This window comes from Pinus tabuliformis, chromosome 6, assembly GCF_031772625.1.
Source record: "Pinus tabuliformis cultivar Carrire ecotype Pingquan chromosome 6, CPIR1, whole genome shotgun sequence".
Classification (NCBI taxonomy): domain Eukaryota; kingdom Viridiplantae; phylum Streptophyta; class Pinopsida; order Pinales; family Pinaceae; genus Pinus; species Pinus tabuliformis.
Genome location: NC_142292.1, coordinates 1,709,419,714 through 1,709,491,802, shown reverse-complemented (window position 1 = coordinate 1,709,491,802; position 72,089 = coordinate 1,709,419,714). Strand labels below are relative to the sequence as shown.

General features: G+C 38.0%; 1 pseudogene; it reads left to right on the top strand.

Moving 5' to 3' along the window:
* The first annotated feature begins 28,746 nt into the window (after nucleotides 1-28,746).
* Nucleotides 28,747-54,399, top strand: LOC149265580 (putative F-box protein At2g36090; annotated as a pseudogene).
* Nucleotides 54,400-72,089: the final 17,690 nt, after the last annotated feature.

Here is a 72,089-nt window from a genome sequence, read left to right as displayed (position 1 = left end):
ACTCGATCTCTCTAATGGACTCCTTGCTACGTATCCCTTCTAGAGCATTGTTCTCCCATCTAATGAGAACCTCTTGGAAGTCATGACTTCTTATGGGTCGTGATCAAGGAATATGCGGACATTTCTTTTACTGTGTCAACCTCATTAAAAAATGAAACAGGTCCATGAGCATAGTTCCTTGTCTTATGTTAAGCTCGTTAAAGAATGAAACAAGGAATATGAGGATAGTTCCTTGTCTTGTGTCAACCTCGTTAAAAAATGAAACAATGGTATGAGCATAGTTCCTTGTCTTGTGTCAAGCTCGTTAAAAAATGAAACAACGAATATGAAGATAGTCCTTTTATTGTGTCAGCCTCATTAAAAAATGAAATAGGTCCTAAAGCATAGTTCCTTGTCTTGTGTCAAACAGGTTAAAAAATGAAACAATGAATCTGAGCAGAGTTCCTTGTCTTGTGTCAAGCTCGTTAAAAAAATGAAACAAGGAATCTGAGCAGAGTTCCTTTTCTTGTGTCAAGCTCATTAAAAAAGTGAAACAAGGAATCTGAGCAGAGTTCCTTGTCTTGGGTCAAGCTCATTAAAAAATGAAACAAGGTCCCTTGGAGCAAAGTTCCAATTCGAGTCTTTGATTGGATCTCGTAAAATCCCAGTCGAGCCTTTGACTTGATCTCATAAATGAACCTTCATTCCATCCACCTGATAGCCATGAGTAGTCTACTTAGGTGAATGTAATGAAGCTTGGGGGGCATGCACCTAGAATCAAGTCATCATGCCGGGGCATGTAAACCAATCTAAGCATAGTTTTTTGTTTCAAGCTTGTGTAAAATTGAAACTGAATCCAAGCATAGTTTTTCATTTCAAGCTTGTGTAAACATGAAACAGAATCCAAGCAGTGTTCCTTATGGTTCAAGCTTATGTAAAAATGAACACATCTCCATTTTAACCCTCGTGATTGCCATTCTATCAGCCTCTTTCGTCACATGAGCCTTGGTTTTTCTCCTTCCATTGTCACTATCTGCTTGGCCAATCATACACTTTCACTTGGTTGTTTTACCATTTTTGAGGAATAGTTTCAAGGAGTGGTCTTATTAGCCAGCCTCTTCACATAAATCAACATGTTTTGAGAAGTTCCAACATCACTGGAACCAGTTGTTATCCTAAACACCACTCGTTCCTCTAAGTGGAGTCCTCTTTAAGCTCTTTTCAGACTCTCGAAATATGAAAATATTGTTGAGCGCTTGTCCTTCAGCTCGTAAGCTTATTGGAAACGACATCTACTCCGTATAAGTTTAACCCTTTTCCAGACTGAGATAGATTACTTACAAAAAAGGAATACGTTGATCGAACATGGTCAATAGGTTCTCCCTTGTATTATTTTACGCTTTTTCGAACTTGAGAGACAAATCTATGAAAAAGAACTTGTGGAGTTTTCTTTTTGTTCCTTGTCAATCTCTCTAAACATGAAAAGGACCAATTTCTCATTGTCGTTAAACTTGTTAAAAATCAAATAGCGACAAACTTGTCCACCATGACAAGACCGAGTTTCACCTTCGCTAGACTCGTTATAACATCACATAGCGATGGGTTCAATTGAAGGATGGAATTATACTACAAGCATATGGTATCTTCCTCAAGCTTGTTAAAAAATAAAAAGGTATTGGTCAGCAATGAGTGGGGAAAATGGGAAAAGGGATAAATCACTTTATGGTAGCAAGTCGCTCTTGAACATGACACTTTCGCTTCATCTCCATGAATATTTGGGTTGGGTTATCTTTTTGATGGTTATCATACCTATGGTCTATCACATCATCCATCACATTGGTTTTGGTCCAATGCTGCCAATTCATTCAGTGTTTCCGACATGTTCAAGAGAAGTGACTTAGTAAACTTCATCCTTTGCAATACTCATAAACCTTCATTTTCATGACCGCCATTCCTGAACCTTGTGTCGTCAATCAAATTTTATCTTCAAAATCATTACACTTGTTTTGTGTCATTGATCAGGTATACATCGAGGCCCTCCTGCGATGAATCACTTCTTGTCAACATCAACACATTATCCAAGAAGTTGAATTGGAAACACCCTTCTAGTAACTTGAGGATTGCATACATCAATGGCAAGTTTCTCGCTTGCAACGACAGGTTGACATCACTGGCCTTCGACCGAAAGACTCTGTATGTTGATTGACATCAAAACATCTATTCAAACCATGTAGAATGTACTGCATTACCTTGAGAATCACTATCATTATTGATGATCTCTCTCGCGTCTGTTAATGGCTTAAATCATTGGTTGGTAATTAGACGATGTATTCCTATGTTCAACTTCAGATCACATATTCATGGGGTTAGACTCGTACTTAAGCAAATGATTGGACGAGATAGAGGATACTAAATCTAGTTTCATGCATCTAGGCTGCGATTTCTAGAGAGTACTAAATCATCTATACAATGGATTTACACGGATGGTCATCTTATCATGGGTCTATATCTGTAGATGACTATCTATGTACATGTAATGAAAAGTTTATATGTTGAGTATGGGTATGCCTTCCCTCAGCAATTCATGAAAAATTCAAAATATCATGATGTTATGTATTATAATCAATGCAGGTCATCATCCGCTTTAGATCCTCCCCGTCACATCGTAAAGCATATCACTCGAAATTATAATTTTCAACTTCATGCTTTAGGGGGCAACTGTTACAGGTCTATTTGGGCACATCACTCTCGACATTCATAGCAGTACAATTAGGGCTCATCAAATCCTAATTTAGTTGTTACATGCCCTAGACAAGTCATCTTATTGAATGCTTCCATCCTTGAAAGTTTCTTAGCCTGAAGCCTTGATGAAATGCCTCCTTGGTCCTACCTGTGCTGCAGAGCAGGTAGGCCCATTCTAGCCTATACTGCAGTGCACTTAGGCCCTCTTTGACCTGCACTGGGTGAGATTGAGTGAAATTTTCATAGGGTCCTGGGAATATTCCTTGATTCTAGATCATCATTCTAGAAGGATCCCATATCTTATCTCCTCCTATGAGCTCGAAATTGGATAGGCTAAGGATCCATTAATCTCCTATCCTCTCATCCCTTGCTCCACAAAACTAACTCCAAGTTTGGAAGGCCATTCAATACCCTCGTTTATGATAAAACCACCTCCATTTCCTACAAGTTGAGCACTCATCATGGTGATCCTGGTGCTAGAATCTGATGTTTGTAAAGAAATTCTGTTGGTTTGAGAATTGATTTCATGTCAAGCAATTTTATGGTGCTATATTGGTGTGCTTTTGATGTGGTGAGTGTTGGACTGAAGCTGGAGGAGTGGAACAGGATCAAACTGTATTGGGTGAAACTCTTCCTTCTACATTAATAAAGAGTTTATTCCTTTCATATTCTTGTTCATATCTATGATGATTATGTGTTTCAATGTCTTCGATTCCATTGATTTATAGTAGATAGATCATGTATGCTTTGATCGTTTGTTGTTTATGTTTCTGTTGATACAGGTACCAATTGAGCAGATTTAGTTCGAGTGGGAGCAATGGGAACAATTCAAAAGGGATCAGGGAAGCGAAAGAATACAAGTAAGTTCCTTCATCTCATCTATCTACTGTAGGAAAAGGTTAAACTACTTTCTTTTAGTTGTTCTAGGTATAGCTACCCACCTAGGGAAAATGTGTTTATCCGTAGATGCAAATTCCATATAACACGTACCCCACACAATGAAATATTATTTCTCAATTATGTATTACGTACAATGACAACATAATACTAAAACTATGAACAAATATTGAATTATTATGATTATGTTTCGTTGTACGGAGCTTCCTTGTGCTAAGATTTCCTTGTGTGGAGATTTTACTTTACATAGGGAGAGGTATGTGTGGGAGAACATGGGTGCAAAGGGAACTTTATTCGATACCAATGAAATTAATTTTGAACTATTTTCCATTTAAAACTTTTACAGATTTACTTGTGCAAGAGAGCAGTTGCATAAATCTATCAATTTATGTGGAATTAAGGATGTCAGGAGGATGAAGTATGAATCTATGTGCAATGATATATGTGCATAGGAAGGGGTATGTGTAAGAGAACTATGATGCAAAGGGAACTTTTTGTAGAAATAATGACTGTGAAGAAAATGGTTATGTGTGGAAGAACCTTTACGAAGTGCATTTCACATCTCCACACATATTTTCTGATGGCACAAATCAATGTTGTGGCAGTATTCCTTTTCTTTTTCTCTCTATGCATGCTTGCAAGGCATTCATTTTCATGATTTCTAGACATACATGAAATGTCATATGAACTCAATCAATGTTTGGTGATAAGATTAAAAACATCTATTTGAAAACTAATTAGGGGATTTCATTACAATTTTTTTTTTTTTTTTTCTAAGTAAAGACTATTCTATTATGTATAAATAAAAGAGGAAAATATTTACAAAGAGGTTGGAACCTCTGAGGGGGCTAAAGCCAGCCCTCTGTCAAAAAAACTTCTACCATCAGCTCTTAACTGTCTGTTTACATAAATAAAAACGAGATCCCAAGACTCTGTAGAACTAGACACCACCACCAAAAACCAAAAAACTAGAAGACGATGGAGAATTATACAGTAAAAAAGCGGACGTTGACAACAACGGTAGCCCAAAACCGCTTAGCCAAAACCGCCAGTATATCGGGCTGCCGTCGACCAGCAGGCAGTTTCTGTATGAACGGGCCCGATATAATCTCCTGTTGACGCGTGGCTCTCTCCATACGTCATCATTTCTGACTTTTCGGGACATAAAGTTCAGCAAAAAGGGGTCGTCCGAAATCCTCCACCGCCGTCCGATCTGCTCCATCATTTTCCGCCGTTGATTGTTTCAACCTGAGGTGGTACTTCTGCATCTGCATCGTTGGCTTTGCTGGGAGAGCTGACCCATTCAATCATCACATTATCTTCGACATCCATAATACTGCGACCATGAGGCAACACCGGATACAGAAAAGTGCCTGAGAACTGTGCCTGTGCACAAGGAATGGGCTCCTCGTGTGAAGGGGTCTGTTGAAGACGCACGTCCTCTTCATGACCTTCGGCATGCTGCACCTCTGGAAGATTGAGGATTTCCTCTGCCATGCTTCCTTGAGAATCCTTAGATTTCGGAGAGAGAGTCCTGTCCATGGATTGTTCATCAGAGCCAGAGAGATCATCTTCTTCCTCTGAGAAGATGACTGTGACAATAGCAGAGATAGTAGGCATGTTTAGCTTGCTTTTAAATGTGAAACGGGAGGAGTGGAAAGAACTGTAGAGGGATGGACCAGAGTGGTCAGATGATGGTGAGGCCGGCGAGACAAAAGCTAGCGGGGAGATGTGTCGTGGAGCAGGACCTTCCCTTCCTCTAACATCCCCACGAGTGCCTGAACTACTACCCCTCCGGGAAATTTCTCGATGTTGGGCCATAGCATCAATGATTGATAAACTAAGAGAACAAAAGGGTTGCAGGTGGAAGAAGAACGACCCTCCCCAATTTGAAATAAACAGAGGATAACAATACTCAGAGTAGAGAGCGCCCAAGGAAAGCACCACACAGATAGAAATCAGAACCCCTAAATAAATTCCAGAATTGTCTGAATGAGTCCCCCACCCTGCCCAAGCAGCTTCGACAGACACCGTAACACTACCTATTATAGTTATATACCAAAAGAAAAAACATTGACCATACCAGATGCGAGCCAGAAGAGCCGTAATTAAATGCTTGAGGCTGGCCAGATGCGGGCTTCTATGGAGCCATGATGGCTTCCCAATGCTCAACTCAGCACCTAACTCCTGTGAACCAATTCGACCGAGAATGTCTCTGCTAGAATGAGCCAGATAGAATGTCGAGCTCTGGGCAATTAAAATGAATCGTATGCTCATCATCTTAAAGAACTTACTTCGCATGCTGTACATCCAATTCCTCATTAATGGGATTTAATGCGGTGCATAAATCACCTACTTGCTCCACGATGATGCCCGATGCCGGCGTCGCTCGTATGGGCATTAACGGCTCATTAAATCACCCGCATCCAGGTGGGATTTCATTACAATATTAAATGTAAATCATTTTAGCATTTTTTTAGCTAATTAATGCGCAATCAGTCACAGATAAATGAAATCATTATGTATTAGATCTAGTCAATCTCATATGCGCACAATAATTATGTGACATTATATTGGTAGTCTTTACAACAATGGGCATGATGAAAATGAGTTCATATTTATTTTAGTTTGTAAATTCGTGCTACTTAGTACATGTATATCAACGATATTAAAGTAATAATGATTAGAAAAATAAAAGAACAAAATAATTTTTGACATTTGATATTTAATTCAACTACTTCCTCTAAATGCCCACTTTGGTATTTCCAATTGTTATTTATTAATAGTGTTCAACGTATCGATAAAACTATAGTTAAAGTAAAAAAAATATTTGCGTACATACAATTAACTTGATTTCTTTTAACCATAGGGTCTTTCAGTAATCGATCACATATAGATCAGATCTAAACCTGATAATGGATAAGAAAATTAACATTAATATTTGGAGAAGCAAAGTGAAAAATGTTAATCATCTTCCAAAGGTATTTGATTTCAGAAAAATAGACGAACACATTGAACATAGAATTATTGGCATAAACTATTAATTCATGATTAATAGAATTAGTTGGAGAAAACTTTTGTCAGAAATCATAGGAAAATGTGTATGCAGCCAACTAAAACACATTATGAGAGTTAGCTTTGTACCATGATATTCAAATCCTTGTGTCAAATTATTCATACTCTGATATTAAAACAAAATGAATTGACATCGATCTAATGGTAGGGGCCAGCTTAGCCACCAAATCGATCCATGGTAGATGTGGCTAACGATGTTTGCACATAACATATATTTTCCATTGTTTAAAGTTATTTTTGATAGTTTCTAAGCTAATTATCATAATCACAATTAATTTATACTTATTTTATATTGTAAATTTATGTTTATAATAACATGTATTTCAATGATACTAAAAAAAGAGAAAAATGTGGAGAAAGTGGACAGGATGGTTTTGGAATATCAAGATTTATTTTTATTACTTACCATAAACATTGACTTTGATATCTTAATTGCTATTTATTAAGAGTGTGATGTGTAGTAATTTCCACACGAGAAATAGTAACAATTGGTAATTGGGGACTGAAGTAGAGAATTATGAACTTAAGTGAGATTAGGAGAGAAAATAAGTAGCAGACAAATGAATCAAGTTATTTGCACCCATACAATGAACAAATTTAGTTGTCTATATGGGAAATTTCACTACTCATTTCCTTAACAACAGTATCTGAATTTATCAATGGAAAAGACAAATTGACAAATGTTGTAGTGAATTGACAAATGTAGTAACGAATAAGTAATTTAAAATGTGTGAAGCAAATAATTTCATGGGCTTACAACCTGACAAACTCAACATTATTCAGAAATTCATTTTCTCAACTACTCAGGTTCTTTCCCATCGTTCTCTCTAAGGTATTTATTTCTTTATGTAATTGTCTAAGGATTTTTATTAGCTCTTTTCACACCTTATAACACAAGAACTACAACAAATGTTCTAAAATCCATTTTCTATTATCTCTCTTAATGATACAAAACAATTTGTATAGTGAGCTAACCTAATATAGTTTTCAATTAAACTGTTTCACAATTAGTCAATTGTTACCCTAATAACCTAAATTGCATATGAACAAAGAATCACTGTAATTTTCGCATCTCATAATGTGTAAGAAAATATTTTGTTTAAATATTTGTCTAATTCAAAGTATGATTACATAACAGATCATTTACAAGACTTACAAAGAGTCAAAAACAAAATATTGGTAATGGATGCTGAAAAAATTGTTCAGGAAACCAACATTAACATGGAATAAAAACACAGGGAAATGGGCCTAAATCCTACATAGCAATCTCTAGCTTCCACAGCTGGTACTAGTGTAGCCTCATCCTCAAGTATAGGAAACTGAAAATATTCTACCACTAGAAAATTGGTTCACGGTGATCTATTAGGTCATAGATATGATGAAGAGTCTCTTCAAATATTCTTTTGAGACAAAGTGTTCACAATTTTATAGCTGAATCCAAAAATTATACAAATAGAGAAGACATTCAAGAAGCTATAGACATGGAAAATGACAATAGTTTATCACCTAACTAGGTTACTTCTTCTCTAGCAGAGAACCAAAAAATAATGGAGAAGATTGCAGAAGAGGTCATTATTTTCAATGAACATCTTGTCACAATTCAAAATGAAAATTTTTACAAGGGCACTGTAGAGCTATAAAAAGGGTCTCTTTCACCTCTAATTACCTCACATTAATATGTCAATCCAGGAGCGTTTTGTTATTTCAAAGAGTGTCTCAGTCTGAGGCTATCATTTGCTAGAGTAATGCTAGTAGTACAGTGTTCAGAAATACAAGAGTAAACGGATGCTTGTCTACAACTAAGCTACTCCAAAAGAGTAAATCACACACTCAGAAGACTAGGCAACTTATCAGTCAAGGGTTCGGTAGCGATAACCCATCCCTTTGGAAACTGATGGAAAGGAAATTAGAGAACAGACCGTGGATCTGGGAACCAGACAGTAAATGCCAAGGCCCACTACAGCCTTAGATTGTCTCCCACACCAAAATAAAAAACACTAGCAAATGGAACAGCAGATAAGAAAATGGAATGGCAAATAAGAAATCGAACAGCAAATCTGTAATGGAACAACAATTCTTAAATGGAATAGCAATTCTTAAATGGAACAACAGCTATGAAATAGAATCGACAACTAAGTCTCACGAGCAGCAACAAACTTAATTTACCAAATCAAAGGCATTAATCATAATCAAACAACAATCTTTCACTCTTAAGGCAGATCGAACAGCACACACTAATGGAACAACACTGAGTACTGATAAGTTATGGAACAGCGCTTACAAACCATATATGCACACAGCACGCTTAAAGAGTAATCTGATCCAAATATTAATCTCAGTTAGAGGGAATATGACTGCATTTCAAAATAGAACAACATCATTCATCAATTCAACAATTGTAAAGAACATAACTCCCAGGATAAATTCTGTAACATGAATGAACAGATGCACAGCACAAAAGCTCTGTAATGGGATAGTAACAATATTTTGTTAAGACTAATAATATTCAATCAACTCTGAAAGGAACAATAATATGATGCAGAGTCAATACAATAGTTCTGTCTATAGAAATCTTAATGAATTAAACTTAACAGAGCATGTGATGTAAACTTATAAAGCATATCAGATTACCAAATAATGACGAGAAGCAAACCACGCAGAAATCAAATCGTAATAATACAGGAGCAAGTGTCCTCCAGGGCAGGCCCTTAGCCTCCAGGGGTACACCGCTTGAGGTTAATCTAAACTCAGAGATGAAGTAATCACCAAGCTTGTATTAATGCATGAAGAAAAATTACAATAAACCAGTTCTTATTGAGACTCGATGATCAAAGTTTTGATCTTAACATAAATTACATAAAAGCATAATCATGTCCTCTTCCCGAGCTAACAATGTTGTCCCTTTTATAAGGGTGACGACAGAGATGTCTAAGTATAAAAATAGATAAAGCAGCGATCCCTCGGGATCAAGGATCCTAAGGGATTCGTCGAACCGTTAATCCTTAATCATCTCTTTTCCCTCCTGCATCGAGCTGGTGTCTTCACCTCCTTTTCAGGGTTGATTTGCTTTGATCTGCTTAGCCTTGTTTGCATTCAGTATCTCGTCAAAGGGATAGCGGTTACCTCGTCCTTGTCCTTTCCTTTGGAACGGCAACTCCTCGTTTTCATCCCTTCCTGCATGAGGAAATGACAATTGTCAACGTTTTAGTCTTGCATATTAATCTCACATGTTTTGTTATAATTCTTTATTGTTTTCCAAGTTCATGATGCAAAAATGTTTACAAGTTCTACTGAAAAGTCACTGAAATGATCATCAAAAACATACTTTTTTAGTACTCCACAGGCACCAAAAAATTGAGAATTGAAAAGGTAAAAGTTTGTAATAAAAAGATTAGTGATGAAGAAAAAATGGAATTTGATTTGTCTGACATTAGAATGAAGTGACTCATGTTATTCCATCAATCTATCAGTCATTCACTTGCACACTCTATTAACGAATAGAATGTAGAAAATATAAGATTGAAAAAGAGATTAAAAGAAGTATAAGACACTCTAAACCTGGGTCCTATGTTAATGACTCCACTGGCAATACAGACACCATCATTTTCAATTTCTGCTACTGCAACACTACAAGGATCTAATAAATTTGGGAATCTACTTAATGCAGTTAAATCACATATCATCAATAACTTATGCCAAAGGTTAGAAACTATTGATGATGCATGGCAAGCAGGTTTTGATTTAACATGTTTGCAATAGGAAATTAGGACATTTGTGAATCTAGTTGATAGTAATCTTCAGCTAGATAGGAAATTAGTTAATAGTGATTTAGTTACTCTTAGTCAGATGTTTGCATTACTCTCTAATATAGAGAAAAAAAACAAAGGACTTCCATATGATACTCGAATAAAGAAATTGGAAGCTGGATGGTCAAAGAGAATCAATACACTTGAGGAAATCATTTTTGAAAGCGATAAGCTAAGCGAGAGAATAGCTGATGACTATCTGACATCGACATAAGTTATAGAGTACTTAGATGGTCCATGCATCATATGCAATACTAAATTAATTTCAAGAGACACACTAAACATTTAATTGAGCCATCTGAAGTAGCCAGTGACAATATATTTTAATGGCATAGCTCATTTTACTATAAAATAAATTACCAAGTGGATAATTACTTTTGTTAGAGTCAATAATTAGAACATTGTCTTGGATGCGCAAATGCAAGAAGAAGCTAGAAAAATTGAAAAGGTGATATTCAATAAAAATGTCAAAATGTAAATTGCAATCGCTCCTTATAGAAATTTCAATAAAACTATGGTGAAAAAATTTCTTCAAGAATCATGAACCCGTAATACATCTAACATAAACATAGTTAGAGTGGACACTTTTGCACACTGTAAGTGTTACCAAATCCTGCGACATTCAATTTTTGGTTAACCAATATTAGATCATTTAGCTTTGTTTATTATTTTATAATAACCTTAGTTAATTATTAAATACAAATTCTTGTTTTTTGTTGTAGATGCCCTTTTTGTATTATGGTTCACAACAACCTAATCCCATTTCCTGTTAGGACAAAAACATTTACTTTTACAATTTTGTATTGAGATTTTTCAATTCTCAGTACTACAGTTCTAACTCTATTTAGAAATTTTGTTTTTTATGACTATGATTTGAATATGATCTTGTATATATATTAATTATGGCTATGGTCATTGAAATTTGAATCTAGATGCAATTGCCACTAAATCTGACTCTATATCAATTTTATGATAATGTTTTCTATAAGTTTTAGAACATATGCTTTGCATGTTTGTATTATATGCAATGTTGTGTTATTAGTTAAAATGAAATTGAACATTTGACAATATTTTTGGATCTTGGGCATACATATATGAATAATATAATTCTAGCATGATGTATTTACAACTGAATAAATTTCATTCTTTGGAATACAAAAGTTTGAAGAAACATTTCATTATATTTCTTTCATATTTTGGCATTCCACACAATCAAAGCGTGATTTAATTATGTATATGTGTATTAATTAATTAATTATGTTTCCCACACATTATTTTTGTGTGCAACTCAATAATTCTTGGTTTACAATTCTAATTTTGTTGCGCAAGCCTGTTTTGTATACATATGTTTTGAATATGACCTTGTATATATCTAAATTGTAGCTATGTTGATTGCCATTTGAATATGGATACAATTATAGTTATTGAATCTATGTTCGTATTGATTTTATGATAATGTCTTCTATATTTTTTAAAACATATGCTTTGAGACTTTTTTTTTATATCTAATGTTGTGTTATTGATTAAAATGAAAATGAACATTTGACAATAGTTTTGGATCTGTACATGATGCTAATTTGAAATATCGTAAAAAAATGAGAATGGAGGAAAAATAGTACAACATGGTATTAAGCCATTTAATAAATAACATTAGCCACAAGAATTATTGTTGAGAACACTTCTAATCACCGTTTCCTAGGTCTATTTAATTTTTACAATTGTTTCAATTAAAAAATAGTTTCAATTAAGAGAATGATAACTTTTCTAAGAGGTGTTTTTATGTACTCTCTAATATGTACTATTATGTAGAAGAAGAAAAAAAGGACACTTCACAACCTAAAATAAATCCTACACAATCTGAAGAACCATGACATGGGCATTAGTTCTTTGATTCCCATTATTTTCACACACAGAAATAATATTCTCCATTCTTCTGGTTCTCTAAAATCTCTTTTGAAGTTGTTCTATATTTTTGTCTCCTTCTCCACACTCATGTGTCTCCACACATACGTTTTGACCTATAGAACCTTCACTTTACACAACTAGAGCATCTATCTATAAGCAGTGCCAAGTTTTGAATCGACATATGATAAGTTGCCCCTCCTTCATATCTGTTATATACAATTCATTTGAATATATGAAATGAAACAAGCAACTCTAATAAAGATCCATATAATATTTAAACACTTCACACAATGTACCAATGTTGCTTGTTCCACACCTTAAATAAAAGTACATTTGTACAAGCCATAATATGATCAAAATTATGATATAAGTCATAATATAATTTCTCTTACAATGTTAAATTAGCCTTATGTCAAATGTGGAGAAAGAAAGCTTAACTTCGTAAGTGAATACCATGATTAATAGAAGCACATTTATATAAGTCATAATATAATTTATTTTAAAATGTTAAATTAGACTTATGCCAAATGTACAGAAAGAAATCTTCACTCAGTAAGAAAATATTGTGATTAAGCATTTGTAGCAGACTAAGTGTAATATGATTATATGTTTAGAGGTTAAATGAATTCCAGTCCAGAGTAAGACGAGATTGTAACAAATAGCTCTAGTAAAAATCACATAGCTAGACAATGTAACCATGCCTAAAAAAAATCACACTGAATATAATAAAGCATATACTATTATTTGTCCAAATTACATGAATAATGGACTTTATTCTTATTGCATGTATTCTAGTTATCATTTACTAATTTTTCTATTAATGATACAACGTAAACTGCGAAATGCTTTAATATGTGGCATAACAATTTCATTATTAGCCTTAATTAACTTTTTAATATTCAATAATTTGTGCTCTAGAATGTTTCTATGTGTAGATCGATAACACATACGCAAGTGAAAAAAATAATGAATGAAGATTATGTCGCATATATTACTTTCTGGAGATCCCTTTACTCATCCATAACAGAGATATGCATTATTTAATATTAAAATACTACCACTATTATATAATAACATGCGAAAGTGCAGAACATATCCACACACTATTGTATAAAGTGCAGAAGCTATGCAGAATTAGCTCTTATGTTCATCTGCATTACCATTTCATAGGAAGTTCATTGTGAAATATTAAGGCTGGAAAGCAATTATCATTTACAAAATTGCATGTGGAATATTATAGATGGACGTAATGTGATAATTGAATCATTACTAAGAAATTGTTACAAAGGATGCACAATTGGCTCTCTTGTGTAACGTATCGTTTTCATTCATGGTGAGATATTTAGACTAGAGAGCCATGGATAACTATCATTTAGAAAATTCATGTAGCTCTAGCAAAGGACACAAAATTAATAGTTGAAAGTTTTTCCGACCAAGAAAGTTCATGCATTCGATTTCTTGAATGAGATGCAAATCATGCAGTGCCACGTGGGATGAGATTTCATTGTGTGGAGCTTTATTTTCACTCTGCACAACCTTTAATCAAATAATTAGCATCGTTGGCTAATTCTATGTTGTGCGTAGATCTTTCACTGTGCAAAGGGATTTGTGTGAAGATATTTTAGTATGCGAAGAGATTTCACTATGCAAAGAGCTTTCATTGTGCATTGAGTTTTGTGTAGAGAGATTTCATTGTGTCGAGTATGCAACGTTTAATCAATTAATTAGTCGTAGAGATTTATGCGAAGACATTTCATTATGTAGACAGTTTTGTGTGGAGATATTTCATAAACAAAAATGTAAATATTTTATTTAATCATCATCAAAAAAAGCATTGGGAATCATCATCATTAATCACTCCAATTATCTATTTCGCATGGATTTGTGCCAAGATATTTCACTGTGTATGAAGTTTTCTCTTCAGTCCACTCAATCTTTAATCAATTAATTGGCAGTATAGGTAGGGACATTGTGCAGAGAGTTTTGTACTGTGAGATTTCATTCTATCGAAATGTGTGGAGAGTAGAAACATTGTGTTGAAATTGTGTAGAAAGTACGCAACCCTTAATCAATTAATTAGCAGTAGAGCTTTGTGCTGGGAGCTTTCATTGTGCGGGGAGATTTCATAAAGAAAAAATTAAATAGTTTTTTAATCATGAACAAAAAAAATCGGCAATAATCAACATTAAACACTCTAATTATCTATTTTATGTGGATTTGTGTAGACAACATTCACCGTGTTGAAATCTTTCTCGTTTGGAGAGTTTTGTAAAGATATATTTCATTATGCAGATTTTTCTCCAAACTATGCACAATCTTTGATCAATTTATTGGCAGTAGAAGCATAGACATTGTGCATAAAAATTTCATTGTCTGCAGTACACAACCTTTAATCAATTAATTAGCACTAGAGCTTTGTTCGAAGAGCATTTATTATGCAGAGATTTTTGTGCTCAAATATTTTATAATGAAAAATGTAAATAGTTTTTTACTCATGAAGAAAAAAACATCAGAAATCATCACCATTAAACACTTTGGTCATTTGTTTTATTAGATTTGTGCAGAGATATTTCATTGTGTGGAGAGATTTCATTATGTGGACAGTTTTGTGCAAAGAGATTTCATTATGCAGATTTTCTCCACACTCAACACAATCTTTAATCAATTAATTAGCAATAGAGGCAGAGACTATGTTGTATTGTAGTTATTACCCTTGTTTGGATTCATAATAGATGTAAATTTCAAAGGATCAAATTCATATCAAATGCATACATATACATAATGATGATCATCTAAAAATGTCACATTACCACTCATAACTAGAACCAATGTAGATCCATCCTAATTCCAAATCTATCCTGCTCTAAAATGGGTCAAAATACCGGAGGTGCAAAGCTTTCCTCAAATTCTTCATTCTAAAAATAAGGATTACACATTGAAGAATTTGATCACTCTCAATACATGATAGATTTTAAAATAACATAGATCTTTGTTAATATATTTTAATTAGTTTCATTTTTCATAATTATCTATAAAAAGTGAAAAATGCATAAATATATAAAAACGATCAGACATCTATCATTCATTTTGAAAAGTGAAAAATAACATCCATAAATATTTTAGTTATGATTAATATACATGGTTTTCCTCATTAATTTAAAAAATGCAAAATAACACCATTAAAATATAATACAAGGATCAAACGAAAATTAGAAATCAAACTCCTCATAATATGAAAATGAATGAAGAAAAGAAGTAACCCATCCACACCATTAAAATATAATACAAGGATCAAACGAAAATTAGAAATCAAACTCCTCATAATATGAAAATGAATGAAGAAAAGAAGTAACCCATCCACACCATATGAAAAGGGCACACGGTAGTCCTAAACAATGATGAAAACATCCTACAAATCATACACATCGATATGGTAAAATGCACATGGAGTAATAAAAAACAACAGATGTAAAAGTGAACACGGATGAGAGGCACAACCTACCTTTTTCCTTTATTCCTTCATGTGAAAAGGTGTTGCCCATGACTTTCTATAATTTTCCTAATGTATCGTTCTTGTATATAACAAGTCATTACCTATGTGATTTTGTGTTTTCTTAATTTAATGGTTAATTTGTTTTTTTTTTTTTTCAACCCAAGGAAGGCCCTTTTGTCTCTTCGCAGGGTTAAACCTGTTAAATGAATAGTTCCTTTACTGTCAAGCTTTATAGAGATGGAGTTATTCGAAGTGAAGTGTGAATCCAATTTAAAAGGAATGAATGAGTAAATGATTTCAATAAGGTATAGGTTAGTTGATTGAATTCAAGTTTTATAGAGGTGGACTTATTCGAACTGAAGTGTGAATTCAACTTAAAAGTAATGAATGAGGAAATGATTTCTATAAGGTATAGATTAGTCGATTTTATATGGATTTTAGATTTTATTAAATCATTAATTCATCACACAATTTGATAATTTTATTTTAAAATAAGAAAATTGTTTGTTAAAAGTTACATTAAATATATTGAATTATTTAACTTTTATTTGGAAAATATCAAAATTACAATTTATACGACTTAAATATATAATACCAAAATTTAATGAAAATTCTATTAAATTTTTGAAAATCTTCTAAAAACATTTCACTCAATTAACTTTTATATATATATATATATATAAACACCCTTAAAAAACAACAAAATCAACTTCTCACAAAAATCCATATATATATATATATATATATATATATATATCTTGAAAAAAAAACAAACAAAAGAAACCAGCCTTCTTACCAATGGGGATTCTTCATATTTACTAGCAGTTGCACCACATGTTTGAAAGGAAATGTCGTAAGGCGGTCGCATAGGAAATAGTAGCATAGAAGAAAGAAGTAAATTTTTTATGCAGTTTTGTTTCTTTATTGGCATTTCTTTTTTATCATATGTTATGTTTCATGGAGATTTCAACTAGGTAAATATGCCAAAATATCTTTAAAATGAAGGTAATGCACAACACCTTAACTTCAAAGGATTTATGAAAATACTCTTCATTAACTTTTCGTAGGTGTTATAAGTAAATGATTTGAATCAAACATTTCATAGCATAAGTAATCTCATATCACCTTTAATTCACAATGCAATCGATGATAATCTTTGTTAAAAGGGATTCAAGATAATGTATGCGCATTTTGAGTCATTTTTCTGTGAATTCCAGTATGTTGTCACAATTTTGTTTTTGTGATCAAGAGTATAGAATTTTTAGGGTGGTGTTATAATTGCACTAAAATACCTGTGAGGTCTAGCATTCTGTGTGGGGTTTCATTTACAATATTTGTTTTTGTAGATTAAGGAAGATTTCAAAGGTTTTCTACAACAGGCAAAAGACTAGGTTTTTGCACTTTCCATTGGCCATGTCTCTCTTGAAAAAAAGCTAGAGAACAAGAAGAAAGGTAGGTGGATTTATTTCAATAACCAAGTAGCAACTAGAACCCAATCTTATAACTTGGAATCCTGGGATGCTAGTTTGAAATATCGCATTGATAATGAGACTTCGCGTTAAGGGCCTTATGCAAATTGTCCATTAACAACCATGCCTTCCAATTCTTTCACTAGTTGAACTAATATATTGAGATTTTGATTTTCTTCAAGTTGATAAAATTTTGTGGAATCAATCCAAGAAATACATGGTTGGTCTTTCATCTTGTCATAAGTATGCATGGAAACTCCATCTTGTTCACATATTGGGGTACAAATCAAATTTTCAATGGGTTATAGTTACCTTTTTTTGAAAAAAAAAATCTTGATACACACCTCAGTTTGAGCAGGTATGTTGTTGGACAGTTGGCATTGTCAGTTTGGCTACTGGTAGTAAGTGTGTTGGCATTGATGTCAACATTCATGCTGGGAGATCAAGCTGAGCAGTTAGCATTTCCTGACAATTAGCAAGTGTGTTTGCATTGGCTGGATGTATGTGCTAGCATAATGTTATGCAAGACAACATTGATGTCCACTAGGCTAGTTGCGATGGTAGTAGATGCTAGCGTTGATGTGCTTGGTGTATCAAGCTCAACGGCAGTCCCATGGTTGCTCTAGTCTCTATTAGAGAATCACCATAGTAGCAAGCTTATTGGAGAAGCCATAAAATGATGGTTGTTATGGTTGGGAGTCCCATACTTTGGAGGAGATTTTTCCTTAAAATATCAGTTCAAATACTATTGGAGTTAGCATAGTTGGTTAGTTCTTGGCAAGATATTTCCAACGATATGTGGAATTCCATAAATGGATCTTGGGATCAAAAGCTATGGATAGTCGAAGTAAGAATCTTGAAGTCCTTAGAAGAAGGCCAGATTTCAGAACCAAGGAAGCAGGCCGGATTTGAGAACCAGGAAACAGGATGAATTTTAGAACTAAGGAAGAAAGGCAAACTTTCAGAGGGTTAGAATTTCGGAACCTTAGAGGGTTGGAATCTTGGAAGACGGAAATATCAGAAGGTCAAAATATTAGAGGGTCATAATTTAAAGACCTCGGAGGGTGGGAATACTGTATGTTTGAAACAACAGAAGGTCGGAATATCGGAGGTTTATTTGAAAAGAAGCCTAAGAGAGCATGGAACCAGGGAAGTAGGCCAATCTTAGATTTTCGTAACTTCAGGAATTCAGAACTTTGAGACTTCAGAACCTTGGAATATCGAAACCGTGGAAACTCAAAACCTCATAACTTTTGGATTTCATAACTTCTTGTAAATTGAATACTTTGAAAAGAACCTAGGGTTATGGGAAGTAGGGATTTACGAAGGAAATCAGTTACAAGACAAAGAACCAAGGACCCTTTCTCTCTCCTCGAACAGGACACATGGCAGCAGTTGATTGGCCCTCAAGAGTTGACGGTGGCAAATGACATCATCATGACGTGGCTATATGGAGGACATGTGGCAGTCATATTCAACATTATTGAGTGGGTTAATGGGGCAAATCCTTGAGACACGTGTCACCATTAAGGAGATGACACAAGGAAATGATGACAAGAGCAAACATTATCCTAGGTATTTCGAAGGTTAGAGTTTTTGTAACTCCACTATAATTGAGATTTGAGAAAGTCATGATATGTGGAGCTTCAATGTTGTTGGAACTTAGTCATGGATCCCAAAGAACCAAGGGCGTAAAACAAGCCTTAACACCTAAGTGTTATCGTGACGCCATGTGGGAAGTATTTAGGAAGTCAGAATTTTGTAACTCGTCTATAATTGCAATTTGAAGAAAGTTTCAAAACTAGGGAGCTTCGATGTTGAATGGCACTTGGTCATGGAACCCAAAGAACCAAGGGCATAGTAAAGAGCTTAGCACCTAAGTACTATGGTGTAGCCAAATGAGAAGTATTTCAGATGTCGGAATTTCGTAACTCCTCTATAATTGTAATTTGAAGAAAGTTATGATACCAGGGATCTTTGATGTTGTTAGCACTTGATCATGGAGCTCAAGGAACCAAGGAAGAGATCAAGAACACAAGGAGATAGGCCCTTGGCAGGATCCTAAAGAGCTTACTACAAAATTACTATGCCACTAGTTGTAGCACCCTGTCATATGGTGGAAAACAATAAGAGGCAAAGCAAAAGGGGCTAAAGGTTAGGCTTATAATTCTGGGATCTCGTAATATTGTAATATCTCCTTAATAAAGTTATGAAATGAGGGTCTAAAAGATTGCAGAACATAGGTGTATCAGGGATAAAATAGTTGGTAGCTAAGAGGAACTGCGTGCAGAAGAGTTGGGCACTATAATAAATGGTGTCTATCATATACAGGAGACAAAGACAGAGAGGACCATGATTTGCAAAAGAAACAGTTGACTCCAGAACAACCATGCTTGAGCTTTCTTGCATACTACAAGGAACCAATTGAAAATATGGCTAGGTGCAGAAGAGCTTCTTAATGAGATGACAACTCATGAGCATTTTGTGTCAAATCAACCATGGTCATAGTAGGAATAAGCAAGGTTGGTGCAACTAAGTAAATGTGCATAGTAAGTCTAGTGGCAAATGAGTAATGGTGACTACAGAATATCACTAAGTTAAGGTAGCAAGGACCACGATTGCATAGGATGATTTAAAGAAGTTTTTCATGAGCTGAGACAAGCCATCCTTGATCTTGCTTGTGTGCTATGAGAAATTGACTGAAGATCGAATCCTTAGGTAAAGAATATTTGTTCATAAGAAGAACAAGAGCCTTGCTAGAGTCTGAAGTATTGACTAAGGATTTATGTCTCAGCATAGGAACACTCAGATGCCCATCCTCATGTTTAATGCGGAAATAATGAGTGAGTCAACAAAGCCCATTATTAGTGGTTAATGAGGCTGCAATGACCATATATCAGTTGCAACAACATGAAGGAGTGCTAAGTGTAGGAGTACACTCGGGCAATGTGAATGGTAGAGTGATGGGTGATAAGAGACAACATTGATCACGGTGGAAAAATCCAATCAAGGAGACGCAACAACAGGATGAGGAAGCTTGTAGAGGTACACTCCGATAGTGTGAAAAAAGGACTGATGGATGAAAAAGACAACATCGATCATTATCTTTCAGTGAAACAAAACCTAGGATTACAGTTGAGAAAAGTGGGGGGAAGCATCATTGTTGCCAATAGGATGTGTGGACAGCTCTGTGCATGAGTGCATTGTTGAGGAGAGGCAAAGTCCATCAGTGTTGCAGGGAGAGACTGAGAGTTCCTATGTGGAGGAAAGAGACCTGACAAAGAATGTGCTACTGTGTGAGAGGCCGAGACAGCCCGTTTTATTGTGTGTAAGGCTGGGTGAGCCTGTGCTGCAAAGAAGAGGCTGAGAGTGCCTATGCAGAGGAAAGAGGATGAAAATGCCAAGGAAGAAGAAGAAGGTTGAGTATGAATGTATTTTTTTAAGAGTAGAGGGAAGAGAATAATATGATGTTATGGTGTGGAAAGAGTGTTGACAGAGGTATGATGAGATAATGTTGAGCAGAACAACTAGCTTCTGCAGAGTGTGCAGAGGAGAGAGTGTTGTGTGGGAAAAAAGGCTAATGAGGAGAACAAAGCTAATATTAGGCAGAGTAGTTCCTTATTGAGTATTGGTTGGAGCTTGCATACAGGAAGTTGGTGATTCCATCTCTAGTGGATGTCTGAAGGCTTGGGGGTTGGTGCCTCCTCCAAGTTGGTGCTTTGGATGGTGCTTGTGATAGGCTAATCAAGTGTCTAGAAATGGAGGGAGTTGGTGCTTCCTACTTGTGGGTCCTAGCAAATAATCAAAGGGATTTTGTGCTTCCAGTGAGTGATGGCTCACAAACAGATTGATGTAATAGAGTAGGTTCTCTTCTTTTTACATCAATAACAACAAGAAGCTTTGGTGTTTTTTCCCGAAAGGGTTGACATGTTAAACCTTCATGTCTAATGTGTTTTTTGCTCATGATGTGTATGTTTGTATTGGTTGATATGGTTTTTGTTGTGGTTTTTTATTGGTTTCTCTCATATAATGGATTCCAAGTTTGAATGAGTAAAAACTAATTAGCATAAAAGTTTAAATTAGCCTTAATATTGATTCACCCCCCTCTCAATATTAACATTATTTCCAACAATTGGTATCAAAGCCAAGTTCCTTCAAGAATAGCTTAATCATTAGAACGTATATCAATGAGAAACTGGCTAATCAAGTTTGGCTAACAGCATAAGGAGTTCCATTTTTAAATGGATCAGACTATGAGCTCTAGAAGATTAGAATGGAAGCCTATTTAATTGTAATCAATGAAGACAATTAGTTTTCTATGATATATGGAGGGAGGAATGAGTTCAATACAAAATCCAGGGAATTTATCATGAAAGGGTTGTCTAAGACAGAAGATGATAAAGTGAGGCACTATTATAAAACAAAGGAAATGCTAAACATATTGCAATTTATGTATGGAGAAGATGGCAGTGTGCCTCAAGAGAAGGTTGAAGAACCTTGCTTCTCAAGTAGCGAACCAGAACATGTAGTTGTTGGTGATAAGAAGAAAAGAAATAAAAAGGAGAAGGCATCTAAAATGAAATATGCTCAAAAGATTGAAGATATTTCTTCATGTGAGCAAACCGTTGATCTTCACTCCAAGGATGGTGAAGAAGAATACTTGGATGAGGGGTCATGTTGCTTAGAAGGTAAGTTATTTCTTTCTGATAAATGTAAAGAAATAGTTCATTCATTATCTAGATGTTCATGTGAACCAGTTCAGGATAGAAATAGCCTTACATCTACTAGTAGTATTGAACATAGCCCCACTTTAGTGCCAATAGAAAATGATGGGTCTTTTGAAGGAGAAGAGAGTGCATATCGTAAAGAGAATAAGGTTATCACTAGAAGTGATGAAGATGGAATACTCCTCATATCTTTGGAATATTTCATTGACACATAGATGGATTTAGATCTTTGTTGTGGCTCATCCAACACTTCTGATAGTGAAGAAAAGGATCTAGATGAAATGATATATTTTAGGAAGAAGTTGATCTCTTCTCTAAAAGATATCAATGAGCTATCAAAAGAAAATCTCAAGAAAAAGGATTAGTTGCACAAGTATGAGCTTGAGAATGAGAAGTTGAGAAAAACAATAGTTGACCTAAATACTCAATAAGAAGAGGCTAGAAAATTGAATGGGAGGCTAATTGTTCAGCTAGATGAAAGAGAAGTTGACTATGATAGACTACAAGATGAAGTAGTCTCATTGAGGCATGACTTAGAAAATTCAAATAAAGAGTTGTCTCAATACCAAAAGCTTGAGGAGAGCACAAAGGCCTTGAATGAAATTCTTTTTAAGAAGAGATACCCACTCATCAAGGCTGGTTTAGGTTTGAAAGAAGAAGCAAGCTTCAAGAAGGAAAAGACTGAAGGGTCAGCTATCCAAGTAATGTAGTTGGGGGTTCCAACAACAACAGGGGAAAATTGGTTGTTAGACAACATCGACAACAAGGAAAGTAGCAAAAACAAGAGAATAAAAGGTAGCAACAACATGCTAAGAAGTAATAGCAAGGAAAGCCAAGAAGAAATGGGAAAGAGTGCAAGGTAGTAGCACAACCTTCCATGGAAGGTACATGAAGAACCAACAAAGGTCCTTTCCCAAGCCACAAAGGTAAAGGTTTCATCAGTGCTCAAAAACCCTTTTATGGGTATTGTTTTCCTTGCAATAATTTTCGACATAAATCCATGGATTATAGATGGCATGCAAGAAAACAAAGTGTGTGGAGAAATAGCAAGAGCAAGCAATATTGTAGTAGAATAGATTGTGGCAAGAATGTTGGCAGATATGGTAATTCATCTACCCCATTTTTAATCCATATTGAATGTTACAACTATGGAAACTTTGGGCATGAGGTAGCATGCTACAGATATAAAAGAATAAAGCTCACTTCTCAGGATATGCATGCAAATGTAGTAGCTCGGGATTTGAAGATAAGATGAAATAGTGGAGTAGAGGAATATAAGTTTGTCTTCAATTCTTTTTGTCAAAAGAGAAATATGAAAAGGGGAGGATGAAATAAGAAGAAAACCAAGAAGAATTATCTTGTTACCCTTATGATGGACCCCTCTGTGAGGCAGAAAGGCAGCAAGAAGATTTGGGTGAAGAAAGAGGAGGTGAAGGAGAAATTTCCTCCAGCCATGCATAGTTGAGAGAAAGCTCAAACATGGGAAAAGAAGCATCTTGAGGATAATGCTTTTTTTTGGACTCGGCCAAAGAAGGTTTGGAAGAAGAAAGAGGACAATATTTTTAAGGGGAGTAGATCCTTTGTTTCTCTTTAGTAAAAGAAGAGAATAGCCTCAAGGCCAGTTGAATAAGTCAGATGCATGAAGCTAGAAAGAATAGACAGAAAGGTGCATCTGATTTTTGAAGGTATAGTTGTGTCTCCTTGTTGATTACAGGAATAGATTGGTTTATATTCAAGTATATCAAGATTGAAAGATATAGGAAAGAGCAGCTAGTATGGTTCCGAGGGGAGTACACAACAACGTTTTATGTTGTGAAAATAATATGAGTTGTAGCAGAAGTGTGTAATGAAGAGGCCCATAGTTAAGAGAAGTCCACAAGATCAGTGCCCATGTAGAAGCAAGAAAGTAGATGTAGGAGATTAGAGAGCATTGGCTTAGGGGGAGCTGCATTAATAGAAACAGTAGGAAAAAAATTTATGCCTTAAGAAGAAAGATTTCATAGGGAATGAAAGGTTTGCGAGGTGAAATACCCTTATTTGATTTAACATTGTGAATCGAATACTCCCTAGTAGTTTGTGTTCATAAATAGAAATGGGTATAAGCTTTCAATGTCCCTTAGTCTTCAGTTGGTATTGCTATGTCAATTGATTTTCTAAGTTCGTATGGAGTAGCCTTTTTTTGTAAGTGGACATTTATTTTTTAGAAAGAGCTATAAGAGGTTACCTGGTATAGCATCCAATTTACCCAATTTCTTGGTGCAATTCGTATTATTTAAGCAACAATCCCTATTTTAGATGTATGATCTCAAAGGGAGAAGTGTTTAAGATGCTCAAGAGAAGTAAGTGCAGTCTTGGCAATAGTAACAACAATGAAGATAAAGCTCAATGCATCACTAATGGGTGGTATTTGCACTCAGCAACAATACCATGGCCATTTTTAATTGGTATCGATTTCCTTTTAAATTGGTACAAAATATGCATTGGCAAAGAAAGTATTCAGTAAACAATCATAAGGTGTCCAAAACTAGATGTTTATTGGCATGGAGGAAGTATATGTTCAGGGGGAACATATCACACAAGTCTAGTTTATAAAGTAGCAGTAGTTATTAACTCTTGAAGATAGGTCTGTAGAACAGAATGCATAGTGGAAACTAGATCCTCGTCATCAATAGTAAATGATTGCACGGCGAAGAAGAAAAACCTTAGGGAAGCGAATATTATTGGAGAAAAAGTTGTGATGACCCAAGCAGATGAAAACAATCCATTGGTGGCTCATGCAAGGAGATGTGTGGAAGTAGCATGAGGATTGTCCATCAATGTGGAGAAATGAAGAAGTGTTGCCCTCAATGCAAAAGGGGGAGATTGTTCGATAGTTGACATTGTTGGTTTGGCTAGTGGCAATAAGTGTGTTGGCATTGACATCAACAGTCATGCTGGTAGGTCAAGTTGGGAAGTTGGAATTACCTAATAGTTGGCAAGTGTGTTCGCATTGTCTAAATGTATGTGCTAGCATGATGTTAGACACGATAACATTGATTTTCACTAGGCTATTTGTGATGGCAACAGATGCTAACATTGATGTGCTTGGTGTATCAAACTTAGGGGGAGTCCCATGGTTTCTACAATCTCTGGTAGAGAATCACCATATTAGAAGGCTTATTGGTGAAGCCCTAAAATGATGGTTATGATTACTGGGAGTCTTGGAATTTAGAGGAGATTCTGCGTCAAGATATAAACTCATATACTCTTGAAGTTAGCATAGTTGGTTAGTGCTCGGAAAGATATTTCAAATGGTATGTGGGAATCCATAAATGGATATTGGGATCAAAAGTTACTGATATGCAAATTAAGGATCTTGAAGTCCTTAGAAGCAGGCAAAATCTATGAACTAGGGAAGGAGGCTAAATTTCGAAACGAGGAAGCAGGTTGGATTTTACAACAAGGGGAGCAGGCCAAATTTCTAAGCATCGAAATTTGGGGACCTCAGAGGGTCAAAATCTCAGAGGGTCAAAATATTGGAAGGTTGAAATAATGGAGGGTCGAAATTTTGAGACCTCAAAGGGTTAGAATCGTGAAAGGCCAAAATTTCAGAAAGTCAAAATATCAGACGTTTATTTATAAAGAAACCCAAAAGAGCATGGAATGAAGGGAGCAGGACGATCTCAAAACTTTAGAACTTTGGGACTTCAGAACTTCGAGATTTCAAAACCTTGGAATATCTGAACCTCGAAAGTTTGAAACCTCAAAACATAGCAATTTCATAACTTCTTGTAAAAGTGTCAAGGGTTGCAGGGAGCAAGGACTTATGAAGGAAATCAATTGCAAAACTAAGAATGAGGGACCCTTTCTCTCTCTCCTCGGATAGGACATGTGGCTACAATTGATTAGCTGTGAAGAGTTGATAGTAGAAAATGACATCAGCATAAAATGGTTATAAGGAGGACACATGGGAGTCAAATTCAGGATTATTGAGTGGCCTAATGGGGAAAATCCTAAAGACACATGTCACCACTAAGGAGATGCCATGTGGAGATGATGACAAGAGAATAACATCATCCTGGGTATTTCGGAGGTCGAGTTTTCATAAATCCATTATAATTGAATTTTGAGAAAGTCCCGATATGTGGAGCTCTGATGTTGATTGCCACTTGGTCATGGAGCCCAAATAACCAAGGGTGTAGTGTAGAGCTTAGCACCTAACTGTTATGGTGAAACCACGTTTTCGGAGGTCAGAATTTCATAACTACTCTACAATTGTAATTTGGAAAAAATTTCGATACTAGGGATCTCCAATGTTGTTAGCACTTGGTCCCAGAGCCCAAAGAACCAAAGACAAAAGCAAGAACACAAGGAGATAGGCCCCCGACATGATCCTTAAGGGCATAGCACCTAATTACTATGTCATTGGTCACAACATCTGGTCATATGGTGAAAAACAATAAGAGGTGTAGCAAAAGATGCTAAAGGCTAGACTTAGAATTTTAGCATCTCGTAATATCATAATATCACCTTAATAAAGTTACGAAATGAGAAGCTCCAAGATTGTAGCATAGAGGTGTGTGAGGGATGAATGAGTGAGCAGCTAAGAGGAACTGTGCACAAAAGAGTTGGTCTCTAGAATAAATGATGACTATCGTAGACAGGTGACAAAGACACAGAGGACCATGATTTTCAAAAGCAGTAGTTGACTCCAAAACAACCATGCTTGAGCTTTCTTGTACACAACTAGTAATCAATTAAAGATATGGATGGGTAAGGAAGATATTATTGATAATATGAAATATTGTGAGCGTTGTGTGCCAAATAAACCATGTTCGTAGTAGGAATAAGAAAGGTTGGTGTAGCTAAGTAAATGCATATAGTAAGGGTGGTGTCATAGGAGTAATGGCAACTGCAGAAGATCACTAAGTCAAGGAAGCAAGGAACATGATTGCAAAGGATGATTTAGAGGATTATCTCATGAGTTGAGACAAGTAATACCTAATCTTGCTTCCGTGCTACAAGAAATTGAATGAAGATCAGAGCCTCATCTACAAGATATTATTTCTTAAAAAGAACAAGAGCCTTGTTAGAGTATGCATGATTCACTTCGGATTTATGTCTCAGCATGGAAACCCTTAGGTGCCTACCCTCATGTTTAATGAAACAACAATGATTAAGAGAATAAATCCCATTCTCAGTGGTTAATGAAGCTGCAGTGACCATGTATCAGACACAACAATAGGAAAGAGTACTAGGTGCAGGAGTACACTTGGGTAGTGTGAATGGCAGAGTAATGGCTGACAAGATATATCATTGATCACAGTGGAAGAATTCAGTAAAGAGACATAATAAAAGGATGTAGAAGCTATGCGTATGTACACTTCGATAGTGTGAATGGCATAGTGATGGCTAACAAAGACAAAATCTATCATTGTGTTTCAGTGAAACAAAACCTAAGATTGGAGTTGATCAAAGTGGGGAGAAGCAACATTGTTTCCAAAAAGTTGTGTGGAGAGATCTATGCATGAGTGTGTCATTGAGGAGATACCAAGTCCACCAGTGATACAAAGAGAGGTTGAGAGTGCCTATGTAGAGGAAAGAGACCCTGAGAGAGTCGGTTTTGTTGTGTGAGAGGCCGAGAGATTCTATGTTGTTGTGTGTAAGGTCAAGTGAGTCAGCGTTACAAAGAAGAGGCTAAGAGTGCCTATGCAGAGGACAAAGGTTGAAAGTGACAACTTAGAAGAATAAGGTTGAGTGTTGAATGTATGTTGTTGAGAGCATAGGGCAAAGAATAGTATGATGTTGTGGTGTAGACAAGGTGGTGAGAGAGTTGTGATGAGAGACTGTTGAGTGGAACAACAAGTTGTTGTAGAGTGTGCAAAGGATAGAGTGTCATGTCAGCCAAAAGGCTCCTGAGGAGAATAGATATGATATCAGGCATAGTAGCTTCCATCTACAGAGAACATAAGTTCCTTATTGAGTGTGGGTTAGAGCCTGCATACAGGAATTTGGTGCTTCCATCTCTAGTGGGTTTCTGAGAAGGCTTGGGGATTAGTGCCTCCTACAAGTTGGTTCTTGCATAAATCCAATGAGCTACAACTTGGTTCTTGAAACAAATCCATGAACTTGGTGCTTCAAATGGTGTTTCTAGTAGGCTAATCAAGTGTTTGCAAAAGGAGGGAGTTGGTGCTTCCTTCTAGTGGGTGTTAGCAAACAATCAAAGGGATTTGGTGCTTCTTGTGAGTGGCGGCTCACAAAAAAATTGATGTAATAGAGTAGGTTCTCTTATTTTTACATTAATAACAACAACAAGCTTTGGTGGTTTTTTCCTGGAATGGTTTCCACATTAAACCTCTGTGTCTCATGTGTTTGTTGCTCATGATGTGTATGCTTGTATTGGTTGATATGGTTATTGTTATGGTTTGTTAATGGTTTCTCTCATATAATGGATGCCAATATTGAATTAGTAAATATAAATTGGCATAAAATTTTAAATGAGCCTTAATGCTAATTCACCCTCCTCTCAGTATTAACATTGTTTCCAACATGTGTGTTGTGAATTATTGTCTCTATTTGGACCTTTATTGGATGAAGCATCTAAAGTTGAATTCTAGGCTTGAATGTGCCTTTAAGTTGGGATTTTGATTGAATTATCAATAATTTTAGGGAACATGGCTTTGAATGTTGACCTAATTTGTGAAATCTTAAAGCATGTAGATGGCGCAAAAATTTCCAATGTAGAGTCTGTGTCATCTATTTTCCACTCTTCAACAATAGAAGAGCACACTTGGGAGGAACTATGCTTCTCACTATGTCCTTCCAATAGAAATGAAGACGTAAGAAGTTTGATTTCTACATTGGGTAGGATTTGGAACTTTTACGCAAATTGCTTTCCAATGGTTTTGTTTACAGAGAGAGCTTTTTCTATTGACTAGAATTTGGAATTCAACAAATCAAAAAAATCATGATTTGAGTATTGTGATAGAGAGCACCATTTTGTTTCTTCTCTGATTTTGTTTCCCTCATTGATGTGCATTATACAAATAAAGAAATTTATTCCAAAATACTTCAGGCAATCCCAACTGGAGCAGATAGTAATGGTTGGTTCTCTAACTCTCTGTTGTAGCAGCTACAACCATCCTCCAAAATCTTTCCTTAGCCTATTTTGAAGCCTTCCTACCAACCTTACACAACACTTTTTCTTGCTTCACCAAGTACTCAAGCTTTAGTGTTTTCCTCGCACAAAGGCAGCCTGTTGATCACAGTTGATCCATTCCCCTCATAGGCTGCTTACCAGGACTTGGTCCAGTTGCAAGTTGAACAACTTCCCCTTGAAAATTGCGCATTTCTAAAGGAAAACTAGCCTTCCTCCAAGAATTGTGCAATCCTCTCTAAAAACCTATTGGGCTCCAGGATTGGGCAATCCTACCAGCAAACCCTCCCAACAGGATTTGCGCAAATTTTCCTAGCACCAAGTCATTCAGCCCAAGATTTGCACAAATCTGGGCAGCAATCAGTTGCTCTACCCAGAAATTGTGCAAACCTCCCACATAGTTAGCCAATCTCCCAACTAGGAATGCACATTTTTCCTAAGAAGTTGAGCATTAGCATGCATGAATAGTCCCGTTGACTAGTTCCACTCAGGACCGAGGAAACTTGACTTGCATGCATGCATGACTTGATCTTCCTAGAATATAAAGAGACAACATGCAAAAGGCATCCCATGATTCAGGGAGATATTTTTAGCAGCAGGGGGTTACATGCAAAGTTGTTTTAAAAGTTTCCCTCCAAGTGTTGCTTTTTCCTAGATTTATGGCATGCATGTCATGAGACTAAACTTATTTATTCGATGCATCAGAGCTCATTCATTCAAATCGATCTTCGATCCCTGACATCCCATAGCACATCCAAGACTTTTCAACACATCGAGCTCAATTATTCACAGATAAGTGGCCTCAACTTATGTTTTTCAACATTTCTGTCTCTTTTTGTGTATTCTCTTCTGTGAGTGATGTTTGCTTGATTACTTTGAATACATGTTTTCGTTTACATGTATTGTAGCTTGTCCTAACTCTGTTTTAGTTTTCATCGCTATCTCACTACTGTCACATGGATGAAACTGTTTTGCATGGATGTTCACCCAAATGGTGAATGCTCTCATCCACATGCATGTTGATTTGTTTGTTGAATCTTCCATTCATTTTTTGCATGAATTTTTTATCACTTCTGCTACCACTTAGTGTCGCTATACATTTCATTGACTTACTTGCTTTCAGTTTCCCATTGGCGAGTCGGGCTAACCTTGGCCTAGTCTCTACCTTCACCAAGGCTGCATTCCACAATCTGGGGAAGGAAGGCTCACCTTCCTCTCCAGATTTGTGCATTCTTGCGAAGCACTAGCCTCCTGGACTATGTTTCACATTCCTGGAGGATAGTGGCTACTTGGCCCAAGAAATTGTGCAAATCTATCCCTTGGTCAGCAGTCCTTCCGGGATGGGATTGCACATTGCACAATCCAAGCAACCAACTACCCAACTAGATTGTGCATTTCGCAAATCCAGCAGCCAGTCCAACCTCCCAGATAACCCAGACTACCTTTTCTGTAGTTCTCGCAGCCAGTCTCTCAGCCTCCCAGTGAAATTCACACAATCTTGCTCATCAGCTTCCCAGGTATGTGTTCTGTCCTTCCTTGGATTTTATTTGTTTTCACTCACATATTTCTTGCAATGCATGCTACTTGTTTCCAGATATTTCAAGTGTTCATCTATCTCAATGGCTTCCAAGAGAAGGGAGACTGATGGTATGGCAGTTGGAGTAGTAGCTAAGAAGGTATCCTCTGGTTTTCTAATCTATAAAGATACGAAGTTGTATCTAGATAAGGACATCAAACTGAAGTGGCAAGAGGTGAATGAAACATTCGCAGGTAAATTTGGGGAAGACCTTGAAGACCGCCAGGTGTATGTTAACATTCATAAGTCTGACTTGTATTGGATTGCAGGCAGATACCCTGCATTCCCATGTGCAGACATGATTCACTGGATCATCTCTCACACTGACCCCCAGACGATGACCTTGAGCAGTGTTAATGGGATGAAGCTTGCAACCTTCTAGGCACGAGATTATGATGAGATGTATCAGATGACTGATCCCATGAATTTCATGACTCCCCCATTCAGCTTGCCCAATAGTAGATGCCACTCTAGAGACAATCTAAGGGATTGGGTAAAGGAGCCAACTCATTTCAGGATGATGCCCCATCATATTTATAAGATGAAGATATTGAGGAAGGCATACCAAAACTTGGTCATATTCGCATGTCGATTGAGTTTCCAAGCAAGCACTGAGACCTTCCCTCAGAGTTGGGTGGTCACGTTACACCAACTAGCCATAGAAGGAAGACCATGCAACTGGTCCGACATACTGGATCATCAGCTCAAGGAGCAACTCATGGAGGCTCGACAGTCACTCGATGGTATGCATGCAGAGATTTATATGTCCGCTTACATTCCAGATGCAGTTTGTGCCCGACGTGAATTCTCGGGCTTGGATTGGGCATGGTCACTAGCGGAGACTATTGTGAACACGTATTTCAAAGTATTGTCTGAATGTAGCTTCAAAGGAGTGATCATATAGCTGTCTGACCATTTTTTCACCCCACTCTACAGGTTGATATTCGAACATGATCCACCCTGCATTTCAGAGGAAGCAATGAAGGCATTTCTAGGCATTCCAGATTGGTATGCCTCACCATCTGGCACATTCATCAGAGTGTTCAGTGCGAATAAGTCTTCATATATTCTACCAAATTTCATCTATGATGTGCTTATCATGCAAGAAGTACTGTACCACATCTCAGCAGGATTAACAACTAGACTGCAGTGGAAGAAGAAGGCACCTTACCCCGCTCTTCTGTTGTGGATTCGGTCATATGGAATCTGGAGTATCAAGAAAGTGAATGTTGAAGCATGAAAAAATGAGGAAGTATCCTTTCTACCTCAGAAGCTTCACCCCACATTACCCACATTGAACTGTGAAGGATCACTATGCGAGAGTTCAATTCAACTAGATCCATGGGGCATGTCGTTGGGCTGAGGAGGACTTGTGGAGGTACTGTTACAATTCCTCCAGACCCAATGAACAAGTTGGCTTCATTGTAGAATGGTTAGCAAAGTAGCATGAAGCAGCACCATAGAGAGCACCAACAGTAGCAGCAGCAGCAGAGGCAACAGAGCCAAGCATACCTATCCGCGACAAAGGGAAGAGGACGATTATCGACCACATGGAGGAGTAGAAAAGATACAAGTTCCGAGCATATCCACTTGTAGAACATGAAGCTATGGCTACTCAGGCGAAGAGGCAGCAGTGCGACAAGCGAATCACATGAAGGCAGAGGGATAAGAAGAGAATGGAAGAAGCAGAGAAGGAGTTGCATGAGTTGAGGGAGCAACTCTAGAAAGAACAATTGTTGTGCCAACAGAAGCAGGAAGCGCAATAGCAGTAGATTCAACAGGGGGTGCATCACGTGTAGACAGATGAAGCAACACTTGTACAAGTAGTTGATTCATATGAATAGCTAGCATCAGGTGAATAGGGTGAATCATTGCAGGGGCAAGACTTTTCTCATGAGATAGAACAAGTGCTTGAACAGTTGGATGCAAACATGGAGCAGCAGGAGTTGGAACAGGATACTGACCTCATGCCTCACTACAAAGAGGTTGACTCACTTGCCTCATTGCTTCCCGATGATGAGAAAGTCTTGAATAACCCAGGAGGAATTGAGATCCTTGGTGGTCAACCAGAAGCAGAGATGCATAACATCTCCTTTGATGAGTCTCATCATAGAGTTGTGTAGTCTCAGAGAGTACCAACCTTGGAGGAGCAAACATCCTCTGTGTAATTTGAAGCGCAAGTGATCGTGACTGATGTGCACAAGCATCCAGCTTCTTTGCCCAACGCAACTAGAGTGCATGCTGAAACCACTAGCTCAAGTGTTCATTTTCTCATAGCTGAGAATGAGCTAATGGTGAAGGAACTACATGTGGCCAAGTAGGGAGGAGACTTGGTGATAATGTCCGCCTGAGCGGAACTGAAGAAGGAAATACTAAATGAAGTATTTTCCTTGGACACAGTTATTCTAACATTGTACTCCAAGTTTAGTACCATGCTTCAAGCAATTTTTCATCTCCATGGATGGCAGCAGCGATGTGCGAGAAGAGCACGCATCTTGAAGAACATACATGCTGTTGTTGGTAACATGCAAGAATAGACGATGAAGTACAAGGGAGACCTGCTTGACTTGCCAAGGATAATGAAGACCAATGCGATCAAGTTGCAAGCACATATCCGGAGTCAGATCCAGAACTATGAAGACCTACCACATCTCATCACTAGCATACAGACTTCCCTTGCACGAGCATTCAATAGGATGGAGGTTATAGTGCACACTCATGTGATCCCATCACTTGGGACTCTAACCTAGGAGAAGACCCAAAAGAAGGTCCAACAAGAGCTTGACTCATACATCGATGAGTTGATGCACGCCGCCACCAGCCCAGACTTGCCTATCAGTGCGCACATCATGTGCAAGTACGTTGCTAGCCTGGCCACACTGAAAAAAATGATGTGCATGCTCATAGACGAGTTGAACAAAGGAGCCCAAGCAGTGTACCCAGATGCTATGGAGGCAAGGTTCAGGTTTCAGACGGATGTCACCGCAGAACACATGGACACTCTCAAAGACTACCAATCTTGGCATCAATATGTCACTGTTGATCAGCATGAGGATGTCAAGTAGTTGGACTTCTATGGTTGTCTAAGTCTAAATGATGTCTAGTTTGGCTTGTCCAAGCCATTGTTCACATGGGTACATGCGCATTGTAATGTTGAGTCATGTCAAGTGTAAGTCAAGTGTCAATAGTGGATATAATAGTCAAGAGTAGGTGAAGAGTCATGAGGGTAATTGAATGGTAACAAAGGGGAATGTAAAGGGTTACCCAACCCTTCACTATAAATAGTCCCTCATAACTCATTATATAGGCTTTTTGTCAGCCATGCTTCTACTAAGACTATTTTGAAGAAGGATTCGATAGTATTGTAACGTGCCTTGTCTTCTCCACTGCACGGAGCTAGTACATCTCTTTGGAGGAGCAAGCAAATGTGGCTATAACATTCCACTGTTGGGGCTAGTAGGTTTACATGGATGTATTGTATGATTGTGACTTAAACTTCTTTATATAATAAAAGCTAGCACATTTTCATGCATATATTGTTATTGTAGTTGGTCTGCCCTAGTTGCTTCAATGATCTGTGTTGTTTAACTTATGTACTTGTGTATGAATTGATTCACATGAAATTATATGAATCTTGTTGTTAATGTTGTCACCATCTATGTCGACTGCTCTGCCAGACATCAGACAAACCTTTCACTTCAACCTTGCTATAGCAACTGTCACACTCGTCATGGACTGATTCATGAGTGCTGTACATGTTATCTTACCTTGTATGATGTGATTGTCGCATCTGAGTGGACTGCTCTGCTAGAAGCTGTGCATGTCCTTTGTGTTGTGTGTTCCTAGCTGAGTTAGGATTGATCCCTTTCAACTTGGAACTCACCTTCACCTCCTTCCCCCTTCGCAATGTTGGAACCTCTCATACACTTTCCTTGACTCAATACATGAGTCACACCCTTGCTACTGACACACTTATTCTACTTGCCTCTATGTGACACTACGGGCAAGGAATTACCTTACGACTCACTGCTCGGACTCCTACACCAAACAGTCTAAGATCTAATTGGGACCTCTTACCGGGGAGATCCCCTTGACGTGTTGGCGGGTCTGTTACAGGGAAAAGTGTCTATTTAGAACTGCTCTATCCCACTAAGGTGTGACAACTACCTTAGAAACAAACAGAGAAAAACTACTTTTTTATTTCCTTTATGAATTATAGATAGAGAGGAATAGAAAGAACCAACCTGTGTCTTGCGCTAATCCTTTGATCCAATCCCTCTCTTCTTTGATAGTCTCCAGCTACCTGCTCCCTTGCATGCCCAGCTTCACAAAGTACCTGTAAGATCACAGAAGCAGCAGAGCACTATACAAAGACATGGATCTATATTCATAAACAACTTAGGATCAGATTTAAGTTAACCATACAAATGTAACAAGCATCAATGATACAAAAGCATGGAGGAGAACTCAAATAGTTTTTATTGATAAACAAGAAAAGATCCAGGAGGAGTTACAACCAGTGGTTCCGACCCAGCATCAACCTCCCAGCAAAGAAGCCCCTCTTCACCTCAAACAAAGCATAAATCACCCAACAATCTGATGTTTGTCTCTAGAAACCAACAACAATTCCTTACAATATGCAAAATTCCAGCCTCTGGATCTCTGGGATGAGGGATCCATCTATAGATATCTGTAAGGAGGATGAGTCAGCTTGTGATTTGATTAGTGTCTTCTCTCTATCAGTTCTTGCTTCCACTTGGAGACTGAGGGCCTCTTACTCATCCTTGGTCGAATTCAGTGAGGCAAGTGTCACAGGAGAAGATTCTAGAAGCTTCCATTGCCTCTCCACCTTGCGGAATGACACTGCCATTTGTCACTTCTCGCCCATCGCACCCCACAGAAGGGAGTTTTGAAATGCAATGCACCCTCACAGTGCATTTGGGTGAGATGCAACGCGCCTAGCCAGTGGAGCAGCTGCAATGATCCTGTTTTGACCAATTCTGAGCAGTTTCTGGTGGAGAACTTCTGGGAGAAGCTGTAATCTGTTGACCTTGTTCCTTTAGGGGTTAGAACAACACTTTTAGGGACTTAGGAGCCCTTGGTTTATGGACATTTCATGCTTGGAGTTGTAGGGCACAAAAATGTCTATAACAGTTGCCCCCTAAAGTATGAGGCCATTAAGCTTTTGGTGTCGAGTGAAATGCTTTATTATGAGGATCCGAAGTTCTTTCAATGCTGGGAGGAGACCTATAATAAGATACAATACAATACATTATCTTCATACTGTTTTCATGATCTAGCTGAGGCGGGCATTCCCATGCTCAGCTTTATAAATTCATTTTCATGTACATAGGATAGACAATCGTCTGAGTGTAGACTGATGATTCTGATAGAGCCATCATCCTTTTGGTAGGATGATTATCTGTGCTGCAATGTTGTACATTTAATGTCATTATTTCCCTGAATATATATCGCAGCCCGGATGGATGAAACTAGATCCGGGGTCTTCAATCTCATCTGATCTTCACTCGAAGTACAAGTCGATCCATGTGAGAAATGTTCTGAAGTCGAACATGGAAAGAGATCGCTTGATTACCAGTCAATGATGTAAATTGTTAACAAGCGCGAGAGGAATCATCGATAATGATAATGATCCTCAAGGTACTGCAGTACAATTCACGTGGTGTGAATAAAGGACTTGGCATTGAACACCACGCAAAATCTTTCGGTCGAAGGCCATTGATGTAAACCTGTCGCCAGAAGTGAGAAACTTGCCATTGAGGCATGCAAGCTTCAGAGTACTGAATGGGGTGTTCCTAGATCAACTTCTTGGATAATGAGCTGATGTCGACAAGAAGCGATCCGTCACAGGAGGGCCTTAATGAATCCCACATCAATGACACAGAACAGAGAAAATGATTTTGATGGAGGTGAAAACGATCTGGTGATATAAGGTTCAGGGTGGCGGTCATGAAAGAATGGAGTATAATGTATGGTAGTGGGTGAGACACAGGTGACTTCTCTGGATGACTTCTCTTGAACATATCGGCGACACTGATGTGATGGACTGGTAGCATTAACCCCAAATGTGGATGGTATGGCATGACCATGGTGATGTGACCGGTGAATGAAACAACCCAACCCGACTCGGACACGGAGTGGAAGTGTCATGTTCAAGAGCGACTCGCTACCAACAAAGTTTCTTTGAGTTTTCTTCCCAATTTTTCCCCAGTCATTGCCGACCAGTACCTCTTTATTTTTGTCAAGCTTGAGGACGATAACATATGCTTGTTCTATAATTTTCCCTTCGGGCAAACCCATCGCTATGTTTTAACGAGCCTAGCGATAGTGAAACTCGTTCTCGTCTAATGACAAGTTTGTCGCTATTAATCTTTTTTAATGAGTTTAACGACAAAGATAACTCGGTCCTTTTCAATTTTAGAGAGTTTGAAAAGGAACGTAAAGGTAACTCCAAAATTCCTTTTTCGTCATCTAATCCCTTAAGTCCGAAAAAGTATAAAACAATATAGAAGGGATGAATTTTCGATAGTTTTAACGAGCCGAAAAAAACAAGTGCTCGATCTTTTTGTGTAATAATCCCTCAGGTCCAAAAAGATTAAAATCTAGATGAGGGATAGCACTTCCTGTCCCTTTAATGAGCTGGAGAGGCCAATGGCTCGGCAATCTTTTCATATTTTACGAGTCAGTTGAAAAGAGCTTAAAGGAGACTCGTCTTTTGAGGAACGAGTGATAAAACGGGTAGCAGCTGATTCTAGGTAAGGTTTGGAATTTTTCAATCATGGCAATGTCATAAGGATGGCTAGTGAAATCACTCTTTGCAGCTATTCCTCAAAATGGGTAAACAATCAAATGGAAGTGAATGATCGGCTAATGAAAAGTGGAGGTGACGGTGCAAACATGACCAAGGCTTTAACGGCTGAAGTACTACATTCACGATGGTTATTTACCGAGGAATAGTTCATTTTTTAATGAGCGTAAACACGGGTGGAAACATTTGCTCATGTCTTATGTTTATTTTTTAACGAGCTTGAACTATGTGCTAAAACTGCTCGATTAATCCAGTCTTGTGATAAGAATGTCTCATGTAAAAACGACAAATTTTAGAGATTTTCCCCACATCCTTTCTTTATGCAAGTTAGGAAACGACCAATCCTATGAGTTTAAAGGGGTAGAGGTCCTAAAAATTTAAAAAATAAATAGTCGCTCTTCGCTTGCATTCCAAAAGGTTTGCATGCCCCCAGGTATAAAATAGAGTTTCAAGGTTACCCCTTCTTTAGTCCGTTAAAACATTTGTTTTACCAAGAGAGGCCTACCTCTTACAGGTTACCCAAAGATCGTTGTATTCGCAGCGCAAACAAAACACTTCTCCGGCGATGTCTACCGAAATAAACAAAGGTGAGCAGCGGTGCTCGCCAACTCACATAACTTTGACAAGAGAATATTTTTCTAGAATAACCCCCTCTTCCAATCACGGACGGGGGTACAGACTAGTCATATTCTCTCGCAGAAACCTACCCTATACCAGAAGTTTTCCTGCCGAAGCAGACCATGATGCATGCCCCCTGGGTTTCAGTCATATCCCTCCGAATCACTCGTGCTCATCGGGAGGACAGACTGGAGATTGAGACATTTCTTGCGTGAAAAGACCATTCAGGGATGGTATATGACTATTTGCTCTGTATGATCCGGGGAATGAAAGCTGGTCCATGAGCTTGACCACTCTTCCTTCGTGCAGAAAACACATTACTCTAAAGAGTGAGGAGACAATTGCTCCCATGCAATAAATATAGTCTCGTCCAAGGAGTAGATTGTAATCCAGGGGTCCTTGAACTACCATTACATTCATGTGAACGGTTTTCCCTCTCAATGTTATGGGCACATCGGGAACGATCCCTAACGGTCGAATGGTTCCTTTATCAAAGCCTGTCAGATTTCTCATCTCAGGCAAAAGCGATGGCGAATCAAGCGCTTTCCAAGCAGTTGAGGAAAGGATACTCACAGAAGCCCCCTCGTCTATGATGGTACCAACCATAACCATTCTATATATCTGAACAATAATTCGAAATGGTACACTAGCTGGTAAATGCGGTCTGCCTAGTTGATTCCAGTTGAAGGAGACAACTAGGTTGCTTGGAGGTGGGACCGAATAGACGGCCGGGTACGACTCTGACGAACTTCCTTCCTGCGATAAAGGAACGGGTAAATTGCCCCCATGTTCGTTGGAGTCTGTGCTTATGAAAAGAATTTGGACGGTGTCATCCTTGTTCTCTTCAGTGATTGTATCATCTGAAGATGGAACCTCTGAAGGCAAGACCGGGTCAACTGCCGCCTCGACCTTTTGACTTTTGTCTGGTATGGATTCAGATGGTTCATCTTCAATGAAAGATGCTTCGGCCGACCACCTGAGCGGGTCAGCTGGATTTTCAACTAGTGACGGACTCGGCAAGAGTTTTTTATATCCAGGAGGAAGTCGTAATGGTGAAACTGGATGATCATCCAAAACTCTTTTAGCTTCGTCTAAGAAGGCGCAAGGGTGGACGGCATGATCACCTTCACACAATTTACAAGGAAATCTATATTTTCCTTTTTGTCATGGGGCTTCACTTTCACTAGTTGACGGTGTGTTTTCAACATAATCATCAGAGGTTGAGGACACCGGGTTGTGCAAACAAGGAGACCAGTCCCTTAAGATCTGAGCGATGCAAGGACAATCTCTGTGAAAGTGGTCTCCTTTGCAAATGACACATGGCGATTTAGGCCTGGTCGGTGCAGTGTGTGGATTTTCGTTAGACGACACTGGTTTGCTCCCATTCGCTTTTGGCTCCTTCTTCTTCTTCTCTTTCTTCTTCTTTTCCTTCTTCTCCTTAGGAACTTGACTTTTGGCTTTACCAGCCCCATCAAGCGAAGAGGAAGGAGGAGAGGAAGAATTAGAGGAAGTAGAAGGTTGGTGGGTAACTCTGGACTCGTCTAATTGCTAATTCGATTGTTCAGGAATAGTGTTGTTACGAATGACAGAGGTTGGGAAGAGCCATATAGGCAAACCAATTGTCAGTCCTGGAAGCGACAATGTAGCCATATGGGGTGCACCAACATCTCCCCAAGAGGAGAAGGGACTAGGATTTCCTCCAAGGGGAATTCCTTGGTTGGTGGACTCCATTTTCTCAACCCAAGATCAACGTAGGAAAGGGGTAATGAATATTCTGTTTAAAATAAATTTTTAGACGCTTTGACACAACTTGTTTTTTCAGTTTTTAAGAGTCGAGAAAAAACAAAAGATGACTCTAGTCTCCTTCAATTTTTAATGAGCCTGAAGTGACAAGTGCTCAGATGGACCTTTTCCGTTAAGGAGTCTGAAAGGGAACGAAAGGGACTGCTCTGGAGATCTAGGTAGAGGGAGTACCAAACCAATCGCAAAACTGTAGAATACTTTTTACGGTACGGCAGTCAATCTTCCCGAATGATGTGTTCAGTGCATTGCAATCGATAGGGCGGCAGACACGGCTTCCTAAGGATAAAGGATTTAAGCCTATAGGGGTCTCCCAAAATATACTCGATGGTATGTGGGAGCACAAGTCCATACTGGCACTTATCGTCTCAAAGTGGAGGAATCACCCAACCATCAGTGAGGACAACAGTTACGAGGCTTTACGACACCAGAATACATCTCTAGCCTAGACCTCTAAATGTTGTGCGTTAAGTTCCAAAGCGTTGTTAGATTCATTGAATTTATTTTAAGTTGATCTTGTTTATGAAGTTTGCCTTTCGGTTTCACCATGAGATGTAGATGTAATTCCTAAAATGCAATCTAAAGATGATAAACAAACTTTTATCTCTTTTTTGCAATGAAAATCCTAGCTACTAGGGGAAAAGAAAGACAGAATCTTTTCACAAAGAGCAAAGAGCACATTGTAAATGCACTTTCCTAAATCAAGCCAAACAGACTGTCTATATGCAAATGCACATGCATGTATTTGTTTTCGACTTTCTTATTATTGATGCTAAAAAGAAAGTTGATGTACAAATCTTAATTTCTTTTCAAGCGACAAATATAAACAAGCTCTTTTTGAAATCAAAAACAGAGATGATTGGGACACCTTACGATTTTGAAATGAACACTCGTTCTTGACACTAGAAAATTACAAATTCAGACCAAAGGCAATAGTAACAGGATAATCGACCATCAACAGCAATCAAACTTTCTCCTATGATCGAAATCGACACTTGCGACAGATTCAAATCAAAGGACGAAAGTACGACTATGCTACTTTTGCAAAGGAAAATTGTAAACGACTCAACAAACACACAAAAACATCTACAGTTCTTTTGTACAAAGGAGGCGGAATAACAACAAGGAAAAGAGGTTTCAAACAGACATATATTGATCACAAGCATCAAAATTCAGGGATAGAACTGGAAAGAATGAAGCACAAGAACCACAGCTACACAGAGCTAGTCTGATCAGCGCACCTATAACACAGAGAATCTGAAATGCAGCACAGGTTTCCCCTTTGAGAAGTGCGTTGAAATTCAAGATCTCTGAATAGTACCTGTGCTGGGCCAGAAACGAGACTCTGTCCGAGTTCCAGGTCACAGTTTGCAGTTCAGTCCTTGGTTTTTGGCCGAGTAAAAAGCGATCAGTAATGCAACAATTAGGGGTAGATCTAAGGAGGATCTAAGAGCTATCACAAGGGCAATCAGATAGTTTGTGAATCAGTTGTTTAAATCATAAACAAATCCAGTGAATGGATTGAAGCAGCAGTTATCTACTTTGCATTTGTTATGGCAAATGCAGTTCGAAAGCTACTTATAAGTTTATGAAACAAACAACAAAGAATGATACACAAACAAACTAATTAGACATTCCCCAGTGGAGTCGCCATTTTGTTACAAGGAAAAGTGTCTATTTAGAACTACTCTATCCCACTAAGGTGTGACAGCTACCTTAGAAACAAACAGAGAAAAAATACTTTTGTATTTCCTTTATGAATTATAGATAGAGAGGATTAGAAAGAACCAACTTGTGTCTTGCGCTAATCCTTTGATCCAATCCCTCTCTTCTTTGATAGTCTCCAGCTACCTGCTCACTTGCATGCCCAGCTTCACAAAGTACCTGTAAGATCACAGAAGCAGCAGAGCACTATACAAAGACATGGATCTATATTCATAAACAACTTAGGATCAGATTTAAGTTAACCATACAAATGTAACAAGCATCAACGATACAAAAGCATGGAGGAGAACTCAAATAGTTTTTATTGATAAACAAGAAAAGATCCAGGAGGAGTTACAACCAGTGGTTCTGACCCAGCATCAACCTCCCAGCAAAGAAGCCCCTCTTCACCTCAAACAAAGCATAAATCACCCAACAATCTGATGTTTGTCTCTAGAAACCAACAACAATTCCTTACAATATGCAAAATTCCAGCCTCTGGATCTCTGGGATGAGGGATCCATATATAGATATCTGTAAGGAGGATGAGTCAGCTTGTGATTTGATTAGTGTCTTCTCTCTGTCAATTCTTGCTTCCACTTGGAGACTGAGGGCCTCTTACTTATCCTTGGTTGAATTCAGTGAGGCAAGTGTCACAGGAGAAGATTCTGGAAGCTTCCATTGCCTCTCCACCTTGCGGAATGACACTGCCATTTGTCACTTCTCGCCCATCACACCCCACAGAAGGGAGTTTTGAAATGAAACGCACCCTCACAGTGCATTTGGGTGAGATGCAACGCACCTAGCCAGTGGAGCAGCTGCAATGATCCTGTTTTGACCAATTCTGAGCAGTTTCTGGTGGAGAACTTCTGGGAGAAGCTGTAATCTGTTGACCTTGTTCCTTTAGGGGTTAGAACAACACTTTTAGGGACTTAGGAGCCCTTGGTTTATGGACATTTTATGCTTGGAGTTGTAGGGCACAAAAATGTCTATAACAGGGTCTAGCACCATCAACATTTATAGCACTAGAAGGAGGGCCTGATGACAAGCAGTGTCCTCCCATCTAGTTTTGAACCTTTGCATATCTTTTATGGAGTCTTCCATTCTTCTTCCCCCGAGGTGTTTTTTGAATCATGAAGATGTCTCCATCTCAAGGAAGCTTTTTGATCTCTCGTCTACTCACGTGTATGATGGTGAAAACAAAGTGGCCTAGCCTGAGAAATTACATAACTTTCTTTCCATGATTAATGAGGAAGATGAGTTTTCTGATGAACAGACAGATTTTTTGCTTGCATACACACTTCGTGAATATCCATTTTGTTGGGTGCTCAGCCTACCGACTAACACTATGTACTCATTTGAGCACTTCTATGATCTTATTGAAGACACGTTCTATCATTTTGATCCAGACCATCTTGACCAGAAACTGTTACAGCAATGGAGGGCTCTCCATGAATCCATTATTGATTTTTGGCAGCGCTTCCGTGACTTGCAGCTTCAAGCTCCGAGGAGCTAGATGAAGTTTCCTTATCATTAGGACCGGTTCGAGTATTGTCTTAAGAAATTTGCCCATCCCAAGAGAAAACTTGAGATCAAGCCTTTCTCAACCTTCTTCGTTGATGGAATTGCATAATCTCATGTGGGAGCAGGCACTGTCTCAATGGAGTGTTCGCCTCCCTCTCATTCAAAAGTTCCAACATCGCCCAGTGATGCTCAGGATCATGTTCATCCTTCACACTCTCCCAACATCACTCCGCTCAATTTTCGTGCAGATGTGATTGTGAGTCCTTTGAGTTCTCATATGAATTCTTTTCTTTGACCTCTATCTTCGCACTTAGGTGTTCCTTTGGATGATGTTGTCTGGTGTTCCTCCATTCCAGACTCTTCACTTGTTGTGAACTAGGAATGACCCAGTGGCGGAGTTTATGTTTCACAACCAACATGCATTGTCATTCATGAAGAGTATCAGTGGGAGCTTGAACATCAATACTTGGTGAATGATGAGTCCCTTCTATCTGAGCCCCCTCCATTCTTTCCTAACATCTTTGGCGAACCCATCATCCATGATTTTACACATGTATCTTCGTCCATGGTTGCACCCATTGTTGATCACTTGCAGGACTCAACAGATGTTAGTCCACCATTCGATAATGGAGAGGATAAGTTATTCATTGAAGATCCACTTCATCCTTCATCTGTCTTTTCTAGAAGCACAGAGGATGATTTCATTCACTTTTCATCTACCCCTCTGTTTGATTCATCGGATCATGAGGATACCGAAGAATTCATTGATTTTTCTGATCATGGTAGTCGTGATCCATTTGCTTCCAATTTTGATCATGATCATGAATCTCTCATAGTTGATCTTTCGAAGCCACCAGTGTATGATGATCTACCTGATGATGAAGTTGAGACACCAAAGACTGTCAAGGCACTTCAGCCTGAGCTGATGGTTATGTTAGGTCCTCTCTCTCTTGGGGTTAGTCTCACTTCTGATCATGAAACTGTTCAATCACCCAAGGCTCCTCATCACTCATATGTATGCATTGAAGATCCATCTCACTCACAGATCACACTTCTTCCACTCGAACTACATGATCCCATTGCTCATGCATCGGAGGAATCTTACATTGCAAGCACTTGTTCACGACGCAAGTTATATTTGTTTCTTTGGCTTGCTTGCATGTCACAGTCAAGAGTGTGCTTATGCTTCAAAATTCCATGTAGTGTCACACATCCCCATGAGGATTCCATGGATTGTCCGTCACGCACTTGCACTCACTTATGTCATGTGGGCACTTTGAAGCAAAACGTGTGGTTATATTCATTATTATATCTTTCATTTTTGCTGGTTCACACCATCGGGTTGCTCACAGACCAAGCCTTCACCAACATGGGTCTACCAATGCGCCGGTTGCTACATTGGAAGTATCACTACATGTGATCAGGCCCATGCACCGTTAGTGTAGGAGCAGGAATAGTATTTTCTTTCAGATTGTTTTCTTACATGCTTGTTTGCTTATATGCTTTGTTTGCGTGTTTATTTTCTTGTTGGTTTACTTACCTGCTTTGTTTTCACTTTAGCTTCTTCTTTGCTTTGCTTTGATGTTTGTTGGTTCATTTGTTTCATTCGTAGGTTAGCCTTGCATGAAACCATGCATGACTCTTGAAGCAAGCTAGGTAAAGTACAAGAGGACTTGTACAGCTATCACTACTTGGTTATCTATCATCTTGCCTATGCATGACGAGCTTGTTGATCTTAGTCCATGATATGTCAAAGGAAAAGATGCATTGTTCGAAGTGAACCTTGGTGTACACACAACACTTGCGCATTAACTAGTGTCATCTTATCTAGTCGATTTTTTTTGGTTAACCCTTATCAGCTCAGTCAAGTAGAGTAAGGTGAGGGGGAAAACCTTAACAGACACGTCAGAGATATAATAAACTACTTCTCTATTGGAACAACCTCCTCTTCTCTCAATAAGTCGGGATCCATATTCCGCCTCTGAAATGAGTAAGTGCTACGCACAGTGAAAATGAAAATGGAAAAATGAAAAGTAAAAAAAAATCAAAATGAAAAATAAATAAGGAGAATGAAGGGAAAGGCTTCTTGTGGAGGGAAGTGATGCAAGTAACTCTGCCAAGTTACTAACGAGGCTCGCTGGTAGCAGAGCCATGCTTGTGTTCCTGTGTGACTCCACCAGGGTACCCTACAGGCATGTTGGCAGTGGAGCAACACCTAAGATGAAGCTAAGACTCTAACGATTATATTCCTTGTGCACCTATATACCCCTCAACCACAATTGAAACAACTATGTTGCCTTGGCTTGGAATGTGTCTCAATCGACCAAGGGCTCGACAGAAGCTACATCTTACAATCAAGCTAGTGTGAAACCAAGATGAGTTGGGAGCTGAACAATACTTCCGGAGGTGTTAGACTTTCTTTTCATGAACAAGATCAATTCAGAGAACTAGAGTTCTACCATTGTGTCACCAAGTGTTGTAGCAGCTACAACCACCCTCTAAAATTTTTCCTTAGCCTGTTTTGAAGCCTCCCTAACACCCTTACACAACACTTTGTCTTGCTTTGTCAATTACTCAAGCTTCAGTGTTTTCCTCGCACAAAGGCAGCATGTCGATCACAGTTTATCCATTCCCCTCATAGGTTACTTACCTAGACTTGGTCCATCTACATGCTAAGTAGCCTCCCCTTGAAAATTGCACATTTCTGAAGGGAAACTAGCCTTCCCTCCAGGAATTTCACAATCCTCTCTGACAACCTACTGGGCTCTAGGATTTCGGAATCCTGCCAGCCGACCCTCCCAGCAGAATTTGAGAAAATTTACCCAGCAGCTGGTTGTTCAGCCTGTGATTTGTGCAAATTTCGGCAGTAGTCAGCTTCCCTACCCAAAAATTGGGCTAACCTCCCAAGCAATCAACCCAGCTCCCAGCCAGGAATGCATTTTTTTCCCAAGGAGTTGAGCACTAGCGTGCATGGATAGTCCAATTGACTAGTTCCATCTGGGACTGGGGAAACTTGACTTGCATGCATGCGTGACTTGATCTTCCCGGAATAGCAAGAGACAACATGAAAAAGGCATCCCATGACTCAGGGAGCTATTTTTAGTAGCTGGGGGTTACATGCAAAGTTTTTTTAGAAGTTTCCCTCCAAGTGTTGCTTTTTCTTAGATTTGTGGCATGCATGTCATGAAACCATACTTATTTATTCAATGCATCAGATCTCATTCATTCACATCGATCTTGGAGCTCTAACATACCACAACACATCCAAGACGCTTCGACACATACGTCTAAGCTATTCACGGGTAAGTGGCCTCAACTTGTCTTTTTCAGTATTTCTATCGCTTTTTATGTATTCACTTGTGTGAGTCTTCTTTGCTTCATTTATTTGAATGCATGTTGTTGTTTACATGTATTCTACCTCATCCTATATCTGTTTTAGTTTTCATCGCTATCTCACTGTTGTCGCATGCATGAAACTGTTTTGCACAAGCGTTCTCCCAATGGGAGAACTGCCTCACCCACATGCATGTCGATCTATTTCCTGAATCTTCCATTCATGTTTTGCATACACTATTGATCACTTCTACTATCACTTAGTGTCACGATGCATTTCATCAACTTACTTGCTTTCAGTTACCCATCGGCGAGTTGGCCCAACCTTGGCCTGGTCTCTACCTTCACCAAGGCTGCATTGTGCAATATGGGGAAGGAACACTCACCTTCCACTCCAAATTTGTGCATTTTGGAATAGCACTGGCCTCCTAGATTGTTTTGTGCATTCCCAGAGGACAGTGGCTACTTGGACCAAGAACTACGCAAATCTGTCCCTGGGCCAGCAGTCCTTCCGGGATGGGATTGTGCATTACGCAATCCCAACATCCAACGGCCCAAATAGATTGCACATTTTGTAGATGCAGCATGTAGTCCAGCCTCCCAGATAGCCTAGAGTACTTTCTTCATAGTTCTGGTAGGTAGTCGCTTAGCCTCCCAGTGAAATTTGCGCAATATTCCTCATCCGTTTTTCCAAGTATGTGTTGTTTCCCTCCCCGAATTCCCATGTGCGTACATGATTCATTGGATCGTCTCTCACACTGACCCCAAGACGATGACCTCGAGCGGTGTCAGTGGGACAAAGCTTGCAATCTTCTGGGCATGAGATTATGATGAGATGTATCAGATGATTGAGCCATGACTATCATGACTCCCCTGTTCAACTTTCCCAACAGCAGAGGCCACTCCAAAGACATTTTGAAGGATTGGGTAAAGGAGCCAGCTCGTTTCAGGATGACACTCAATCAGATTTGTAAGATGAAGATGTTAGGCCCCTATACTACTAGTGTAACCCCTTATTATAATTAGTACAACCAACTTATTATATTGATGTACCCATATACTGCCCATATTCTTACTATTGTGCCACATAGAAGCCCACTATTATTATTATTGTGCCCTTACATTATTATTGTTATGTCGGCTCTGATTATGTTATGACCCCTTAGACTCCTATATATAGAAGGGAGGTCTTTTCATTTTTATCATCCAAGAATTGCTCATTTATGTAATGTAAAGGAGGTTTCCCCCTCGAAGAGGCTGAATTATAAGGCGTTGATCTATCTTTTCTATCTCTTCTTGAGCTGGTTTCATAACATTTGGTATCAGAGCTTTGGATTCTAGGGTTTCACTGCTCCAAACAGGTCATCGTGGCATTTTCGCTATAACTTATTTTCTGCGATGTTTCAGAAGCTAAAAAAAATCCATTTTAGGAGAAATCCCGCTACATCTTGGGTCCAAATTTTAGAGCTTTTCGCACTATATTTGCGGAGATATGATCTGAGGAAGTTGGTATTTTTGTAGACTTCTAAATTACATTCCAAACAGGTGACCTGGGGAAAATTGTCATAACTTTCTCTCTAAGCATCAGATTGAAATTTCGTAAGAAGGTATAGAAAGAGGACAAACTTTAGTTTCTTGTATATATTTTTTGGAGCCAGAGGTCGAAACAGTGACTCATGGCATGTCGTACAAGTTCACTCTACTGAACTAGTCTATAATCAGGTCATCTTGGGAGATTGTGCATAACTCTTTCTTGGAGAATCCAATTTGGATCAGACTAGTGGAATTGAAAAGAGAATGCAAAGGGCTACTACAGGTCACAATTTCAAAACTTAAATATCTGAAAGTACAGAGTTACAGTTGTTTCAAGATCGAGCTCCTAAAATCAAGAAAAAACAAGATGACGAAGTTTGATGGCAAGGATCCGATAAATTGGATACTTCAGATGGAGAAATATTTTGATCTACATGGTGTACCACTATTACAAAAGGTATGTATTGCATCTTCATATTTAGAACAGGATCAATTTTTATTGTATGAAGGGCTTTGTTCTCGTAAACAACATGTTACGTGGTCAATTTTCATGGAGGAAATGATAGCACATTATGAGGATACAAAGAGAAACACCTTCTTTAGAGCAACACCACAACAATTGGAAAGAGTAAAAGGGCTTTGTGACATAGTGGAAAGAAAAATTATGGAAACCAGGAAGCATACCTCTCACAACTATAAAGATGGAAGTGTTGTTTCTCCCAGCCTTCCACAACCTACAAAGTTCACACCGCAACAATTGGAAGAGAAAAGAGAAAAAGGGCTTTGTTACAATTGTGATAGCAAATGCACTAAAGGTCATAAGTGTGCTGAGAAGAAATTATTTTACATAGAATATGAAGAGGAGGAAGAAAAGGATCAAGAAACGTCAAAAGAAGAGGATATACGCCAGGACCCCACCCTAGAGAAAGAAGAAATGAATCAGAACATATCTTGTAAAGCATTGGCAAGAATTACCACTCCTCAAACTCTCAAGATAGAAGGACATATAAAGAAGAAAAATGTTCAAGAAGTGAAAGCTCACATCGAGCATCAAGAAATGAATCCGACCATATCTTGTAAAGGATTGGAAGAAATTACCACACCTCAAACTCTAGAGATCGAAGGACATATCAAGAAGAAAAAGGTTCAAGCAGAGAAAGATCACATCGAGCATCAACAACAAGTTCTCCAACTTTTAAAGGATAACGCCACTTCAATGCAAAATCAAACGAAACAACAAGTAGATCAACATCGTAGTGAAAAATGTTTTGATGTAGGTGATTGGGTATTTTTACTGCTACATCTCAAGCAAGCTATTTATGCGAAGGAAATGTTGGCAATACTACATACACTTAAAAAATGGCGACCATACCGAATGGGAAGACTCTTCAAGGATGAGGATGTGGAAGCATTTTTTTGTGCTATTTCTATTATCCAAACAGGTTGGATAAACAAAGCAAGGGATGAATGGAAGAAGGACGAAAAATTATGCCCACTTATTCAAAAGTTTCAAAATATCCCAATTCAACCAATATTTCCAGAAATTGAAGAGGAAGGAAAAATCATATTGGAACCTGGAGCAGTCACAGAAACAAGAACCTGACCGCTATGAAATCGATCAATTTCAGCGTATCCCGTCAAGTGGAAGAACTTACCCGCTGAAGATTCCACATGGGAGGACAAGAATTTTATACAGAAGCATCAAGAACTACTCAAGCGTTGAGGAAAATGCCTTTTGAAGGAGAGGGGAATGTTAGGCCCCTATACTACTAGTGTAACCCCTTATTGTTATTAGTACAACCCACTTATTATATCAATGTACCCATGTAGTGCCCATATTGTTACTATTGTGCCACATAGAAGCCCACTATTGTTATTATTGTGCCCTTACATTATTATTGTTATGTCGGCTCTGATTATGTTATGACCCCTTAGACTCGTATATATAGAAAGGAGGTATTTTCATTTGTATCATCCAAGAATTGTTCATTTATGTCATGTAAAGGAGGTTGCCCACTCGAAGAGGCTGAATTCTAAGGAGTTCATCTATCTCTTCTATATTTTCTTGAGCTGGTTTCATAACAGAAGATATTGAGGAAGGCATACCAATACTTGGTCAATTCACATGTCGAATGAGTGGCCAAGCAATCATTGAGACCTTCCCTCAGAGTTGGGTGGTTGCGCTGGACCAACTAGCTAGAGAAGGAATACCATGCAACTGGTCTGGCATATTGGCTCATCAGTTGAAGGAGCAAGTCACAAAGGCTCGACAATCACCTGATGGTATGCATGTAGAGATTTATATGTTCTCTTATATTCTAGATGTAGTCTGTGCCCGACATGAGTTTCCGGACTTAGATTGGGCATGGTCACCAACAGAGACTGTTGTGAACACATATGTCAAGTTGTTGTCTGAATGCAGCTTCAGAGGAGTGATCATACGGTTTTCCGGCCATTTTGTCACCCCAATGTACAGGTTGATATTCGAACAGGATCCACCTTACATGTTAGAGGAAGCGATGAAGGCATTGCTAGGCATTGCAGATTTGTATGCCTCAACATCCGGCACGTTCATCCGAGTGTTTAGTGCGGTTCTCTGCATGTTCTGCCAAATTTTTCCTTGGACTTGCTTCTCATGTAGGAAGTAGCATACCACATGTCAGCAGGATTGAGAGCTAGATGATAGTGGAAGAAGAAGGCACATTGGCCTGCTCTTCCATTTCGAATTAGGTTATATGAGATCCAGAGTATAAAGCAAGCAGATGTCAAAGTAGAACAGATGAGGAAGTAACCTTTTGACCTCCAAAGCTTCAACCCATATGACCCACTTGCATTTTGAAGGATCACTGTGTGAGAATTCAGTTCAACTAGATCCATGGGGCATGTCACTGGGTCGAGGGGGACCCATGGAGGTACTTCTACAATTCCTCTAGACCTAATGAACAAGTCAGCTTCATCGTAGAATGGTTAGCAAAGCAGCATGAAGTAGCACCATGAAGAGCACCAATAGTAGAAGCAGTAGTAGAGTCAGTAGAGCCAAGCATACCTGTGCACGACAAATGGAAGAGGAAGATTGTCGACCACATGGAGGACCAGCAAAGCTGCAAGTTTCGAGAAGATCCACTTATATAACAAGCATCTATGGCTATTCAGGTGAAGAGGTAGCAGCACGACAAGCGAATCGCATGAAGGCAGAGGGATAAGAAGATTATGGAAGAAGTAGAGAAGGAGTTGCATGAGCTGAGGGAGCAACTCCGGAAAGAGCAAGAGCTGCGCCAATGGGAGCAGGAAGCATAGCAGTAGCAGATTCAGAGGGGGCACGTCACGTGCAAACAGATGAAGCAGTGCTCGTACAAGTAGTTGATTCATCTAAGTAGCTGGCATTAGGTGAACAGGGTGAAGCACCGCTAGGGCAAGGCTTTGATCATGAGATAGAATAGGTGCTTGAACAGTTGGATGAAGACATGGAGCAACAGGAGTTAGAACAGGATACTGACCTCATGCCTCACTGCAAAGAGGTCGACTCACCCACTTCATTGCATCTCGATGATGAGGAAGTCTCGAATGACCAAGGAGGCACTGAGATCCTTGGTTGTCAATCAGAAGTAGAGATGCACAACTTCTCCTTTAATGAGTCTCATCATAGAGTTGTGCAGTCTCAAAGAGTACAAAATCTGGAGGACTAAACATCCACTATGCAATTTGAAGAGCAAGTGATCGTGATTGATGTGCACAAGCATCCAACTCCTTCAACTGATGTAGCTAGAGTGTATATTGAAGCCACTAGCTCAAGTGTTGGTTTTCTCATAGCTATGAATGAGCGAATGGAAAGGAACTACAAGTGGCCAAGCAGGGAGGAGACTTGGTGACAATGTCCACTTGAGCTAAACTAAAGAAGGCAATACTAGATTAATTATTTTCCTTGGACATAGTTATGCGAGCATTGTACTCCAAGTTTGGTACCATGCATCAAGCAGTCATTCATCTCCACGGATGGCAGCAGCGATGTGCAAGAAGAGCATGCATCTTGAAGAACATACATATTGTTCTCGATAACATGCAAGCATGGATGATGAACTACAAGGGAGCCCCGCTTCACTTGCCAAAGATGATGAAGGCCAATGCGGTTGAGCTGCAAGCACGCATCCAGAGTCAAATCTGGAACTATGAAGACCTATTGCAACTCATCACTAGAATACAAGCTTCCCATGCACAAATATTCAAAAGCATGGAGGTTATAGTGCACACTCATGAGATCCCATAATTTGGGACTCTCACCCTAGCAAAGACCCAAAAGTGGGTCCGACAGGAGCTTGACTCATACTTTGATGAGTAGATACACACCGCCGCTAGCCCAGACTTTCCTATCAGTGTGGACATAATGCGCAAGTGCGTTGCTGGTCCAGCCACACTGAAGACAATGATGTGCAAGCTCACAAACGAGTTGGATAGAGGAGCTCGAGCAATGTACCCAGATGCTATGGAGGCAAGGTTCAAGTTTCAAAAGGATGTCACCATAGAACACATAGACACTCTCAAGGACTACCAATATTGGCATCAATATGTCACTGTTGATCAACATGAGGATGTCGAGTAGTTGGACTTCTACTGTTGTCGATGTCTGAATGATGTCTAGTTTGGCTTATGCAAGCCATTGTTCACATGGGTACATGTGCATTATAATGTTGAGTCATCTCAAGTGTATGTCAAGTGTCAAGAGTTGATGTAACAGACATAGAGTAGGTGAGGAGTCATCAGGGTAGTTGAATGGTCATAAAGGGGAATTCCAAGGGTCACCCCACCCTTTGCTATAAAGAGTCCCTCATAACTCATTGTATAGGCTTTTCATCATCCAAGCTTCTACTAAGACTATTTTGAAGAAGGATTCAATAGTACTGTAACGCACCTTGGCTTCTCCACTGCACGAAGCTAGTACATCTCTTTGGAGGAGCAGGTGGATGTGGCTGTAACATTCCACTGTTGGGGCTAGAAGGTTTACATGGATGTATTGTATGATTTTGACTTACGCTTCAATTATATAATAAGAGCCAACACATTTTCATGCGTATGTTGTTATTATAGTTGGACTACTCTAGTTGCTTCAATGATATGTATTGTTTAACTTACGTACTTGTGTATGAGCTGATTCACATGAAATTATATGAATCTTGTTGTTAATGTTGTCATCGTTCATGTCGACTACTCTATCGGAACTTGTGCATGCCCTTTACATTATGCGTTCCTAGCCGAGTTTGGATTGATCCCTTTGAACCTGGAACTTAGCTTCACCTCCTTCCCCCTTCAAAGTATTGCAACCTCTCATACACCTTCCTTGACTCATTGCATCAGGCACACCCTTGCTTCTGATAGAGTTATTCTACTTGCATTTGTGCGACACCATAGTCAAGGCACTACCTTACGACCCATTGTTGGGACTCCTACACCAAACTTTCTAAGGTCTAATTTGGAATTCTTACCGGGGAGATCCCCTTGACATGTTGGCAAGTCCAGCATCATCAATGCTCTCCTTGCGTATTGATTTGCTAAGTAGTTTTGATAAAGCCAAGAACAGAGAGAGCCACGCTAATATCTCCTTTGTAGAAGGGTTTCCACCAATCACATCTCTTGAGAGGAAAATTAATTATTGGAAACTTTGGAGAGATATTTGGAACAACATAAGGCTTATTAATGGTTGGTTCTCTAACTATCCTTTTAGTATTTATTTTCTAAGTAGATTTGACAAAGTGTAGAACGGAGAGAGCCAGACTAATATCTCCTTGGAAGAAGGGTTTTTGCCAATCAATTCTCTTAAGAGGGAAAGGAAAGATGGGAAAATTTGGACAAAGATTTCAAACTACATAAGGCTTAGTTGGACACTTATGAATAGAAGGGGAAAACAAAAAATCAACCTTTCAAGTTGGTGTCTCTTTAGGAAAATAAAAACATTAGCCTACTAACAATGATTTCCTTTTGTTATTCGGTTCCATACTTCCTCCTCATAGAATTTTCCCGTTTGGCTTTGTTCATGGTACCCTTGTGATGAAGTGTAGAATTTCAGATGATGGTGTTGGAGATGTTCTCATACAACTCTGAATTTAACTGAGCTTGGCGTACATTTGGAAGACATGGGAAGTGCACATGTGAATGGAAGGAACAATCTACACATCCTTAAAAGAGCCATGAGCTGCCACAGAATGATGAATTACAACAACATTTTAGTATATTTTCATCTATTTTTGAAAGAAAATGGTTAGTTGATGGTTGAGAACATGAATAATGAAAGATTCATTAATACAATTTGTTTTCTAGGTGGAATTATTGAATTTGCAATTATTTGTTTCACTATTGTTTAAGATATAAATGGTTGATGCTAGTGTTTTATGAACTATTTCAAATCTAGAGATAACTACAGATTCTCTGTGCCCTAACAATTCATTGATAGTATGCAACATCTCAATCATAATTATGGAATTTGAAAGAGCTTGGTATAGCAGGGTAAATGGCTTACACACATTTGAGTATTTTTGCTCTGTTTTTCATGTGTCTTGTGGGTTCAACTTTCAACTTGTGCTCTTTTGCATGTCATCATTCTCAAAGAGTCTAGACAGCTCCCATTCCGATACAAACTTATTGGTTCGTAATATGAAAACATCCACATTAAAAGGGATATTTACATTTAATAAGATTTGATAAAAGGGAGGTTGACACATCTTATAAGATTTAATAAAAGGGTTATTGGAAACTTATAGATTTTTTTTAATAAGGAAAAAAATCCAAATTTATTTTTTCAAAAATAAATTTTAATGGAATTCTAACTTCATGGGAATTTCAAAAATAGATAGAACTATTTCATCCCATAAGTGCTTCAAATTCCACAAAATGGGGGATTTTATTCCACCCATAATACTTTAGATTCCAACATGGTTAATATCAATAAAATATAATGCCCTATTTGAAAAGTTAGACCTTTTAATTACATTCCATTGAAGGGAATACACTAATTGACCTTGGAAAAGTGATAAAAAAAAGATGAAAAGCAAAGAAAAGATGCATTAAATTTCTCTATATTACAAGTCTTAGGGCCGTGTCATTGCCTCAAATTGGGGATAATATTTAGGCATTAATTGGTTTGCTTAATTTATGTGAATAACATGTTGGAAATGATTTATTGACTATTGTCACATGTTTGTACTTTGCTAGTGTTGGGTTTAGATAAAACTATTGTGAGAATGTTCATTTCTCTTAAAATCATCTGCAACAAAACAGAGCACTTAGTAGCAGAAGCCAAATTGGGCAAGATGAGATCCTTTCTAGTCTAGACCATTTCCAAATTTCTAACACATTTCCAACACGTCCATGTTATTTCATACCACATACCACTAAAAAATAGAGTATCACTTCCACTAATATATATATACACACACACACACACACACATCAAATTCAAATTCATAATAAGGCTCAGTGTTTCATGTTAGCAAATGAAATACAACTAACAAATAAACGAGTACCATTCTCACCAATCCTACATTCATCAATGACATTTATAGTTGTATACATCTTATAATACATATATAAAATATCTATCAATGAATGGTGGTAGATGATTCTTGTTGAAAGTAAGATATTCAAACCATAAATTTAATTTTAGTCATGACAACATTTCCATGCATCTTGTAAGGAAATTTGAATTCTAAAATACAACTCAACATAACAATTACAAGTTCCAAATGAACCCTTAAATGATGAAAGTGTTGAAAATGCAAAAAATGTCCTTACCTGACAGAACCTAGCATGGAAGCAGAGATGTATATAAGCTTATGGTTGAATACAACATATATGTTGAATCTTGAAAAGACAATTTATCTTCATTGGATATTTGATTTATACAACAAATCTCCCTTGGGATCTCTTTCCAACACATATTAAATGGGGTTCTTTGCATGCAGATACATTGTCCTTTGGTAGGTCTGATTTTAGCTATGTCAACTGCCCTCTATCAAATTGAATCTTGGGCGGAAACTTATCAGGCATGCAATCTCTTGTTACAAAATAACCTTACATTCCTTTATGTGAGGTAAAATAGGTATACGTGACCCTAGGGAAGTTATAAGAATTGATACTTTTATCCCACTTTCAATCATTTCTAACATCAAATCACTAAAATTTCATAGAATCTTTGCCCCTCCCCCAATAGGCTCCTCTCCTTCCTTTCTTATATCATCCTTTCATCATTCGTCACTTATTTAAAAAGAAAAACATTGTGTAGTCTCAAGGTTCATCCTATAAGCCTAATATGTCAAAACCTTAGCATTGACTTGAGCATGTGCTATACAGTTTTAGAATCCTAATCCCCAATTCCAAACCCTTAATACAACTAAACTGTTACCTGAGTCAATATAGGAAGTTGCTTACATACACCATTGTGTATGATGTAAATAATTCCCAGGCCATGGTAACTACTCTCTATGAATATAGATACATAGGTAGTTAGTGCACCACTTTAAGACAAAATAAGGGTACTTGATAAGGATAAAGATAAGATTTAAAGTTTGAACCCGAGTCTCACCAACTTAAACAAAAAATAACATCTTTGGCCTAATGCAACTTACCTAGTTTAATGGGTGTGGGTTAAACATGTTTGTAAAAATATCACAATGATCCACTCCTAATAGAAAAAAAAAAATCAATTGTAAATCAAAGATCTTTGGTTGGACCAAATTAATCACCAGAATAGGCACAAGTCATGGAAAATTCAAAATTGTAAAAAATGGCATTGTGGCATAATTGATGATAAAATAAAATGAAGAGGTGAAGTTGGTGTTTTGGCACCATGAAATTGAATTGCAGTGCAGGTCAACACTTTTGCTTCTTTCCATGATCTTTTCACAGGCGTAAAAACATGATTGACCAAATTTTCTTTCATGAATATGAAAGAATTCTATATCATAGCTGTAAATAATTATGTTAGATTATATTTCATATCATATGCATCCTTCTCAACACTCAAACTAATGATTCAACCCCTCTTCTTCAACATATTGGAAAACATATTTTTACTACTAAGACACTTTTCGTAGATAGAGAGATAAAAGTTACAAGTATGCAAATGATATGGATTCATTTAAAACGAAAGAACTTGTGTCCCATATTTTATCACAAGGGGAAAACTATATTTATCTTAGTATTCTTCCTGGCAAATAACTGAATCAAATATTTTGTCTCCCATAAAAAAATACAAAATGAGAGATGATAATTGAATCCTAGGACTCCATTTGTTAAATCAAAAAACCCATAGAGGAAATGTCTACCTCTTGACATTATTTTGACAGTTCTTGTTGGTATCTATGGAAGAGATTTAACAATTCTTAGTGATATTTTTGCCATCATTCTCTATATCTTGATCGACATATAACTGACACTAACTGCTAAAATATATAATTTTCTTATAGAATAATGCCCTTTTCTAAATTGCGTTGAGAAGTGGCAACAAGAAATTCCAGTTTAATTTTTCCTTGAATTAAACTGAGAATTAAAATTGAATTATATTCTCATAGCAACTTGTAAACAATTAGTTAAGTTTAATTAACATAATTATCTTAGGAATTCCGAGTTAGGAGTGTTTCTATAGTCATGTATATGTTCTCCATAGATTTTAGGGGTCCAATATGAGTTTAAATTGTGTTGTAAATAGATAACTGGGTTTACCGAGTTATGGTAAGTTAAATTAGTTCTAACTATTTGTGGAACTAATAGAGGACTAACAATCAATTGGTGCACTGATGAATCCACAAGTGCTACCCCAGTTAATTGAAGATTCCCTCATGATATATTCATGCATGTCATTTCAGAGAAAGACCCAATTGAGACTAGAGTGTAGGGACAGTGTATTATCAGTTGTATGATTTACTGAGTTGTAAATATCATGGATGCAATCAAAGAACGACGTATTATTGGACTGTGCAGTTTTGGAAGCATGAATTCCCTTTAAATAAAGGTTTCTCATCCTAGGAATTGTGTAGGGAAATAGGGGCTTGGCAAGCAGTGGAAATTGGCTAAGTGTTGGATAATGTTAGGCTTGTGAGGTAGAGAGTTGAGCATACTTGTGCGGATTTGTTCCTGTCAGAACAAGCTTTGTATCTTCCCTTAGATTTCTGATTTAATTCAATATAGATAGGTGGGGTTTTGAGCTATGGCTTTCCCCAGGAAAGCTTATTGTGTTACGTTCCATTGATTTATCCTCTTCTTGTTCATATTGTTTTGATCGATCTATTAGCTTCGTGTGGTTGAAAGTAGAAGTAGATTCTTATCCTGTACTTTAGTAAATTTGATGAGATTGTGGATCTGTAGGAAATTCTACATGGTATCAGAGCTAAATATGTAGAAAAATCTACATGGCATCGGAGCTAAATTCAGTATACTATAGGATATTTAGAAGTTTTGAGTTTTGGGTTACAGGTGAAATTCAAATTTGCAATACATACTTCAGATGGATTTCTATGGTTTGTGCCTAGAGTATGCCTTGAAAGGAATCTTGAATTATATAGCTTTGAGGGACATAATGGAGGTTATGTTGGAGGACAACGACTTGAAGGAATTCATTAATCAAGGCGTTCCTAAGCCAACAACATCGGATGCACAGAATCTGATAGAATGGAAGAAGTGTGTGGCAAAGGTGAGGCTAATAACCCTTGAGGGAGTTCGAGACCACAATGTCTCGAGTCTCAATTTTCAAGGAAACTACTTATGCTATGTGGAAAGCATTGACGAGCTTGTATCAAAACAACAATGACTAAATGAAATTGGCACCAAAGGACAAACTTCAAAAATCAAAATGGATAAAGGAGAGACTAGTTGAAAATACTTGACCAAGTTCACTCAATGTCATGATGAACTTGGAAGTGTTGAAATCACGGTTGTCACAAATGATATGGTGAGTCTTTCTCTTCTAGGACTCCCAAAGAGTTGGCATAGTTATTAGGACACTATCAATGGTCAGGAAAAGCTTCTAGATTGGGAATGACTATTGTCGGATTTCATGCATGAGGAAATCAGGAGAAATGTGAGGGATGGTTCTTCATCAAAGACTAATGATGAAGAGAATTGTGCCTTAGAGACTAAGGCGAAGAAGGGGAAAGGGAAATCTTCCCATTCCAAATCAAATTCTTTCCATTGACGTAAGAAGAAATACATGACAAAATTTAAGTTCTTTAATTGTCATGAGCTAGGCCATTTTGCTACAAATTGGCCACTCAAGAAGTCCAAGAAGAAGTTCTTAGGAGGAGTGGCGGGTGAGGCTTTGGCCTCTCAATTCAAATTGGACTTTTCCCTCATTGCATGCATGGTGCCAACAATGATGGGAAGTGTATGGTACTTAGAAATTGGAGCTTCATTCCACATGACTAGCGATAAGGAGTTATTCAGTGACTTGGAGGAGAAAGATCTCCCTATGCATATTGAGATGGGTGACGACATGAGGTATAGTGCTACCGGCTTGAGCACAATTACTTTTCAAAGGGAGCATAGGACTCCACTCACCTTGGAGAATGTTATGTATGTGCCCAGGCTAAAGAAGAACTTTATACTCGTTCCCATGCTTGAGGATAGAGGCTATGATGTGATCTTCTTGAAAGGAAAGGCGTTCCTCAAACACATATCCATGGGTCAACTAAAAAATATAGGGATTTGGGTGAAGAATCTCTATAAATTGGAGGTAGAGGATTGTGTTGCATTGAGCACGAAAGAAAAGATGGTGAAGAGTCATGATGTTGGTGAGTTTTGGCACAGGAGATTGGGCCACATGCATCATGGAGCTTTGAAGATCATGCAACAAATCTCCATTGGTTTTCCCAAAGGTACATTAGAGAAATTTGATACATGCAAGGGGTGTACTTTGGGTAAATACACCAAGTCTTCCTTTCATTACAGAAACAGTTGAGTAGAGGCTATTCTAGAGTGAGTCCATGAAGATGTGTGTGAACCATTCTTGAAAACATCCACGACCAAACACAGGTATTATGTTATATTTGTTGATGAATTTTCTCGAAAATGTTGGATATTTTTTATGCAGAAAAAGTATCAAAACTTCACAAAGTTTTGTGAGTTTAAATCAATGGTGGAGAAAGAGTCGGGCAAGAAGGTTAAATCTCTACAGAGTGATAACGGTGGTTAGTATGTCTCAAATGAATTTAAGAACTTCTGTGAAGTGGAAGGGATTAAACGGGAGTTGACAGCAACCCATAACCGTCAACAGAATGGGGTGGTCGAGAGGAAGAACATAAGCATAGTAGGGGAAGTGAGGGGGATGTTGCATGATTAGGGTCTCCCACTACACTTGTGGGCTGACGCATGTAACACGGTGGTTTATGTTCAGAACCATAGCCCACATCCAATACTTGGGATGAAGACACCAAAAGAGGCTTATTCCAATAAGAGGCCGGATGTTGGTCACTTCAGGGATTTTGGGTCATCCGTATATTGCCATGTGACTAAGGATGCATGGAAGAAGCTTGATCTGATAGCAGAGTTGGGGATATTTGTGAGGTATGCTAATACACCTCATAAGTCTCTGGTGTACTTGCTGACCAGCAGGATGACAGTGGTTCACAGGGATGTTATATTCGATGAGGAGAAGGTCATTCGATTTTCCCTTGAGAGGGAGCTTCAGCTACATGTGGTTGAGGATATTTTAGCTCCTAAGGTTCAGGAGCCTTAGATTGATGTGGAGAAGCCACATGCAGAGGATCCGGGAGTGGAGACATCCACTCAGGTAGAGTCTTCCAGAGATGGGAGAAAGTGCACCAGAGAGGCAGATAAATTGTTGTTGGATGCTAAAGAGAATGTGTGAGCACCCACATCACAGTGCAGACAAAGGAGGTCATCTGACAAGTACACTAGATACATGGATCTTATGAGAAAATGCGTTGTGACGGGGCCATGTTCCTTTTAGGAAGCAGTGTAGCATCTGATTTGGGTTGGTGCCATGATGGAAGAGTATGCCTCCATAGTTCATAACAGTGTTTGGGATGTGGTCCCAAGAACATAGGATAAGTCCATGGTGAAATCTCATTGGCTTTACAAGGTAAAGCAAGTTGGAGATGGGTGTGTGGAGAAGCATAAGTCTAGATTTGTGGCCCATGGCTTTTCACAAGTGGAGGAGATTGACTATGATGAGACCTTTCCTCCTATTGCAAGGTACTCATAGATTAGATCTATATCGGCACTATCAACGTAGATGGGTTGGAACATACCTCAGATGCATGTAAAGACATCCTTCCTTAATGGCACAATTGAGGAAGAGGTGTACATAGAGCAGCCTGAAGGTTTTGAAACCTTTGACCGTGATTTTCATGTGTGTCGTCTCAAGAGAGCATTGTATGGGCTGAAGCGAGCGCCCCGTGCTTGGTACACTAGGATAGGCAGCTACTTCACAAGGCTGGGCCTCACAAGTGAATGCGAGCCTGTACCAAATAGTCGTGGAAGGTAAATTTTTGATCATTGTACTCTATTCTGATCATCTCAATTGATAGTTGATGATTAGCTGATCAAATATTTCAAGGAGGACCTCACAAGAGATTTTGAGGTGAAGGACTTGGGGTTCATGCATTACTTTTTGGGAATGGAAGCATGGTAGGGTGATGGGGAGTTATTTTTGTCTCAAGGGAAGTATGCCAATGAGATACTCAGGAGGTTCCACATGGAGAGATGCAAGCCTATGGAGACTCCTCTAGCTGGTAACTGGAGGAAGGAGGACGCTACTTCGGGATAGGTAGTGGAAGCTACTATTTACAAGCAGCTTGGGGGTTCACTTATGTACTTTGTGAACACACAAACAGATTTATGCTATGCAGTTAACCATCTTAGTCAAGCGCTGGTTAGGCCTACCAGCCTGTATTGGAAGGTGACAAAGAATGTATTGAGATACCTCAGGGGCACTACTCAGTACGGATTATGGTATAGATGAATAGAGGGAGTGAAACTTCAAGGATTCACTGATGCAGATTGGGTGGGGCTTCCATCTAACAGGAAAAGAACATCAAGAGGGATTTTTAGTATTGGGTCAGTCATAGTTTCTTGGTACAGAAGGAAACAAAAATTGGTTGCACTCAATTCAGCAAAGATAAAGGACATGGCTGCAAGTTAGGAAGCATGTGAGACCATATGGATGAGGAAGAACCAAGTTGGTTTGTTTGGTTACCAGCTAGATCTAACAATGATTTACTCTGATAATTAGAGTTGTATCAAACTCTATGAAAATCTATTTTTTCATTATCGGTCCAAGCATATTGATATTCGATATCATCATCTCAGAGATTGTGTATTAAGATGGACCATGTTGTTAGAGTACATTCCCACGGACGAGTAAGACACTGAGATTTTGACAAAGACATTGTCAATATGTAAATTCGAGTTTCATAGAGATAGGATCGGGGTAGCAGATAATCCCTTTCTTGTTGAGAGGGAGTGTTGAGAAATGGAAACAAGAAATTCTAGTTTAATTTGTCCTTGAATTAAAGTGAGAATTAAAATCGAATTATATTCTCATAGAAACTTGTAAATTGTTAATTAAGTTTAATTAACTTAATTATCTTAGGAATTTTGAGTTGGAAGTCTTTCTATAGTCATGTATATGTTCTCCCTAAATTTTAGAGGTGCAGTATGAGTTTAAATTGAGTTGTAATTAGATAACTCAATTTACTGAGTTATGTTCAGTTAAATTAGTTCTAACTGTTTGTGGAACTAATAGAGGACTAATAGTTAGTTGGTGGAGTGGTGCATCCACAAGTGCTACTCCAGTTAACTGAATATTCCCTCGTGAGAAACCCATGCATGTCATTCCAGAGAAAGACCCAGTTGACACTATAGTGCAAGGACAGTGTACTATGAGTTGTAAGATTTACTGAATTGTAAATATCATGCATTAAATAAGAAAAGGACCTATGTCTGGATTGCAGTTTTGGAAGCATGAATTCCCTTTAAATATGATCTATTCATACTAGGAATTGTGCAAGGAAATAGGGGCTTGGCAGGCAGTGGAAATTGGCTAAGTGTTGTCTAATAACGGGCTTGTGAGGTAGAGAGTTGAACATACTTGTGCGGAATTTTTCTTGTGAGAACAAGATTTGTATCTTCACTCATATTTCTAATTTAATTAAATATAGATAGGCGAGGTTTTGAGTTGTGGATTTCCCCAAGAAAACTTATTGTGTTATGTGCCATTCATTTATCTTCTTCTTGTTCATATTGTTTTCATCAATCTATTGGCTTCCACTGGTTGAAAGTAGAAGCAGATTCTTGTCTTGCGCTTTAGTAAATTGCATAAGCTTGTGAATCTACAGGAAATTCTACAAATTGTAGATTTTATGACATGTGGTAATTACTAATAAGTAGCATCGATCTATCTGTAATACAATAAAAAGCACTACAGTCTATCAGTGCATTGCCTACTATATCCGTTTAATTAGTATATAAATAAATAGAATGAGAGAAAATAACAACAAAGTGCAAAAAGTAACATGAACATTTTAGTGTATACTAGTTTCAGGTCAATCATTTTTGTTTGACGATGATGACAATTATCAAAATTCATTGAGACTATCTTTAGTCTATCAGATTTTGAGAGAAAAAATTGTAAGGAATTAATTGGCTTGCTTTAGAATTATTGGTTTGCTTTAGAATTTTATTCCTATACTTGAAAAGATTGAAGAGAAACTTTCCTAAATCTCCATAGTTTGGATGAATTAAAATGTTGGGAAGGCTAGTGTTGTTACGAGTGTTTTGAATTGAGATCTAATGTGGGTATAATTAAAACATTCTAATAAAACATGCTTTTCATCATCCATTTAGAGTCATTTAACAATCAAAAGGCAACCACTTCACAAAATCGTAGACAACCACTTTCCACTAGTAGGATCTCCCCCCAGCATAACTATGAGCCTCTTTATGCAATTCTAAATTTACCTAGTTAAATACCTAATTGATAACGAATGGGAGTTGGTTCATTGTTCAACAATAGTTGTTCTATTCTTATGCATTTACAGTTAGAGCAATTTGGTGGACATGATGTTCCCTTAGTGGATTTCTAGTATGTGGGTCAATCTATTACCGATCTAGTGGATTCACCCTTAGTAGATTCCCAAACTAGTGGATTTGTTGACTAACTAATTTACATTCATATGGAATCACTAACTATTGGATATTGTATGTTTTTATCAGAACCAGATTAGAAGTGGTGGAAAGAAAAATATAAAAAACAAGAAGAAGAAAAACAATACTTTCTGTGACAATCCTACTAACCAGCCAAATTTTACAAGTTTCATAACATATATGCTTCAACACAAAGTCATTACATCCAGATAATTTAGCTATATTCTAAATCCTGGTTGGGGATAGGAATGCACTTGGAGGATGAAAATATTGAAAGCTCTAAATATTCTTACAAGATTTGGGATGAACACTAAGTACTATTTAGCCCCACAAAGGGGGAGATGGAGAGGGTTGTAAAGTATGCATTACTTGGGATGAATAAGTGGTTAACCAAGACCATACATTGGATCCTCCTAGTCCAATGATGGCATCAGCTTGTAATTCAAAACAATAGCAAAAAGATAGATATTAACACAAAATAGATTTTGGCAGAGAATCTAGGAGCTTAATTTTTTATTTTAAATTTTGTCTTCTTACCTTTTTAGGAGAAACATCATAAAAAACATGGGCCTCTCCTCCATAGAAATTTGACAGCTGAAAACATTCAAAACCAAGGAAAATTTGAAGAATTAGTTATGTTATTTTCTTCAAAATGATGCCTCAATTAATAGGATATACTAGCATTTTACAAATATATAGTCTCATTTTCTGAATGTGCATATGTTCTAATTTTGCAAGTTTGGAATTGATATTTTAGCTTTGTGAGCACAAGGAAGGGATTATTGTGGGCTGGTGTGGAGTGGGATAGGAGAACCTCTATAACAAATTTCTGAATTGTCTCAAAACATAATCTTTTGCAAGCTCCCACAAATTCTCTCTACTTGTTGACTAGAATGTCCTGAAGCCACAATTTTATTGGCATGGATTGACTCAGAAAATAATACCTTATGCTTATAATTGAGAGGAAATACTAAAAGATATACTCCATTCTTTAGACTTAGAATTTACATACAAGAAATATGGGAACTAGACTTCCAAATTTGGCTGAAATTGTCCAAATTACCTAAGGTGTTTCAGTGCCTATCCTCTAATGATAGAACTTAGCTAGAAAAAACTTAGTGCTTAAACATAACTCCATACTTATTAGGTATTCACATTTCCACCATGGTTTGGGAGTTCCTTTACTTCAATTTCTCAATGAAGTATCACTGCTATTGCAAGAATATTGCAGAGTAGGGCCTCTCATTTAATTCCATTTTTAATGTATTTTGAAATGACGTTGTTTTACTGCAAGAATACTAGGAATAATAATTTCTTCGAGAGTAATTCTAAAATATAGCTATGGAAGTCATGGACTTACACAAATTTATTAGAAAGATAAACATGATAAAAGAAAGGTAGAGTAACTAATTTATGGCTAAAGGAAGATTAAGAATTTGAATTGTGTAATTTTATCTAGATACTTTGGAGCCACATGGGAACCTAACATGTAGAGACTTATGTGGAACATGAACTTCAGTAGTGTAGAATGTAAAAAATGGTAAAAGGGAGATTTGGATCTCCCTTTAAGCAGCATCTACATAAAATCTCCAAATGTTAGGAAATGGGAATAAGCTACAATTATCTGCAAGCATGTTAGCAAGCACTCTATTATTTTTTATAATTAGGATTTCCTATAGAAACACCTGTTGAACTGATCCTCACAACTGGAATTCGAGCTTTTAGTGCTTATCTATTCCACAATTTTTAAGATGGACTAATATTTCACACCTAGTTGGAATGTTGGGATTTGATGCAGTTCCTTGAGACCAGAGGTTCGATATACTAGCCAAAAACCCTGGTGTAGCACCTGTATTTTCACAAATTGATGGCCACGTACCATTGTTCACAAGCTTTGCAAATTCCAAAACCCTACAACTGAGTCGTCAAACCTTCATCTGTTGCAAGACGAGAGAAATAAGGTATAGTAACATTATATGTGGTTGTAGCGTAGGATATCTTCTCATCGAATCCTACCGATTTTCAAGGTGACATGGGCCATATATCAAGATGATTTCTGTCTCTTGGCACTAATAACATTAGGATTTGAAATTAATGGCTACAACAATGTAGGGTAGAAAGAAGCAGGTCTCTCTAGCTGCATTGCTAGAAGAAGATCTTCTACATCATGTTGCCTCGCTCCCCTATCCTCCTTGCCTCAAATTTGAGCATCTAGAAGAAGAAAAAAAACATTCCATCGATTAAGAGAACATCAAACCATAGAAAAAACACCATTAATCGATAAACATAATACAAGACTGACCTTACCATTGGCCTGAAAGGACCAACCCTATAAAACCTTTGAGAACCAACTATTGAAATCGGTGGCACTTCATTCAAGACCTAGGAAACACCCAGTAGGCCCAGAAAATACCAAGAAATTGACTTTTAGGTTATATTGACATAAAATTATTAAAGAAAAGAAAAAAAAATCCCTGATCATAAAATCGATGGGTCCATTCCAATCATACATAACTTGATGAATGCAAGCCACCCATTTTTTCATCATGGCTTCACAGCTCCGCACTGTCTACTTAGGAATTTTAAATCAAAATGGTGATGATCACATTCCACCTTACGATTGAGCCAGTAATCAGTTTTCATTTTAGCATTGACGCTAGCAACAATACATACCTTAGGACTACGTGTGTCTTCTACAACATCAACCATATGAGGCTAGTGATCTCCACCATTCAATTGTGGGATCTCCCTCTTCTTCCCTATTGTCTTGCTATCAATGCCTAACCCATGAAAGGAACTCTTGTTGCCATGTGTCTGAAGTGTTCTAGACTTTTGTAACACTAACCTCTCCATTCAAACAAGGAAAAAAAAAATAACAAACAAGTAGAAACAGTAGAATAAGAACAATACTTTCCAATTAGAAAAAACGATATATGCAGAGAGGCAGAGGGAAAAACAAGAGTAAAGGAGTTGCGCAAATAGTTCAACTGCGTCAAGGATTTTCGTGCAGCTATACAAGGATTTCACGTAGCTATACAGAGGCTTAATAAAACACAAAATTCACTCACGGCAAAACAGATTAAAATAGAGTAAGCTTGGAGAAACACAACAAAACTTAGGATTAAATTCTAATTCATGAAAATACATTCATATGAGACTACTGCTCATTCACTAAGTAAAAAAAAAGTTTTACAACGATTTACACTTCACGAGGGGTTGTAGAGTAACACAAAGTAAAATGCAATAACTGTTGTTTTCACTCACCCACCAAAATTTTCTCCACAATTTTCTCCTCCCTACCTCACAGACTCTCTCTTCTACAAAATGACTTTTACATTCATATTTATTTCAACATACAATTTGACATTAATACATAACAAAGAAAAATAATTAATACGTTGTTGTTGTTGAGTGTGGATAGTAATCGCACAGAGTGTGGGCAATAGTCAAACAGTAAATGCTTGCCCATATTTACCAAAATTCATTAAATGACTTAACTTCTATGATGTGTTGCAGAATGGTCTGCACGATACTTCTATTTTGGCTTCAATCCTTCCATCTTCAAACAAAGACGTAACCTGCAGAAGAATAACTCTAACATGTATGGTTGTTGTTAAGATTTTTAATGTGGTGGTTGGGATTAATATTTCCAATACTCCCCCTCAATCACAATTACAGCCATTGACAATTCCCAAATAATTTCTGAGATAAAAAAACACTTTCACATGCCAATGGCTTTGTGAAAATATCAGCAAATTGTTCCTGTGACCTGTAGTGCTGCAACAAAATTTCATCATTGTTAATCAAATCTCTGATAAAATGGTATTTAGAATCAATATGCTTGGTCCACTTGTGAAAGACAGAATTCTTTAACAATGTGTTGTCACAGAAAATAGTTGTCATTCCCTCTTGGTCATGACGAATATCTCTCAACATCGTTCTCATCCAAACTTCCTGACACATTGTTGATATTGCTGCAACATATTCAGCTTCTTTTTTTGATAGAGACACTATTGGCTACTTCTTGGAGGCCCATGAAATGGTTCTGGAACCCAAATGAAAAACATATCTTGATGTGCTCTTTTTGTCATCAATACTTCTTGCCTAATCATTGTCAGTGTAACCAACCAGCCTGAAATCATTTGTTGTGGTGTACAGAATGCCATACTATTTTGTCCCATTGACATACTTTAGAATCCTTTTCGTTGCTTGCCAATGTGTTTCCTTGGTTGTCTCCATGAACCTCAACACCAAGTTTACTGCATACATTATATCCGGCCTAGCGGTGGTCAAATACATCAAGCTGTCTATCATGCTTTTATATAATGTCGGATTGGCATTGCTACTGCAATATTCTTTGCTCAATTTCAACCCCATGACAGTTGGAGTTGGCACGGATTTGCTGTCATGCATTTTAAACCTCTTCAAAATGTCTGCCACATACTTTGCTTGAGAGATAAAAATGCCATTTTCTGTTTGCTTCACTTCTGTGCCCAAAAAATATCTTAACAATCCCAAGTCAGTGATTTCAAATTCACTCTTCATGACTTGTTTCAAATTAGCGATAAGGAAATCATCACTTCCTGTAAAAATCAAATCATCTACATATAAGAAAACAATAAAAATCTTACCATCGCTCTCTTTGATGTAGAGATTAGGCTCACCATCACATTTGTCGAAACCATTGTCCAATAAGTAGGCATCTATCCTAATATACCATGTGTGGTGTGCTTGCTTAAGCCCATAAAGAGCTTTCCTCAATCGATACACTTTGTCTTCTTGGCCTTCTACATCATAACCAGGTGGTTGCGCAACATACACTTCCTCTTTCATCACTCCATTCAAGAACACTGATTTTACGCCCATTTGATACACTTTGCATTTATGCTGCGTGGTAATCGCCACAACTACGCATACTGTCTCCATCCTCGCGACTGGCACGAACGTCTCCGCGTAATCTCTTCCATGTTGCTTCTTGTATCCTTTGATGACTAGCATTTCTTTGTGCCTTTCAATCTTTCCCTCAATGTTTCTTTTGGTCTTATAGACCCACTTCACTCCAATGACATGTTTTTCTTTCGGAAGGTTCACTAACTCCAATGTGTCATTCCTTTCTATTGCTTCTATTTCTTCCTCCATTGCTGCAACCCATTTTTCTTCTTTGACTTCATCCTCAAAATGGATTGGGTCATCTACATGAAAAAACAAGGAAAATAAGGAATTCAGACCAGCGCTACTATTAATTTCATCTTTCTCATAAATTTCATTTAAATTTTTGAATTTTGGTCTTCTTGTGCTTGCTGAAGATGGGCTTGACATGTCACTTAGTGTTGCGCTTTGCGGCATGCTTGGAGAAGCGCTTGCTTGACTACACAAAACTGTCCTATTATTTTTTGATGGTGTTGCTTGCTACCTTCTTTGTTGCACTCGAATAGGAGTAGAAGGAGTCACTATTGAAGAATTATTTGTTGTTGTTAATTCCTCTTTGTGCTCATGTGGTATACATGCTTTGACATTGACTGTCTTTTCTAAACTTCCATCCCACACTTCCTCTTCTATAAACTGCGCATCTCTATTGATTATGACCTTCTTAGTTAATGGACTGTAGAGTTTGTATGCCTTGGAATCATCACTGTATCCAACAAATATACATTTCTCCCCCTTGTTGTCCAACTTCTTCCTCAACTCATCTGGGGCATGTGCATATGCCACACATCCAAAAACTCTCATGTGAGTGACACTATGATTTCTTCCACTCCATGCCTCTTCAAGAACTATGTTCTAGATGCTTTTAGTTGAAATCTATTCAAGATATATGTTGCACAAGTGACAGCTTCAGCCCAATAATCATTTGGCAAATGCTTTGCCATCATCATACTCCTTGCCATTTCCATAATGGTCCTATTCTTCCTTTCTGCCGCACCATTTTGCTGACGTGTATACCTTGTTGTAAATTCCTTGTGAATTCCATGCTCCCTGCAAAATCAAAGGAAGTCATTTGAGATGTATTCGCCACCTCTGTCATTCCTAAGGACTTCGATGTAGTGTTCGCTTTGCTTCTCAACAAGAGCTTTGTATTGGTAAAAGTGCTCAAACACTTAAATTTTCTATTTGAGGAAATAGGCCCATGTCTTCCTTGTGTAGTCATTTATGAAGGTCAATAAATAGTGGTTGCCACCAATTGATGGTGTCTGCATTGGTCCACATAAATCTGAGTTGACAATCTCTAAAGGTGCCTTTGCCCTTACTAACTTTCCTACTGGAAATGTCTCTCTATGTTGCTTGCCCAAGATACATCCTTCACATAGGCTGTCTGGTTTTTCTATTAGTGTTAGTCCCTTCACCATGTCTTTCCTATACAGAAAATTCAAACCTCCAAAGTTGAGATGTCCAAATCTCAAATGCCATAACCAATTTTCATCTTTGACCTCTACTTGAAAGTTTATATGTCTGACCACTGCATCTTTTCTTGCATCCTCTTGTGAGTTCATTGAGAGTTTTTCTTGTGCACCTTCTCTCTGTAAATCTTATCTTATCTTTAGGGGAAACATTCTATTGTTTTTCATCTAAACCTTTGCAATCAATTGTCTGCTTGGAAGTCTATCCAAAATTGTGCACACATCCTTTTTGAAAAAGACATCGTAGCCCTTTTGTATGAGTTGTCCAATGCTTATGAGGTTATGATTCAGACTAGGGACAAGGTAAACATCTAAGATATAATTCTTCTCCCCCTTCTTTGTTAGGATATCAACACTTCATTTTCCCATGAAAGAGACTTTGCTATCAATCCCTAATGTCACTTTAGATTTCACACTTTCATCTAGATTGGAAAACATTTCTATGTTTCCTAACATGTGGTTGCCACACCCTAAATCTATATACCATATATCACTTTGTTTTTCTTGTGCTACATTACAAGCTAAAAACATGTTATCATGGTTATAACTTTCTTTTGTGAAATTTACGCTTTTTGTGTTACTAATGTCATATTGCTTCTTTCTACATTCATTTTCATAATGACCATACTTCTTACAGTAATGACATTGAACTTGATATTTATCATACCTATGACCTTGTGCTTGATTTTGACTTGGGCCTTGACTTGGATTTTGATTGCTACCTCTTCTGTTTGAGCTTGAAGGGCCGCTTCTTCCACCTCTGTGTGGGATTATTCCTCTTCCTCTAGCATATGATCTTCCACTACCTCGCCCTTGACCAAATGATACTTGTGTCTTGAAGGCATGCTCCAATGAGGAGCTTGTTGCTCTATTCAATCTATGTTCATGAGAAATTAGTGATGCATTAAGTTCATCCACTGAGAAATGTGAGAGATCCTTTGTCTCTTCGATGGCCACAACAATGGCATCAAACCTTGCTGGAAAACTTCTCAAAACTTTCTCAACTATTCTTCTATCCTCAAGTGTCTCACAATGAGACCTGATTTGAGTAACCAGCCCAATTACATGTGAAAAAAAGGAGAGTAAATTATCAAACTCTTTCATACAAAGTGTTTCAAAGCCTATTCTCAACATTTGCAACTTTGTTGTCTTGACTTTTGACATCCCTTGGTAGGCTATCTCGAGGGTGTCCCATGCTTGCTTGGACTTCATTGTTGTTGCAACCCTTGGGAAACATTTTCATGAACTGATTAAAAAATGTAGAAGAAGGCTTTTGCATCCTTCTTCCTATTGTCTCTTAACAAATCTCTTTCTACTTGAGACAGCACATTGTATGCTGCTGCATCTGCTGGTTTTTGAAAACCATTCTCCACCAAATCCCAAATGTCTTGAAAAGAAAA